Source organism: Amphiura filiformis, chromosome 15 (assembly GCF_039555335.1).
Source record: "Amphiura filiformis chromosome 15, Afil_fr2py, whole genome shotgun sequence".
Lineage (NCBI taxonomy): Eukaryota > Metazoa > Echinodermata > Ophiuroidea > Amphilepidida > Amphiuridae > Amphiura > Amphiura filiformis.
The window spans coordinates 40081637-40153725 of NC_092642.1; the positions used below are offsets into that span (position 1 = coordinate 40081637).

Below are 72089 nucleotides of genomic sequence, written 5' to 3' on the forward strand. Positions count from 1 at the left end.
TTGGTGCTATTAAGTATTATTGATGTGGGTCCTTAAAATTTTAATTGCACTCCTGTTCTGAATAATGAAGGTAATAACAATTAGCTCAAAATTATGCCACTTCTTTTGTAACACATGTCATTTATGAATGATCGATCTGTAATCTTCCATTAAGTAATTGGCAGAAATTGAGAAATTGAAAAGTAAAAACCTTGACCAATGCCAGGTGTTGGACATAATCTTGCATTTTATTTCTGTTTTCATTTTAAAAAGGAAGAAAAATACTAGGTGTTAAAAGGGCAGACTCTGAATATGGCACACAATAGTCATCAACAATAGACCCCATTTGCCTGTTAACTCTCTCCACACGGGTGCCGAGTGCAGACGACAAGTTTCAATTTTTTATTAAAAATTTAAAAATTTAAAAATTGTAAATTTTCATGACCATATGTGACTCCTCGCCACAACTGAGCCGGATGTCGCCAATCATCATTTTTGAGATATTCAACCAAAATATTCTGCTTGAAATTAGCTTTAAAATGATGTATATCATGTCTATAGTACTTGACATTTAAGTAGTGAAAAATCAATAAAACAGTCAATAAATCCTTTCTTTCCTATTGTTTATTGTTAAGTTCGATGGAGCATATCTCAATAGTGGCACTGGCGACATCCGGGCTCAGTTGTGGCGAGGAGTCACATATTTGGAATCAATGTGAAAAATGCATTAAAATGAGTACAAACAAGCATAGTATTAGTTCAGTGGTTCTTGAGATAGCTCTTGATATTTTGAGAAAATATCTCAAAACTTTCAATGGCTAGCAGTAGAGCAGAGTGTTAATTATATATAGGGTACTATTTAGTAGTACTAATAACCTTTTGTAACTGAATTAGGGTGGCACAGTTTTATAATAATGAGGCATGGCCTGGAGGTGAAAACACAAGAACTTGCTTTGGGCCAACTTTCATTGGCAGTGCATTGATGAATGGAGGGAATGAAACGTTTAAAGCCCAAAATGTTTATTTATGAACAATGGTATTTTGTTAGGATTGTAATAAATCGGTGAGTGAATGGTGATCACTGTTGGTCAGGTTCAAGTCATGTGGTCATCTCACCGGTTGAATGAACCTTGCTTGCTGAGAATAAATAAATACAAACTTTGAGATTGTACATTTATACTAGGATCATTGTGAGTGGCATCTATACTAGGATCATTGTGAGTGGCGTTATCTTCAGGAGTGGGAGCTTTTTATTTATTTTCTGAGAACCATCTGTGTCTGGAATATTCATGATATTGTAGAATTTGCTCTCTAATTAATCTCTGATACCTGATATCTTTGTCAGGCTGTTAGAGGAAAGACAGGATTGCATAATGAGTTGTTTGGGTGAGTATTTTGTTCTTATCTTATCTATCTCAGTAGTTTTACATGAAAATTCCCATCGTCTGCTTGGTGTGTCTATCATTGTTTTTCTCTTGGTCATTTAGCATTATTCCGGGTGAGAAACAAAGTGGAAAATAGCCGCTGAAGATATTTTCTACTATGATAAATACCAGGGCCCACGCTGCATTTGCTTAATTACACAAGAAAGCTAGGTTATCTTCTCATATAGCCATACATTGTGTATTCACCGGGATGTGCACTGATGTGGAATCTTGTAAGTTTCTCTTGGCGGTAACCAGAATTTTGCTCCGGCAATATCTATCCCCGGTATCTATCCTTTGAAGGATAGATTCCAGTGAAATACTGGAGGAAGATCGGCCAGTATTAGTGGGCAAATGCCAGTGAACAGCTTCTACTATGACTTGTTTAATCCGCAAACTGGAGTATTCTGGCTTTTTTGTACTTCAATAGAAAAATGTTGTCAGGGCCTTTTGTGGGCATGTTTGTGTTTGTAAACACTGGCAAATGAGGATGCTGTTACAGAAATCTGTTACACTTACAGTGTATATGCACATGAGCTCACAGGAACCATGGACATCCATGGTTCGTGGCCTGTGTTTCTGGATTGAAATAAAAGTGGTATATCGCTATCAACACTAGATGATGTGAATGTGAATATTGGATATTATGTGCCATTCTAATTGTATACTTCATTGAGTGATTTTACAAAGCTACAAATTTGCCTTAATTTTTACCAGTCCATCAGTAAAGTTAGGGCCCACATCAGCAAAGTTAGGGCCCAGGGTTAGAGTTATAAACTTGCACAAATTGCATTTGATTCAATTCCCAATGTCATAATTTGTCTAGGTTTACTCGCATTGTCATATTCTCAAGATTTCCCAATAACCTGTTGTGTGTTTATTCTTCATTGGGCTATTCAAGTTGAAATCCATATACCCCATATGGAAGACATGATTGAAATATCTTACATAGGGGGTGTAGATTTCAAATGGAGTCGCCCATTCAGGTAACCTCATTATTGAAATACACTTTGTGTGGAAGATTAAGGTTCATGGATGATGGCTTCCATATAGGGGGTGTATGGATTTCAAATGGAATTGCACATTTCATGTATAACATTGATGTAGGTTTTATCATCAATCAACCAACATTCCCTGTCCCAAATTCACAGTTGAATTGGCAGATATTCAAAGCACCCGCTACCTTCACGCTGCCAACTCATATGAACCAAAATACCGTGAAAAATTGCAACTGAAAAGTCGCTGGCGAGTCAAACCACCACCATACTGTGAACTCTATTCAAGTTATTCAATATGGATACAGCTTTAGATGGTTGATTTGTAATTAGACAAAAAACTTTGGATTTGGCACATGTAGGTCCCAGTAGAAATCTAAGCAACACCTAGTGAGCTGGGTATAGTGTTTAGGAAACAAACCGTACTGACTAACAGTAGCACAGTATCCATGGACAAAGTTCATTGTTGAATATAAGTGTACACAATGTATATTGATGCTGAGCTACTTGTGGGTCTATACTCTACTCAATGATCAAGAGTCCTATATTTGATACACGTCATGTATGTTAATTTGCAAGTCAATTTATTTCAGCTGGTGATGAGATTCCAGAAATATTTTGGTGTAATTAAACTTGCAAAAACATCGCTTAATATTGTGTGTGCAGAAACGAAAAGGCTAAAATCGAGATCTGTGTTCATTTTGCCCATGCCTGGCTGTGATCAGTACTACTACTAGTCTCGGGCACTTAGTGATTACCGCTTGTTGATGGTGATTAAAAACAGCTTGTTGTTGTGGAACTGAATAATGCAGAGTATTTTCTAATGGTGTTTTAAGTATTCCATTATTTTGGGGGAAATGGATGCATTGGGAAATAATGTTGAGGTACAGTGAGGATTGGGGCACTGTTTGAAGTGTGAACATCACATCCAATAATGGCTTTAGTCAGTGAAGATTCGTGTAAGTTGGTAGAGCCAACCTGTGTACAACTTAAAGGTAGGTTTCACATTTTGAGTAAAGACAGATCTGTTTTCAGTTTTGCGAGCAGTTGATATTGTTTCCTTCCCACTTGCGAGGTGTTTAAATTGTTGTGTACAGGCGATATTCTTGTGATGAGCCTTTCATGACAATCTACTATGATCGAGACATAATTATTGTTAATAACTGTTAATTTCTACTTCAGTCAACCACAATGTTTTTGTAAATAGTATTAATGAATAAGGCTAAATGTTATTTTGAAAAGTTGTATATAAATCTTGTTTAACTAAGAAATTTGCAAGAAACTTGAATTCTTTTCCAGAGAGAATTTTTTGTGATGATGAATTCATTTTGTAAATTTTTGTAAGATAGCCATGTGTCCTGTGTGTTGAATGCTTTCGGATTTAAGTGTAGCTAGAAAAATGCACTAGTGCCAACTCATCAGGTAATTACTCCGAGCACTAACTGCATTTAAACCTGCTGCATTAAAGCTTCCATTAGTGGAGTGGAAATTTTGCTCATTTTAAGCAAATTACAACATTCATAATAGCAAGTTGCAATCACAACAGACCAACAGGAACTAGAGGATATTGGAAACCTTGTAATATTTGTGTAATACATTTTTCATGATAAATTATATTCACTGTACACATTTTTTCTATACTTGATAACAAATAGCCTATATTTAATGCTTTAATATTTTACACCAGTTTGAAAGAACAACTTAAAATTACTGTGGCACAAAATATTAACACCATTCTGAAGAATATCAACCCATCCTGTGCTAGTTTCCCAATATCCACACACATGCAACCAGACCATTCACAATCAAATGTTGTTGGTACAAAGCCTCGTTACCCAAATAGGAAGTCAGCAATAATCACAAATAGGAAGTATCACTATGGACCACAATGGCCTCATCCCAATGGCATAGTTCAATAACCTCAATTAAACACTCATAGTGCAAAATTTGACCTCAAGTTGCAGAGTATGAGTTTTGTACCCAAATTTTCAAAGGTCATTCAATGAATGTACAAATGTATTGGGGTTAAAGAACTGTGCCCTGATAGATGAACATGTTGTGGATCCTAGTGTATACCATGAGGACAGGTTGTATGGCCGTGGGATATTAGGGGGGTTTGTTTATATATCTATCTATGCTAAGAACAGTCAGGCAGGCTAGGCTAAGCTTACAATAGGTTAGGCCTTGATTGAATGAGTCAGGCTGGGGGCAGGCAGGATCTTGTATGTTTGATGGAATAACATAGATGTGTTTATAGACTGCAGCTGCCTTACATGAGATAGGATGGTTATACGTGGTCAGTTCATGTAGGATCATACTGGATTACATGTGTGATATTAGATACAACAGCAACAACCGTGGTAAGATTTGCATTGCTCAGAGTAATATTCTTGCGATGAATTTATCTGTTGTTTTGCCTAAAACATGCTCAGAATATTTGGAATAATAGGCTACTTGTAAAGAAGCTGGATCCGGGGGGGGGGGGTCACTCCCATTGTGGCCTGTACACCATCCGCGATAATGAAAAACGCGTAAAAAGGGTATATAGTTTTACGTGGGTAAGCACGATCTGTGCACGCGCTTAGGGTGTCAAAACATGAAATATTGGAAAAAGGGTAGCAAAATTGCAATTGCTATGATACGCGGAAATGAAATTTAGGGTATGAAATTTGATGCAAGGAATAAAATCCCTGTTTAGGCTATTGTTTTAGCCAAGGGTTAAATCTTTGTTTAGGGTGCTTTTCAAAAGTTGATTATCGCGGATGGTGTACAGGCTACAATGGGAGTGACCCCCCCCGGGCTGGATCATGAGAATTTGGAGCGCAAGTGCTCAAATTGTTTTACAATAAACAAATGAAACTTAGAAGCTCAGGCATATAGGAGATAAGTTTTGTGACATGTTTTTTATTGAAAAAGGTAGGTGGTGTAAGGTGCTGTATATTAGCATGCAGGGGGAAATATATTAAAAATGATCAGTGCATTACCAGTGCCGCCGACAAGGGGGGTTAAGGGGGTGCGTTACCACTGGGCCTTAATGCATACCTTAATGGGCCCATTAAAGCAAAGAAAAGAGACCTCAGGGGCCGTGAAAAGGGGGCCTGTGTGTTCATTTTACCCCGGGCCCGTATAGATAAATGGCTCTCGGCGGCACTGTGCATTACTCTGATGGCACATTCTTGTGAAGTTATGTAGAAGTATAAACTGTATCTGTCTTTTGATATTTATGCTGTGTAAGTGCTGAATTATATCTGAACTTTGTTAAATTGCTAAATAGGGCTTACACAAATTGAAGGATCCCTACTAGCTGCAGGCAGGATTTCTACCAATGCACATTATTATATTGGTACATTTATAGCATCAGGAATGAAAGAGGTGCCATCAGCGAATATAGTAACATATGCTCATGGCTCACACCCACTGGCTACTGTGCAGCCACTCAAGCTACTAGTATTATGTTCTCACTATGAAATATATAAGCAATCTGAGGGAACTGAGCCAGTTCTATGTATCTGGGTTCAAATCAGTCCAGGTTGATGAAGTAGGCCTGGAATTTAAGTGGATGCTAACAAGTACCTCACATGGGTCAATGCACTACTAATCACTACCATTTGGCTCACCATGCATAGGCTATGAGGTGGATATAGGCAATATGGAAATGCTTAAATACCTCCATCCATCCTTGTAAAGATCGGCTCATTACATATATTGTGATTGTTAGGACATTCAATAGGAATGGTCCTTTAGAAAACAATGTGTTGCTTCCCAAAGCAATAAGCTGTATTAATCTTTAACTTTTTAAGGAGACCCATAGCAATGAGTTGCTTTTGTAATGACCCCAGCCCGGGGACCCCAGTTGATGTTGTTTTGGAAAGCAAGGTGTTTTTTTGAAAGCAATATGTCACATATGAGCCCAATGGCTTGCCATATGAGTATATCTCATTCACTGACTTTGTAATATGAATCCAAAAGGAACAGCATGTTCATTTTTTGTTGCATTGTCATATAACTTACTAGTATAGCATTATCTTATTGCTCCATGGAACTTGAGGAGAGTCCATTGAACACCAGGATTCAACACTTTCATTTCTTCATGTATAGGCCTGACACATGCAAACTATGGTGTGAACCCCTTGAAGTTTTTCAGGAAAAATCAAATCACCACTTAACCTTTTATAACTTTTTGACCCAGTATTGAGGCTCCCTACTATGGCATGTATAAATGGGCTAAATCACGGAATCGGAGGTACAACACGGAAAATGACATTTTTGTATGATGTGACAAAAATTGTTAAAAGATAAGAGAAATAAACGTTAAAAACAATCATGAGTTGTGTAGGCCCTATGTCAATTTTTGTGATAAAAATACTGTTTCATAATACCGAAATAAAGGTATATTACCAATGCATGAACCCCCTATATCCCTCCAAACATCGTAATAGTCGGCATATTATCGTGGGAATATTCCAATCAGAGCATATTGATCGCGATATTGAACACTTTATTATGACATTAATCAGGGTTTTCTTTAAGCATTTTGCTGAAAGGGTATTTTCAAATTTTTTTGACCCTTTCAATTGTGAATTTTTCCTCTGAAGGAGTCAACAATATTGCCCAAGGGGTATTTTTATAATACTGTTTTTGAAGACATTTTTAACAATATGTGTGTTTTTGGAGCCATAGATGTAGATTTTTTGCCAGGGGGATGGTCCATACAATCATCCCCCAATGTTGACGCCTGTATGTGGGTCTCTGACCAAATTAACCTCATTGGTCATTTTAGTCCCAAAAGTGCAAATTGTTGCGCGCTTATTGCGAATTTATTCCACTTTTGCACTATACTTAAACAGTTTAGCTTCAAAATGGTAAAATTTTGTGTACCATAAACTTATTCGCCAAAAGGTGCTGGATTCACTTCAAGACATTTTTTCACTCCCCCCCCCCCAAGTCAATAAGAAATATACGCCACTTTTTAGAGCAGTGGCGGATCTAGAGCATGCAGTCAGAAGGGGGTGGGGGCAATTTTAAAAGAAAATAATAACATTTAAAATAATAATAATAATAAAAGAAGTAAAAAAACTTGTGCAAAATGAAGACCTAATTGAAACAATTTGGTGGATCATTTTGGCACTATTAATAATGTAAAATTTTAGTTTAAAAAGCCTAACATTTGTGAAATGAGCAGTCCATGGAGCCTTTCGTGGACGGCAACTTTTCCCTATTATGGTAGGCCTACAAATTGTGTTAAACATAAATTGGCAAATGTCGAAAGCAGAAGTGAAAGTGGCCGTTTGTTTATCAACTACGCATGGTGATGTTCCCCCTCAGAACTTGGAAAATTTGCAAAATGAAGACCTAATTGAAGTGATTTGGTGGATCATTTTGGCACTATTACTGTGTAAAATTTAAGTTGAAAAGCCGAAAATTGTGAAATGACGGTCCATAAAGCCTTCGTTGTCACGTTTTCCCTTGTTGGGCCTATAAATTGTGTTAAACATAGGGCCTAAATTGGCAAATGTCGAAAGCCGATGCGAAAATGGTCACTTGTTTATCCACTAGGCATGGGGGTGTCTGAGGGGGATGTTCCCCCATGAGAGGGAATATTTTGCAAAATTAAAGTCCAATTGAAGGCATTTGGTGCATCATTTAAACAGAAAAAAAGGACCCGAACCCAATTTGCAAGATTTCAAACTGACCCTCTACAATTTTACTAAGCACTAAAACATGCATGGATCGATGCTGACAAAATGTGATGGGCCCTACATATCGGAGGTAGGTCCTAAATGCCAAAAGCCGAGAGTAAATGCACAATATCGGGTGTTTCTCTATTCAAATCTTGCAATATCTGAACGCGTCGTTTTCAAGATTTTGTATGCTGTTGGACTTTGGGACTTTGGATTTGAAGGAGTCAGCAGAGTGCCTGAACGCGTAAATACGCGTGTTTTGTGCGTTAAAGAAAACCCTGACATTAATATCATTGTTTATGATTTTAAGCTTTATTCATGACACGGATTTACAAATTTTACAACACGGATTACAACACGGAAAATGGATTTTAGAAAACGGTAAACTTCGGACTCTAGGCTATAATTTATACTATTCCAGTTGAAATCCATACACCCCCTATTGAAGGTATGATGTTAATCACCCAGACAGGGAGTGTAGATTTCAAATGGAGCCACCCATCCAGGTAACTCCAATTGAAATTCACACTCCCTCTGTGGAAGATTAAGGTTGTATCTTCCATAGGGGTGTATAGATTTCAACTGGAATAACCCAATGGCTTATGTTCTGGTACCAGCTTAAATACATCAAACACTTTAATAGCACATAGCTGCTGTGATGTGATTGTGGTCAGAACGGTCAAACTTTGTTCCCTTTGAATTGCATTTAAAAATAAACCTCCCAGATATTTTCAAAGCTGTCAAATGCCTTGTTAAAAGCGGGGTTAAAACCAGACTGAATTTGACATGAAAGCACAGCTTTGCATTCAACCAGCATGGCTGGGTATCAAAGCCAAGATAGCATTGTAACCCTACAGAGATCTTATCCAACTTGAAATAACAAACCACATGAACTTGACCTCAGGGTCAACTTTACAATCTGGATTTGATTTCTACAAAGCTTTTTACATGCCTGGCAGGTGTTTTGCAGGGGTGCTCGTTCTCTGAACAGGGCTGATGGCAAGATTTGTCCATACACTTGCACTGGTCCTCTTGCCTGTCCACTTATGACAGACCCTCCCTGGTAGGAGGACAGGTTATTGGTGAGTTAAAAAATAGGCAAGTTTGAAAAAGGCGAGTTAAAATGGTGAGTTACCCCCTGTAGTGTTTGCAGAAAGTCCACATGGCGAGTTGTGAATTTCCGGAAACTCCACACGGCGAGTTGTAGTAACCAATAGCTGCATGATGATGCATTGCACGCCACACCTCGTATTAGTCCCCCCCCCCCACTCAACAGCCGGTTGAGTTTTGATTTCATCCCCTATAAATTTCTGATTGTTCCTAGCAAAAACTATAGGCTTTTTAGCCTGGCTTGAGCATCTTGTTTGAGCCTGGTCCTATCAGGACACAAGTGTGTCTCCACATGGAGTGATTGATAAAACAAACAAACAGAGGTCTGTAATCTGAAAGTCATGCACCAAATATATAGGCCTACTGTGTTTCTTCAGGGAATGGTTGTTGGACTTCGCATCATCTTGTGTCTCTCAGTGAAGCTGCCAATGGAGAAATTCGCTGTAGTAGTGTGGTGTCAAAGCCAGTTGTTGCAAGCTCAAATGGTTCAAGCTATCTGTGGTAGGAACCAGGATCAAAATGATCACAACACAAAGTCAATGGGTTGTTAACAGGTGTGCAAACCAAGCATGACTGCATGAAACAGTATATGTATGGTATGACCCCAGTTATGACATTCACAACAACAACTGAATTTGCCCCTCTATCTATGATTGATTGGACAGTTTTTCGGTCAAATCTAAATCTATGGTCAAATTCAGGTCTACTGATGAAACAAATTAACCCCTCTTATTGGGTTGAGATCTCTCATCAGTATTTTACTCCCAATAAATCAATGCTGTAAACTGACAAACAACCTTCATGGACCATACCAGGTTCACTGACCTACAGGATCCCAATACTAGCAAGAACATCAGTGTCTGATTATGGGATTGATGTTACTTGCAAGGAATCTCCCCCACAGAAACAGCCTGGTCAGTCAGCTGTTGACCTCTGTGAACACACCATGGTGAATTTATTATCTATGGTGTGGCAAGTTTGGTTTATGTTCCCCATACTAATGAGGAATGACCACTTTGAACTTCAAATCCCATGACTATAAATCTATTAGAATTTTAATTAGGGCCTAGTCAGACAATACATGAAAGGGGATTAAATTTGATCACTTCCCTATTGATGAATTTAAGTTTGCATTTTCGTCATATTGTTTTGATAAAGTTGTTTCCCCCTCCCCCTTAAATCTCTTTAGAAGTTCAAGATATCATTCTGCTAGAACTGGCTCCTACTTTTCCTTTTCATGGCAAAAACTTCAATTTCTCCCCCCCCCCCCCATGGTTGACCAAAAATACATTGACAACAAATTTCATAATTGCACAGTTTGACCTGTCCATTTTCATATTGTAGGCCTCTATAAATAGTTTTTGATGGAAATATAAATTATTTCTGCCAAAATAAAACACTGTACAACTTCAGCACAGTAGCTAATGTTTTTTTCTTAGTTTTACATAGGCCTACATAAAAGCAGTAATGATAAAAATGCCAAGTGAAAATTAAAGTCAACGCAACACACTATTAAGAGACAAAGAAAACACAAAAATGGATGCTAACAATAGCCCCCTAATACGCATAGCTTCTGGTTATTACAAATATTCATCAATTTTCATGCCTCCTTCTTGCACAAGTATAGGAAGAAATAAAGTACTTTTAATTTTACAAGGGGTGTTGAATTCCTCTCCCTAGAGATAGACCTGTAGTGAATTTAATAAGAATAAATAAGAATAATTCAGGGATATAACACAAAGGTTGTGGTTAAAGTGTCTGGATGTCTCCAAAGTAGAGTAAAAGTGCTGTTTCAGGATGTCTTGAGTGGATTTTAGTAGGCCGTTGTACTATTTTTGAGTTACCAAGAGGATATATTAGATTTTTGCAGCATCTTTTAAAGGTGCATTCAGGGATCTCTGGAGATTTTCTTTTTCTTTTCAGGAAACATATTTACAAAGTAGAGCATTTGGTTCTCCCATAGAATTTTGAAATAAGTACTTGTGGGAAAGAGGCTTATAAAATTTTATTTGGTAAGGCAGAGATTCACTATATTTGCATGTAAAATCTCAGTGGTTTTTTAATGAGTGCAATCTGTAGGTTAAGCAATGTGCTAAGTGGTCATGTGTACATCTTATGAGTATGATTCATGACGGTATACATACACATATAGTGCTGTAATCGATTGTCGTAAGTATCGATAGTCGGAAAATACATAGACTTCCGACATGTCGAAACACTCAATGTCAGTATCGATACACAAACGACATGGCACACATGCTTAGATTATCTCAAATCAGGTCTCAAATTACCGTCAAATACTCAAATTACCGTCTCCCAATTTAGTTTTAGCTGTTAGGCTTCAATACACTTGTTGTTAACTTGTTTCTGGAACTTACTGATAATAAAATTGGTAAACTCAAATCCGTGTTTCAAACTGCGTGAGTATCGATAATAGTATCGACATGTCGGATGTTTGCCTCCCGACATATCGATACCCAGAAAGCTTATCGATTACAGCACTACACATTACACATTCTGTGAAACGTTTTTCCAAGTTGCTAGGGGAGGGGGATGTACTGCACTGAGCTTAGTGCTGGATGAAGTAAATAGGCTTACGGGACAAGTGATTCTTTTAATAGTACTCTATGGATGTATTTTGAGAATAAATTGTATTTTCAATATAAAATGATGGAATTTGTTCACTGTCAGTGGCTGCACCAGATATTTTTTGTTGGGGGCAAAAGAGTGCAAAGTAAAATTTAGGGGGGGAGGGGTCATAATCATGAAATTTCTGCCAAATTGCCACAATAATGGTAAATTTTTTTGGTTTCGGTTTCTTTTGGAGAAAACTGAGAGGGGGGAGATGGGAAGATTTCTGACTGGCGTAACTTGCACCCGTGGCACCGCCACTGTAGACCGTATGGAAATATGAAATTAAGTACAGGCTTGTATAAGCAAAAGTGGTTTTTGAACCAAGTCTTGTAAAATGATTTCCAATTTCCCAGCGTGCAATATGACCCTTAACATTATATATCAGACCGAAGGTTTCTGTGATGCCGAGAAGAAAAAGAAAGGAAACTAGAAACCACAGTTGTGTTTGACCAAACACGAATATCTATGCCCGTGACCCCACCCCTTAACCAAGCACCCCCCTTGTCCCATCATGAAAACCTTTTGAAGTGGTCCAAGGAACCAAAATCAAAATGCCTACACATTCCCTTTTAAGGGAGTTTTTGTCAAGTGATCAGTTTCCTTGACGTCCGATTCAGACCGTTATCATTGCTAACAAAATACTACCTATTGCGCTAAACTGTGTTAATATGTCGTACCAATTTTGCTTTTTAAAGTGTTTAGACTTTGACCTCTGGGGGATGCGGCTAATATAGAATACATCAAGGGTCATGGGTCATCATTGTACCAAATGTGAACCCTGAGGGCACTGTAGTTCTTGAGCTACAGCTGTTTGAAATTTTACACATATTGCTCACTGTAGCCCATGACCTTTGACCTCTGGGGTCGATGTTACCGCAGGAAATATCTAAGGGTCATGGGTCATCATTGTACCAAGCATGAACCCTGAGGGCGCTATAGTTCTTGAGCTAGAGCAGTTTTAAAAATTTACACATATTGCCCCCTGTAGCATGTGACCTTTGACCTCTGGGGTCGAGGCTACATTAAGTTACATCTAGGGGTCATGGGCCATCATTATACTAAGTATGAACCCTGAGGGCGCTATAGTTCTTGAGCTAGAGCTGTTTGAAATTTTACACATATTTCCCCCTGTAGCCCACGACCTTTGACCTCTGGGGTCGGGGTACCCTAGGATGATGCTAGGGGTCACGGGCAATCACTATACCAAGTTTGGGCCCCGAGGCTACCTAGGTTCTTGAGTTAGAGTGGTGCAAAAAGTGGTCTTAAGAAGGAGAAGAAGTCGAAGACTAAACACAACAAATACAACTAGAAACCACAGTTGTGTTTGACCAAACACGAATATCTATGCCCGTGGCCCACACTCTCTCTAACACCCCACCAGACCATCACTCTCTTATACTCCACCAGACACTCACTCGCTCTAAAACACCACCAGACTGGACCACACTCTCTCTAATACCCCACCAGACCCTCACTCTCTCTTATACTCCACCAGACACTCACTCGCTCTAAAACACCATCAGGCTGACCCATACTCTCTCTAATGCCCCACCAAGCCATCACTCTCTCTTATACTCCACCAGACACTCACTAGCTCTAAAACACCACCAGACTGGCACACACTCTTTCTAATACCCCACCAGACCCTCACTCTCTCTTATACGCCACCAGACACTCACTCGCTCTAAAACACCACCAGGCTGACCAAACTCTCTCTAATACCCCACCCAGCCATCACTCTCTCTTATACTCCACCAGACACTCACTCGCTCTAAAACACCAACAGGCTGACCCATACTCTCTCTAATAACCCACCAAGCCTTCACTCTCTCTTATACTCCACCAGACACTCACTCGCTCTAAAACACCAACAGGCTGACCCATACTCTCTCTCTAATACCCCACCAAGCCTTCACTCTCTCTTATACTCCACCAGACACTCACTCGCTCTAAAACACCACCAGGCTGACCCCAACTCTCTCTAATACCCCACCCAGTCATCACTCTCTCTTATACTCCACCAGACACTCACTAGCTCTAAAACACCCCGAGATTGGCGCACACTCTTTCTAATACCCCACCAGACCCTCACTCTCTCTTATACGCCACCAGACACTCACTCGCTCTAAAACACCACCAGGCTGACCCAAACTCTCTCTAATACCCCACCCAGCCATCACTCTCTCTTATACTCCACCAGACACTCACTCGCTCTAAAACACCAACAGGCTGACCCATACTCTCTCTAATACCCCACCAAGCCTTCACTCTCTCTTATACTCCACCAGACACTCACCCGCTCTAAAACACCAACAGGCTGACCCATACTCTCTCTAATACCCCACCAAGCCTTCACTCTCTCTTATACTCCACCAGACACTCACTCGCTCTAAAACACCACCAGGCTGACCCCAACTCTCTCTAATACCCCACCCAGCCATCACTCTCTCTTATACTCCATCAGACCCTCACTCTCTCTGAAACACTACCAGACTGGAGAATACCCCTTTAATCCCAAAACATTGTGTCCCTTTAAGCGGTTAACCTCTTAACCCCATTGTACGCCTTGACGTATAGTTGAAGCCTTCATCATTGCAAATACAGGTAGCTACCAAAATGCTACCTATTGTGATACACTGTGTTAACCGGTCGTACCTATTTTGCTTTTTAAAGCATATGAACTTTGACCTCTGGGGTTGCGGCTAGCATAGCATACTTCTAGGGTCATAGGCCATCATTGTACCAAGTATGAACCCTGAGGGCGCTATAGTTTTTGAGCTAGAGCTGTTTGAAATTTTACACATATTGCCCCCCTGTAGCCCATGACCTTTGACCTTTGGGGTCGGGGGTACCCTAGGATGTATCTAGGGGTCATGGGCCATCATTGTAACAAGTATGGGCCCAGGGGCTACTTTAGTTCCTGAGCTAGAGGGGTGCAAAGGACTGATCTTGAGAAGGAGAAGAAGGAGAAGAAGGACTAGAAACCACAGTTGTGTTTGACCAAACACGAATATCTATGCCCGTGGCCCACACTCTCTCTAACACCCCACCAGACCATCACTCTCTTATACTCCACCAGACACTCACTCGCTCTAAAACACCACCAGACTGGACCACACTCTCTCTAATACCCCACCAGACCCGCACTCTCTCTTATACTCCACCAGACACTCACTCGCTCTAAAACACCATCAGGCTGACCCATACTCTCTCTAATGCCCCACCAGACCACCACTCTCTCTTATACTCCACCAGACACTCACACGCTCTAAAACACCAACAGGCTGACCCATACTCTCTCTAATACCCCACTAAGCCTTCACTCTCTCTTATACTCCACTATACACTCACTCTCTCTAAAACACCACCAGGCTGACCCATACTCTCTCTAATACCCTACCAAGCCTTCACTCTCTCTTATACCTCATCAGACCATCACTCTCTCTAAAACACCACCAGACTGGACCACATTCTCTCTAATACCCCACCAGACCCTCTCTCTATACTCCACCAGACACTCACTCGCTCTAAAACACCACCAGGCTGACCCATACTCTCTCTAATACCCCACCAGACACTCACTCTCTCTTATACGCCACCAGACACTCACTCGCTCTAAAACACCACCAGGCTGACCCAAACTCTCTCTAATACCCCACCCAGCCATCACTCTCTGTTATACTCCACCAGACACTCACTCGCTCTAAAACACCAACAGGCTGACCCATACTCTCTCTAATACCCCACCAAGCCTTCACTCTCTCTTATACTCCACCAGACACCCACTCGCTCTAAAACACCAACAGGCTGACCCATACTCTCTCTAATACCCCCCCAAGCCTTCACTCTCTCTTATACTCCACCAGACACTCACTCGCTCTAAAACACCACCAGGCTGACCCCAACTCTCTCTAATACCCCACCCAGCCATCACTCTCTCTTATACTCCACCAGACACTCACTAGCTCTAAAACACCCCCAGATTGGCGCACACTCTCTCTAATACCTCACCAGACCCTCACTCTCTCTTATAATCCACCAGACACTCACTCGCTCTAAAACACCACCAGGCTGGTCCAAACTCTCTCTAATACCCCACCAAGCCATCACTCTCTCTTATACTCCATCAGACCCTCACTCTCTCTGAAACACCACCAGACTGGAGAATACCCCTTTAATCCCAAAACATTGTGTCCCTTTAAGCGGTTAACCTCTTAACCCCCATTGTACGCCTTGACGATATTTGAAGCCTTCATCATTGCAAATACAGGTAGCTACCAAAATGCTACCTATTGCGATACACTGTGTTAACCGGTCGCACTCTATTTTGCTTTTTAAAGCATATGAACTTTGACCTCTGGGGTTGCGGCTAGCATAGCATACTTCTAGGGTCATAGGCCATCATTGTACCAAGTATGAACCCTGAGGGCGCTATAGTAGTTGATCTAGAGCTGTTTGAAATTTTACACATATTGCCCCCTGTAGCCCATGACCTTTGACCTTTGGGGTTGGGGGTACCCTAGGATGTATCTAGGGGTCATGGGCCATCATTGTACCAAGTATGGGCCCAAAGGCTACTTTAGTTCCTGAGCTAGAGGGGTGCAAAGGACTGATCTTGAGAAGGAGAAGGAGAAGGCGAAGAAGGAGAAGACGGAGAAGCCGAAGACTAAACACAACAAATACAATATCTATGCCCCGTTACACGGGCATAGATAAGAACTAGATGGCACAGTTGTGTTTGACCAAACACGAATATCTATGCCCGTGATGACTTTCACCCTAACACTCCCTCAGCCTTTAACCTACCATGACACCTTTAATCCACCTGACACCCCGTAATATGTTTGATTCTAAAAGGGCTATCAGTTTACTGATTAAAATATTAAATTGAAAATCAAGGAATGCCCCTTTAATTGCATTTGCTGTGTAAACGCTTGAGGGCGCTCCTCCTTAAATAAATTAATAAACATGTTCCATGCAAAAAAATCCAAAAAAAAAATTTTTTTTTAAATCTGAACACACCTTTAATCCTAAAACGGAGTGTCCCTTTAATGGCTGTTCCATTGAATTTACATACTCCATCTGGAAAAGCTTTATAACAATACCTATATACATAAGAATCAATTGGACACATGCTAATAAGCTATTGCCACATCCTGATTTAAGTATCCTTGGCAATAGCGCCGATGAGCACAAGGCTAACATCCTATATTCCTTCAAGGTTGACATCCTATATACCTCTTATGTAGAGATAGTGACATTCCTAAATATACACATATTGCTCCCTGTAGCCTATGACCTTTGACCTCTGGGGTCACTGCTAACATATAATACTTTTAGGGCCATGGGTCATAATTATACTAAGTATGAACCCTGAGGGCGCTTATAGTTCTTGAGCTAGAGATGTTTCAAATTTTACACATATTGCCCCCTGTAGCCCATGACCTTTGACCTCTGGGGTCGGGGGTACCAAAGGATGTTTCTAGGGGTCATGGGCCATCATTATACCAAGTATGGGCCCCGAGGCTACTTTAGTTCTTGAGCTAGAGGAGTGCAAAGGACTGATCTTGAGAAGGAGAAGAAGAAGAACTAGAAACCACTTGTGTTTGACCAAACACGAATATCTATGCCCGTGACCCCACCCCTTAACCAAGCACTCCCCATGCAAAAGTTACTGACCAACATGTGAAAGCCCTTGTTATAAACTTTAATTGATATAAGTATCATCCTCATAGCACCTAAAATTGAAAAGCGCCCAATTGGGCGCCAAATCCAAAAGTTGGTGACCACCATGTGGAAGCCCTTGTTATAAACTTTAATTGATATAAAGTATTATCCCCATAGCACCTTAAATATAAAAGCGCCCAATTGGAAGCCCAGTTGGGCGCCAAATCCAAAAGTTGGTGACCATTATATGGAAGCCCTTTTTATAAGCTTTAATTGATATAAGTATCATCCTCATAGCACTTAAAATATATAAAAAAGCGCCCAATTGGGCGCCAAATCTAAAAAAACTTGGTCACCCCCTTACAAACCGTGACAACCCTTAACCCTCCTAACACCCATTAACCAACCATACTCATACTCATAGCACCTAAAATAACAAAGCGCCCAATTGGGCGCTAAATCCAAAAGTTGGTGACCACCATGTGAAAGCCCTTGTTATAAACTTTAATTGATATAAGTATCATCCTCATAGCACCTAAAATAAAAAAGCGCCCAATTGGGCGCCAAATCCAACAGTTGGTGACCACCATGTGGAAGCCCTTGTTATAAACTTTAATTGATATAAGTATCATCTTCATAGCACCTAAAATAAAAAAGCGCCCAATTGGGCGCCAAATCCAAAAGTTGGTGACCACCATGTGAAAGCCCTTGTTATAAACTCTAATTGATACAAGTATCATCCCCATAGCACCTAAAATTAAATAAGCGCCCAATTGGGCGCCAAATCCAACAGTTGGTGACCACCATGTGAAAGCCCTTGTTATAAACTTTAATTGATATAAGTATCATCCTCATAGCACCTAAAATAAAAAAGCGCCCAATTGGGCGCCAAATCCAAAAGTTGGTGACTACCATGTGAAAGCCCTTGTTATAAACTTTAATTGATATAAGTATCATCCTCATAGCACCTAAAATAACAAAAGCGCCCAATTGGGCGCCAAATCCAAAAGTTGGTGACCACCATGTGAAAGCCCTTGTTATAAACTTTAATTGATATAAGTATCATCCTCATAGCACCTAAAATAAAAAAGCGCCCAATTGGGCGCCAAATCCAACAGTTGGTGACCACCATGTGGAAGCCCTTGTTATAAACTTTAATTGATATAAGTATCATCTTCATAGCACCTAAAATTTAAAAAAGCGCCCAATTGGGCGCCAAATCCAAAACTTGGTGACCACCATGTGAAAGCCCTTGTTATAAACTCTAATTGATACAAGTATCATCCCCATAGCACCTAAAATTAAATAAGCGCCCAATTGGGCGCCAAATCCAACAGTTGGTGACCACCATGTGAAAGCCCTTGTTATAAACTTTAATTGATATAAGTATCATCCTCATAGCACCTAAAATAACAAAGCGCCCAATTGGGCGCCAAATCCAAAAGTTGGTGACCACCATGTGAAAGCCCTTGTTATAAACTTTAATTGATATAAGTATCATCCTCATAGCACCTAAAATTTAAAAAACCGCCCAATTGGGCGCCAAATCCAACAGTTGGTGACCACCATGTGGAAGCCCTTGTTATAATTTTAATTGATATAAGTATCATCATCATAGCACCTTAAATAAAAAAGCGCCTAATTGGGCGCTAAATCCAAAAGTTGGTGACCATTATGTGAAAGCCCTTGTTATAAACTTTAATCGATATAAGTATCATCCTCATAGCACTTAAAAATTTTAAAAAAGCGCCCAATTGGGCGCCAAATCTGGTGACCACCCCCTTGGTCACCCCATACAAAACCGTGACAACCCTTAACCATCCTAACGCCCATTAACCAACCACACGCCATGTCCCACAATGACAGCCTTTTGAGGTGGTCCAAAGCACAATCCCGGCACCAATATCAAAATGCCTACACATTCCCTTTTAAGGTAATTTTCGTCAAGTGATCAATTTCCTTGACGTACGATTCGGACCGTTATCATTGCAAACACAGGTAGCTAACAAAACGCTACCTATTGCGCTAACCTGTGTTAATAGGTTGTACCTAGTTTGCTTTTTAAAGCCTTTGAACGTTGACCTCTGAGGTTCCGGCTATAGCACTGAATACATCTAGGGTCATGGGCCATCATTGTACCAAGTATGAACCCTGAGGGCGCTGTAGTTCTTAAGCTAGAGCTGTTTGAAATTTTACACATATTGCTCCCTGTAGCCCATGACCTTTGACCTCTGGGGTTGATGTTAATGCAGGAAATATCTAAGGGTCATGGGCCATCATTGTACCAAGCATGAACCCTGAGGGCGCTATAGTTCTTTAGCTAAAGCGGTTTTAAAAAATTACACATATTGCTCCCTGTAGCCTGTGACCTTTGACCTCTGGGGTCGTGGCTACCATAAGTTACTTCTAGATGTCATGGGCCATCATTATACTAAGTATGAACCCTGAGGGCGCTGTAGTTCTTGAGCTAGAGCTGTTTGAAATTTTACACATATTGCCCCCTGTAGCCGATGACCTTTGACCTCTGGGGTCGGGGTACCCTAGGATGATGCTAAGGGTCATGGGCCATCAGTATACCAAGTTTGGGCCCCGAGGCTACTTTGGTTCTTGAGCTAGAGGGGTGCAAAAAGTGATCTTGAGAAGAAGAAGAAGGAGGAGGAGAACTAGATGGCACAGTTGTGTTTGACCAAACACGAATATCTATGCCCGTGATGACTTTCACCCTAACACTCCCTCAGCCCTTAACCTACCATGACACCTTTAATCCACCTGACACCCCGTAATATGTTTGATTCTAAAAGGGCTATCAGTATACTGACTAAAATATTAAATTGAAAATCAAGGAATGCCCTTTAATTGCATTTGCTGTGTAAACGCTTGAGGGCGCTCCTCCTTAAATAAATCAACAAACATGTTCCATACAAAAAAAATTAAAAAATTAAAAAATCTGAATACCCCTTTAATCCCAAAACTGAGTGTGCCTTTAATGGCTATTCCATCACCCTAACACTCCCTCGGCCCTTAACCTACCATGACACCTTTAATCCACCTTGACATCCCGTAATATGTTTGATTCTAAAAGGGCTATCAGTATACTGACTAAAATATTAAATTGAAAATCAAGGAATGCCCCTTTAATTTCATTTGCTGTGTAAACGCTTGAGGGCGCTCCTCCTTAAATAAATCAACAAACATGTTCCATACAAAAAAAATAAAAAATAAAAAATCTGAATACCCCTTTACTCCCAAAACGGAGTGTCCCCTTAACGGCTGTTCCATCACCCTAACACCCCCTCGGCCCTACCCTGTAATATGTTTGATTCCAAAAGGGCTATCAGTATACTGACTAAAATATTAATTTGAAAATCAAGGAATATCCCTTTAATTGCATTTGCTGTGTAAACGCTTGAGGGCGCTCCTCGTTAAATAATGCAATAAACATGTTCCATACAAAAAAAAAAATTTTTTAAATCAGAAAATCTGAATACCCCTTTAATCCCAGGAGTGTCCCTTTAATGGCTGTTCCATTTAATTTACATACTCACTCTGGAATAGCTTTATAACAATACCTATATATATATATAAGAATTAATTGGAAACATGCTAATGAGCTATTGTCACATCCTGATTTTATTATCCTTGGCAATAGCGCGATGAGCACAAGGCTAACATCCTATATACCTTTCACGTAGAGATGGTAACATTATACACATATCGCTCCCTGTAGCCTATGACCTTTGATCTCTGGGGCCGTGGCTACCATATAATACTTTAAGTGGTCAAGGGTCATCATTATACTAAGTATGAACCCTGAGGGGGCTATTATAGTTCTTTATCTAAAGATGCTTCAAATTTAACACATATTGCCCCCTGTAGCCCATGACCTTTGACCTCTGGGGTCGAGGCTACCCCGAGAAATTTTTAGGGGACATGGGTCATCGTTATACCAAGTTTGGACCCCGAGGCTACTTTAGTTCTTGAGCTAGAGGAGTGCAAAGGATTCGTCTTGAGAAGGAGAAGAAGAAGGAGAAGGAGAAGAAAAAGGAGAAGAATAACTAGATGGCACAGTTGTGTTTGACCAAACACGAATATCTATGCCCGTGTTTTCCACCCTAACCCCCTTTACCCACCATGACACTCTTAATCGACCTTGACACCCCGTAATATGTTTAATTCTAAAAGGGCTATCAGTATACCGACTAAAAGAATTAAAATTAATTAATTAAAAATCAAGGAATACCCCTTTAATAACATTTGCTGTGTAAACGCTTGAGGGCGCTCCTCCTTAAATAATGCAATAAACATGTTCCATGCAAAAAAAAAAATAATTAAAAAAATCTGATTACCCCTTTAATCCCAAAACAGAGTGTCCCTTTAAGAGGTTAACCTCTTAACCCCATTGTATGCCTTGACGATATTTGAAGCCTTTATCACTGCAAATACAGGTATCTACCAAAAGCTACCGATGGCACTACACTGTGTTAATTAATAGGTCGTACCTACTTTGATTTTTAAAGCTTATGAACTTTGACCTCTGGGGTTGCGGCTACCATAAGGTTCATCCGAGGGTCATGGGCCATCATTGTACCAAGTATGACCCATGAGGGCGCTCTAGTTCTTGAGCTAGAGCTATTTGAAATTTTGCACATTTGCCCCCTGCAGCCCATGACCTTTGACCTCTGGGGGCCTCGAGACTACCCCAGGAATTTTCTAGGGTCATGGGCCATCATTATACCAAGTATGGGCCCCGAGGCTACTTTAGTTCTTGAGCTAGAGGAGTGCAAAGGAAGCATCTTGAGAAGGAGAAGAAGAAGGAGAAGGAGAAGAAAAAGGAGAAGAATCAAGAGCATAAGCAGAATATCTATGCCCGTTAGCACGGGCATAGATAAAGAGCATAAGCAGAATATCTATGCCCGTTACCACGGGCATAGATAAAGAGGAGGAGAAGAATAACTAGATGGCACAGTTGTGTTTGACCAAACACGAATATCTATGCCCGTGTTTCCCACCCTAACACTCTTAATCCATCATGACACCCCGTATTCTAAAAGGGCTATCAGTATACCAACAACAAAAAATTAAAATTAATTAATTAAAAATCAAATAATACCCCTTTAATTGCATTTGCTGTGTAGACGCTTGAGGGCGCTCCTCCTTAAATAATGCAACAAACATGTTCCACAAAAAAAAATCAAAAAAAAAAAAAAAAAAAAATCTAAATACCCCTTTAATTCCAAAACGGATTGTCCCTTTAATGGCTGTTCCATCACCCCCTCGGCCCTTAACTTACCATGACACCTTTAATCCACCCTGACACTCTGTAATATTTTTGATTCTAAAAGGTCTATCAGTATACTTACTAAAATATTAAAATATTAACTTGAAAATCAAGGAATGCACCTTTAATTGCATTTGCTGTGTAAACGCTTGAGGGCGCTCCTCCTTAAATAAATCAATAAACATATTCCATGCAAAAAAAAAATCAAAAAAAAAAATCAAAAAATCTGAATACCCCTTTAATCCTAAAACGGAGTGTCCCTTTAATGGCTGTTCCATTGAATTTACATACTCCATCTGGAATAGCTTTATAACAATACCTATATACATAAGAATCAATTGGACACATGCTAATAAGCTATTGTCACGTCCTGATTTAAGTATCCTTGGCAATAGCGCGAGGAGCACAAGGCTAACATCCTATATACCTTCAAGGTTGACATCCTATATACCTCTTACGTAGAGATGGTGACATTCCTAAATATACACATATTGCTCCCTGTAGCCTATGACCTTTGACCTCTGGGGTCACTGCTAACATATAATACTTTTAGGGGTCATGGGTCATAAATATACTAAGTATGAACCCTGAGGGCGCTATAGTTCTTGAGCTAGAGATGTTTCAAATTTTACACATATTGCACCCTGTAGCCCATGACCTTTGACCTTTGGGGTCGGGGGTACCCTAGGATGTATCTAGGGGTCATGTGCCATCATTATACCAAGTATGGGCCCCGAAGCTACTTTAGTTCTTGAGCTAGAGGAGTGCAAAGGAAGCGTCTTGAGAAGGAGAAGAAGAAGAAGAAGAAGAAAGAGGAGGAGAAGAATAAAGAGCATAAGCAGAATATCTATGCCCCGTTATCACGGGCATAGATAAAGAGCATAAGCAGAATATCTATGCCCCGTTAACACGGGCATAGATAACTAGAAACCACAGTTGTGTTTTACCAAACACGAATATCTATGCCCGTGATGACCACACCTAACCCCCTTCCCCTATTCACAAACGAAAACTTGGTGAGCACCATGTGAAACCCCTTGTTTTAAACTTTCATTTGATATACATGTATGTAATGCTCATAACACCAGACTGGCCCACACTCTCTCTAATACCCTACCAAGCCTTCACTCTCATTTATACCCCACAGACCCTAACTCTCTCTAAAACACCATCAGACTGACCCATACTCTCTCTAATACCCCACCAAGCCTTCACTCTCTTTATACTCCACTATACACTCACTCTCTCTAAAACACCACCAGACTGGCCCATACTCTCTTATACCCTACCAAGCCTTCACTCTGTCTTATATCCCATCAGACATCAATCTCTCTAAAACACCACCAGACTGGACCACACTCTCTCTAATACCCCACCAGACCATCACGCTATCTTATACTCCACGAGACACTCGCTCGCTCTAAAACACCACCAGACTGGCCCACACTCTCTATACCCCACCAGACCCTCACTCTCTTATACCCCACCAGACCATCACTCTCTCTAAAACATCACCAGACTGGACCACACTCTCTCTAATACCCCACCAGACCCTCACTCTCTCTTATACTCCACCAGACACTCACTCGCTCTAAAACACCACCAGGCTGACCCATACTCTCTCTAATACCCCACCAAGCCTTAACTCTCTCTTATACTCCACTATACACGCACTCTCTCTAAAACACCACCAGACTGGCCCACACTCTCTCTTATACCCTACCAAGCCTTCACTCTCTCTTATACCCCATTAGACCATCAATCGCTCTAAAACACCACCAGGCTGACCCATACTCTCTCTAATACCACACCAAGCCTTAACTCTCTCTTATACTCCACTATACACGCACTCTCTCTAAAACACCACCAGACTGGCCCACACTCTCTCTTATACCCTACCAAGCCTTCATTCTCTTTCATCCCCCCATCAGACCATCACTCTCTCTAAAACACATACTCAGGCTAGGCCTATCCCGGATAGTAGGTCTGGGTTTTTTCATAGGCCTACAATATTACACAAAATTAAAAGATTTTAATTTTGTGCATCATTACCACGATATAAATTTTTAGGGTAGGCCTACCTAGGCCTATTGGGGTTTCAATCAAAGATTATTTGTGTAAAAACAGTAGCATCTGCATAAATATTGTAATTATTGCTGAGGACCGATCGCGCGGAGGAGGACGTCCAACTTTCAGGAGACTGTGATAGGCCTAGGCCTACTATCCGGGATAGGCCTAGTCTGAGTATCAAGATTGATGGAAGTGAACAAGACGCAGATACACAATGAGCTTAAAAATATTATCAGTAGGCCTATGACCCCAACAGAAAGGGAATTCTTTAGTCATGTTTTGTTTAAATAGGCCACGATTTTGATAAACACCTTGGGTAAAAAATAGTATAAATTGCAAATTTCTATGCGGCGCTTCACGCAAAATAAACCTGCGCCTATGAGGCAATTTTCTTTGCCTCTCACTCACCCTACCCCCTCACAAAAAGTCAAGGTAGCCTCACGCTACTATGAGAAATGGACTACAAACTGCTTCAATTGGGCCTTCATATTATGGAACATAGTTTTCAATCACAGTGTAATAAGTGTCCACTAATTGCCTTCAGTTGGCGCCGACGACTCAAGACCACCCCTGGCAAAGCGCGACGAGAGGCACGCTTCGCGGACGTAGGCCCCCACGCAAATTTGTCTTCTACGGCCTCATATTTCACCGATGGCATATCTCTACACACCACCCTTGAAGCATTTCTTACCGATCCCTTGGCCCTAGAATTAGAAATTACCAACTCACATGTGTCGTCATTCAGTACTGCAATAACTCATCAGTGATTCTAGACAATATCGCAATCTGTGCAATTTATACGCTGGCGGCGTGTATATTATATTTATATTTAAATTATGTTACAATGCTACGGCGACTTCACTTCAACATAAATTTATGTTAATGCATTTTATGTTACATAATTTCTGGACGGATCGTACACACATATTGCCCCCTGTAGCCCATGACCTTCGACCTCTGGGGTCGGGGATACCCTAGGATGTATCTAGGGGTCATGGTCCATCATTGTACCAAGTATGGGCCCAGGGGCTACTTTAGTTCCTGAGCTAGAGGGGTGCAAAGGACTGATCTTGAGAAGGAGGAGAAGAAGGAGAAGGAGAAGGAAAAGGAGAAAACTAAACAGAACAAATACAATATCTATGCCCCCGTTACACGGGCATAGATAATTACACGGGCATAGATAAGGAGAAGCCGAAGACTAAACACAACAAATACAATATCTATGCCCCGTTAACACGGGCATAGATAACATGTTTGCCAGTGCTTTAAGTGGTTTGTAAGAAAGCTAAAATTACATGAAGGAAGTTGGAAAAGGATGTCTCCTCTAAACCGATATTTTATCTTGAGGTGGATAATTGTAGCAACATTTTTGGAACAAATGTTTCAGGATATAAACAACTGCATTGTGTATGTAAGAATATCACTGATATTAGGCAAAATAAAAAAATAAACATGTTTCACGTCCCCTCCCGCTTCCTTTTTTGAGGTTTCTTCAAATATATTTTTATTTTTTGAAATTCAGTTATAACTTTTCAAAAACTATGTTTAGGAAGTTGGAATGCTTTCTGTAGCCTTGTTAAGATACAAGAAACATTTTAGGAAGTTTTTGTGATTAGAGGGGGTGTAACCCTCAGAACAACAAATAAAAACGGGCCTCCTCCTTTTTCCAGGCATTATTGTATACGCTAAAACAGCTCTAAGTATGGGTATTTACACCGATTTTGCGATAAAAATAGAAAATAAAAAGCCCCTCCTCCTCCCTTTTTTCAAAACCCGGACGTGAAACATGTTTTATTTTTTACTTGGCCTTATCAGTTAATGAACTTGCTATTTTAAAATAAACATGGAGAACATAATTTCTGTGTCCATTTATGACTTATTTTGACCAAAATATGCAACTATCTAACAACTGTCATGGTGGCGACGACAACGTTTGGTGTTTTACCGTCGCATAACCATCCGTCGTGGAAATCGAAAACTCTGTAAGAACAACATCAACAAAAACAAAGTCAGCATCAGCAGCAACAACAGCAAATATCATCAGAATCTGAGACAAATGTTGAATTTTTTCTCTGATCTTGGAAGGCTTTGATCTCAGAGATGGAGGCACATAAAAGGTCAGGATCTTGAGGGACCTTTTATGTGCCCCCACCCTTTCACAATGTTATATATATCATAAATAGCATAGTTTTGTTTTATTACCACCTACTTGTAAAACTTTCTTGAAATTAGTTTGTAATCAGTTAGTTCCAGAGCATTTGGGTTCATAACATGGGTGGATCCATGAAAAAAGGTTAAATTTGATCCTGTTTAATAGTTAATGCCTACTGTGATTAAGTCTGGATAAATCATACAGGTCTACATGAATTTTGCTGATCAATACATAAATCATAGCCCACAGATTAATTTTCCTTAGGTACAATCTGTGATTTGCTAAACTGCAACACTAAAAAAAATCATCGAAATTCAAACTGACATTTTTGGAACAAAATGCTAGAGAATCCGGTAAATGGCAAATGTGAAAGCAGTATAGTCAAGCAAATGGGGTAACCTGAATGGGTGATTCCATTTAAAATCTACATCCTTGTGCCTGGCCATTGTGTGGGTGATAAAGGTCATGTCTTCCATAGGGGGTGTATGCATTTCAACTGGAATAGCCTTATAATGTTAGCATCTGACATTTAATTTTAGTGCATACTTCAGATCTTGAGCAAGTGAGGTTGTTAAATGGACTATTCCAGTTGAAAAACATACACCCCTGATGAAGACATGATCTGAATCTCCTACACGGGATGTTGATTTCAAATGGAACCACCCATTCAGGTAAACCCATTTGAAAGTCACACTCCCTGTGTGGTAGATTAAGGTCATGTCTTCCATAGTAGGTATATGGACTTCAAATGGAATAGTACAATAAGGAAACTGGATGAGATATAAACGTGATCAGTTGATGCTGGGGATAGAAATGCATTTACACCATACCATACCATGCGCATATTTTGTGGGGGCTTTGGGGGCGCTAGCCCCCCCCCCCCGGATCAAAGCAGGGGGCGGCAAAATCGAAATGGGCGGCGGGAAGAAGAAGGGGCAGCAAAAAGAGGGGCGGCGGAATTAGTAAAGAAAAAAGGGCGGGCGGAAAATTTTTTGCTCTTCACTTTTTCAAACGAACGTAAAAAAAATTGGGGCAACCTTTTCGGGCTGTTGAGGAAGGGGCGGCAAAATTGGCTTTTCTTCAGCCCCCCGGGGAAGGGGCAGCCACGGTATGCCACTGCATACAGAACATGATATTGTCAAAAGTGTTACGTGATATGAACGTTTGTTCATTCATCCGTTCTTTCTTTCTTTTATTTATGTGTGCACGAAAATTCTGTTTATTTATTTATTTATTTTAATTGCAGAAACTATAATAAACAAATGCATATCAACAAATGAACAAACACTTCCAGCAGTACAGACAAACCAAGAACAAACAAACAAACAGTACAAATAGAAGCTCCTCAGGGTTGTAAGTTCTTTTGGGTTTTTTTTTCTGGATTTCTTTTCTGATCCGGAACCAAAAAAAAAAAAAAGGGTTTTTTTATTATTATTTTCAACATTTCCAGAAAATTGATGATATTTCATCATAAAAAAGCAAAACTAGAGCTAGTTGCGCATACACATATACGCGACCTTAGCAATAGCTAATTAACTAGGCCTATAGCTAATTAGCCCAGCTATATAGCATGAATGCATGTAAGCAGTAGTATATTATGCTGATTTTACTGAGAGGTCTTTTTGGAAATTCACTATAACTTTGGAATTTGGCTAGAGACCAAGGTTAATTTGTTAGCTCACCTATAGCATATGCAAGTTCAAAAGGTCCAGCATATATTATGTATAATTCCTTGGAATATACATGTATGAACAGATGTTTGTAGTATTATAATTATAATAATAAATTATATTACATAATTATTTTCCATAATATTACAGTATGTGAAATCATTTTGATAAAAAAGTAAAATAAAAAACATGTTTCAAAAAGGAGGAAGAGGGGGCTTTTTATTTTTTATCGTAAAATTGGTGCAAATACCCATAATTAGAACTGTTTTAGCGCACACAATAATGCCCGGAAAAAGGAGGAGGCCTCTTTTTATATCTTGTTCAACGAGATAGGCCTCTTCTAATTATCACAAAACCTTCCAAAAGTGTTTCTTGTATATTAGCAAGGCTATAGAAAGCATCTTTACTCCCTAGACATATTTTTTTTAAAGTTATAACTGAATTTCAAAAAATAAAATTATAAACTGAAGAAACCTCAAAAAGGAAGCGGAGAAGACGCTTGAAACATGATTATTTTTTTTTATTCGCCTAACCAAAAATTATTCAAGATTCATGTAAATATTTCTGTGCAACTTTGGTCATGCGCTATTATAGTGACTTCCTAAGGTATTTTGCTTCATACTGGAAGTAATACCTACATGAACTTTGACCCCAATGACCTTTGACCCAATGACCTTTGACCCCAATGGATGTATGCAAGTAATGTCATGCTATATTATAATGTGTGGAATGACTTAGAATTTTTAGTAACAGAACAGAAAATCACATCAGCCATAATGATCTTCATATGACCTTTGACCTCAAGGCTAATGCATGTTTCAAGTGACGCATCTTGCTGTGTAATTCGTATAAGGAGTAGCAGTTTTAGTAAAATAATAGGAAATAACATTTTCGCCATAATGACCTTTCCATGACCTTTGACCTTGAGTTGGTCATGTGACATTTGTGCCACCAGCTATTGTACCTGATGACCAAGTAACATTGTTGTACTATATATATTTGCGACAGCATCAGCATTTTAGTGTATTTGGTCATATACCGGAAGTATCCCTTAATGACCTTTGACCCGTTTCTGGACATTAACTTTTAGACACTGGGTATAGCTGATGCATGTACCAAAGTGCCATCATCGTGCTGTGTAATTTGTGGAAGGAGTAGCATTTTTAGTGAAATCACATTTTTGTCCATTTGCCGGAAGTGGATGACCTTTGACCTGAAGTTGATCATGTTTCATTTGTCCCCCACCCAATGGTCCTAATGACCAACTATGGTCAACATAGCTCAAAGCATATGGCTACGGTGGCTCATTATAAGATTGACAGAAAGAAAGAAAGAAAGAAAGAAAGAAAGAAAGAACTTGACAGAAACAGACCTTAGCAATTTTGCAAATTGCTAAGGAAAAATGTGGGGGTGATACCCATTATAGCCTATTTCCCGATCCTTAGCTTTTGCTATAAAGCATTCAGCTAGCTCGCAGTAGTTCAGGTGTTCCTTAGCTCCTGAATAGTACAGTTGTGGAGTACAGTCAAATCAAAGATCTGAAATATGGTACATTTATACATAACAAAGTAGATTTAACACTTGGGTTGTTCTTGCCAGCTAGTTTAATTGAGTTCTTTCTAGATTTTACTTTAAGATTTGTTTCTGTGGACTGGAATATATGTGATTCAGTGTTGACATCGGGATTAAAGTCTAGACATATAGGAATTTGTTAAAGGAATATCCAGAGATTCTGAACAAAAAGTCTGCCTAGTAATTGCTCCAAGAATTGCCCAATGTCAACTTGATCTAAATAACTCATCACTATTTAGGCCCTTCACAATTAATTCTTAGTTTCCTGTTTCAAGTTTGAAAATAAAGGATGAGGCGACTTTTAATTATTAACTATTAATTATCTATTAATTATTAATTATCTATTACTTTCTTTATTTTGAAAATGTGGTCGTGACTATTATCAACAGTCCATTTGTACATTTGTGCAATAGCTAATTATTCAAGATTCATGTAAATATTTCTGTGCAACTTTGGTCATGCGCTATTATAGTGACTTCCTAAGGTATTTTGCTTCATACTGGAAGTAATACCTACATGAACTTTGACCCCAATGACCTTTGACCCAATGACCTTTGACCCCAATGGATGTATGCAAGTAATGTCATGCTATATTATAATGTGTGGAATGACTTAGAATTTTTAGTAACAGAACAGAAAATCACATCAGCCATAATGACCTTCGTATGACCTTTGACCTCAAGGCTAATGCATGTTTCAAGTGACGCGTCATCTTGCTGTGTAATTCATTATAAGGAGTAGCAGTTTTAGTAAAAATAATAGGAAATAACATTTTCGGCCATAATGACCTTTCCATGACCTTTGACCTTGAGTTGGTCATGTGACATTTGTGCCACCAGCTATTGTACCTGATGACCAAGTAACATTGTTGTACTATATATATTTGCGACAGCATCAGCATTTTAGGGTATTTGGTCATATACCGGAAGTATCCCCTTAATGACCTTTGACCCCGTTTCTGGACATTAACTTTTAGACACTGGGTATAGCTGATGCATGTACCAAAGTGCCATCATCGTGCTGTGTAATTTGTGGAAGGAGTAGCATTTTTAGTGAAATCACGCTTTTGGCCATTGGCCGGAAGTGGATGACCTTTGACCTGAAGTTGATCATGTTTCATTTGTCCCCCCACCCAATGGTCCTAATGACCAACTATGGTCAACATAGCTCAAAGCATATGGCTACGGTGGCTCATTATAAGATTGACAGAAAGAAAGAAAGAAAGAAAGAAAGAAAGAAAGAACTTGATAGAAACAGACCTTAGCAATTTTGCAAATTGCTAAGGAAAAATGTGGGGTGATACCCATTATAGCCTATTTCCCGATCCTTAGCTTTTGCTATAAAGCATTCAGCTAGCTCACGCAGTAGTTCAGGTGTTCCTTAGCTCCTGAATAGTACAGTTGTGGAGTACAGTCAAATCAAAGATCTGAAATATGGTACATTTATACATAACAAAGTAGATTTAACACTTGGGTTGTTCTTGCCAGCTAGTTTAATTGAGTTCTTTCTAGATTTTACTTTAAGATTTGTTTCTGTGGACTGGAATATATGTGATTCAGTGTTGACATCGGGATTAAAGTCTAGACATATAGGAATTTGTTAAAGGAATATCCAGAGATTCTGAACAAAAAGTCTGCCTAGTAATTGCTCCAAGAATTGCCCAATGTCAACTTGATCTAAATAACTCATCACTATGTTTGTGAATAAAATCAGCTCAATTCCTTCTTTGAAAAAGTAAGTTTTTGTTGCCCTTTCATAGTATATCATGCTGGTAGACTACATTTTGTTCAGCACAGTTTCCAAATTAAGCTGTAAGTAATAGTATGGTTGCCAATTTATCCTTGCCAGCCTTCTTTCTTAGCCTTTTGCAACACTGATTTTCTTGTTGCAGGTGACAAATACATCAAGTTGCGAGGTTTGTTATTTAACTTGAAACATTGTTTCCTGTATCACCCTCCCATTGCAGAGGTACGATATTAAAGACAAGATAACCATTATGAATAATTATACAAAAAATATCAGGATGATGTGGAAAGTACAAGTCCATGGCAACCAATATTTGAATGTCTCTTTAAACTTCTGTATGGCATAGGCCTAAACTTAGAGCAGCAAAACTCAGAACTCCTATTTTCCAGATTGTGGTACTATGATGCTTCCACAATGTGCCTGCTTTATTTGAACATTTTGAATGATAAAACCTGCAAAACTCATAAATATATGGATGTAAATAAGCTCAAGAGTTTGAACTTTGGTGTCAAAAAATCATGGTTTTCATGTTCTAGTTTTAGTTTTAGGATGAGTGCCATGAGTATAGCCTTTGACAGAAACTTGTACAATACAATGTTCAAGGGTGGACCTGCCTGTATTATATGGGCTATCATAGTTGGTATAGACTATTTTCATATTTCATATTTGTAAAAGCAAGTTAGTTTTGCAAGGGAAGCAATTTCTTGCAAATAGAAACTAGCAAACATTCAATGGGGAATGTTAATGTTGTAGGACAGATGTTTAAAAAGGGCAAGCTCACTGCATAAATACAAGCTAGTGTACATGTAACAAGCAGGCAGCAGGTTATCATCTAACGAGCATCTGGAACATCTTCATAGCCATTACCATATTCAACCTAATTAGTACCCTGCAATCAGGGGTGCTTATTGAAGTAAGTAATTTGATGAGGAGTGCATAATTAACACATTGCTTTGTAAATGACACATTTTGACCAAACTAAAAAATACAGTTAACAAAAGGTAAGATGGCTGCCAACTCTGCCAGATGTCCAAAGTCTTTACATGTTTGGAAAGTCTGCACAGAATTACATGTAGCTACACCCTGGTACTATAATTTGGTTCACCTCAAGTTTGGTAGTGACGTCAATGGTTTTTCGCGGTCAGGCCGTAAGCGTGACAACAAACCGCCTCTGTATGCGTGCGTGTTCACTCAGCGTGTTTAACTTTCCGTGCGCGATTCGATACTGTGGCGAGCAAAATATGCACATACGTCACTACCAAACTTGAGGTGAACCAAATTATAGTGATATATTCTAGAATAGTTTGATTTACTCTGCATGCAGACAACAAAGTGATTGGATTGAAAGAACTGTCCAGATACTCTGTTGAATATTCAAAATGATATTAAATGCATATGTTTATCTCATCTGATTTAGTAGTCAATATCTCATGTTGTCTTTCTCTTCTATTATTTTTTTCAGATGATGATAGTAGTGAGCCATGGTGGTGCTGTATGACAGAAGATTCCTGCCAATGTGCAATTACCACTCCCCGTGTCACCGTGGGATGATGAGGACCCCAACCATCCGTATTACTGCCTCAAAGTAGGCATCTTTTTCTGCATAGCATTCCTCCTCTTCCTTGCTAACCTGGAAAGCTGCACTACATCCGTCAATGGCGGGACATCACCAAAGTTGCATTGCGACGACAGACACAAGAGGTCCACACACAGACAAACTCGGCCGATTTGCAGCAGCAAGAAGACTGCATGGCGTCACTCAGCGAACAAGAAGAGCGCCACAGTGCTGAGGTCACGGCACTGCGAAGTCAAATTAACAGTTTGAAATTAGAGTTGCAAAAGCATACTGAAAAAGTAGAACAATTAGAGGAACCTAATAGGTCAAAAGATGGCAAATTCCAAGAAGCAGACCAAAGTGATCTTGTCAATTTTATTCAACAACAGATGGCCAAAATTGATGTGCGTAGAACTGTCCACGATGAGTATGAAGTAGTACCATTTATGAGCCTAACATCAAAATTAGTTTATGCTGTCCAAACAGATCTTTCACGAAAACCAGCCGAACGACCAAAGGGTGACAAAAAAGAGGATTTAGTTGAAGCTGTATATTTCGCCATTGATGTTTTAAAAGCACAAAGTTCAGCAAAGGAATTATCTATTGAACATTTTGTGGATGGAATCTTTAAAAATGATAGAACAATTGGAACATACTATGATTTTATATTCAAAGATCCGAACCATAATTACTACCATAAATTGAACTGCTGCGCCATTTTCACCGCTGCAAAAACTAAGAACGCATGTAGTAGAGACCAGCCGAGTTCTGGTCAATATAATCATTCCTCTCTCGGGTCGTATCGACAAATTCCGCACATTTATAGAACGTTTTCAAAGTGTGTGTTTAGATAATCAAATACGAGTCTTCCTAACTGTGGTGTACTTTGGAGAAGAAGGACTTGATGAGATCAAGAACCTTCTGAAGTATCTCGAAGATACTTACAGTTTCCATGAATATAGAGTTGTGTCGCTTCTAGAAAGCTTTTCCAGAGGAAGAGGCTTACAAGAAGGTGTGTATAGCTGGGATGGCCCCGATGTACTCATGTTTTTCTGTGATGTTGATGTAGCCTTTAACAAGGAATTCATTGAGCATTGCAGGTACCATACAGTACCTGGTAGGACTGTGTATTATCCTATTGTGTTTAGTCTTTATAACCCCAATATTGTGTACTCTTCGATGGAAAACACACCTCCTGAAAACAATCAGTTCCATGTACATCGCGATACAGGTTTCTGGCGCGATTTTGGTTTCGAATGACGTGTCAGTACCGGTCAGATTTTCTATCAATTAAAGGATTTGATCTCGACATCCACGGATGGGGAGGAGAGGATCTACATTTGTATCGCAAGTATCTACAATCCGATCTTAACGTGGTTCGTGTGACCGATCCGGGTATTTTCCATTCGTATCACCCTAAAGAATGCAATACGGATTTAACTCCCGAACAGTATCGTATGTGTATAGGTTCTAAAGCCATGACTGAAGCATCACATTCCCAACTTGGTATGCTGGCATTTAAAGATACCATAAACATGACTTTATTTAAAATGGGCCAACCACCTAGGCCTGGCAATGAAGGGCACAGGAAAAGGTGATCAAAACTGAATTTTTGTAGATTTTTTACAAGATATGCTTTTTTTTTATAAAGATTCTATATTATGTGCTAAGACATATTTTTCTGTTATGAAAATATGTCAAATTTATATCTGTATAATATGCAAAATTATGCATAATGATTTATAACTCGGACACAACTGATTGGTGTGTGTGTGAGACTACTCTGTATTGTCTATATGCTCATAATATGAAAAGGTTTTTCAGTCATCTTGAAGCTGTTAAGAGTTTTAGAATTTTAGAATTTCCTTTTCCATTTCAACTTGGCAATGGGCTATTCCAGTTGAAATCTATATACCCTATGGAAGATACAACCTTAATCACCACATAGGGGGTGTAGATTTCAAATGGAGTCACCCATTCAGGTATGAAATTCACACTCTCTGTGTGTAAGATTATATCTTACACAGGGGGTGTATGGATTTCAACTGGAATAATCCATTTTGGAGCAGACAACACTGATTGGGTGATTCCATTTAAAATTCACACTCCCTGTGTGGAAGATTAAGATCTGTCTTCGGGGTTTATGGATTGCAACTGGAATAGTCCAATGTTTTGCTGCAGTGTATGATTTTGGGTCAACGACTAGCTGGATATTTCTCACTTGACCAAAAACAGAAGCAGCAGATGTAGAGGAAGGAAAAATAAAGTTCAGTTTGAGTACAGAGCATAATTTAGTCGATATCACATAGCGAGGCGACACATTTTCAATAAAATATTACACAATTTTGGGGCAGTGATAAAAATAGAACATTTTGTAGTGTACATGAGGCCACTTGAGCCATTAATATGCTTTGTGATATTTTGTGATTAAAATATGCCCTGTTCAAGCATGAAATTTATTCAGAATTACATAAATATTCAATAAAATCTGTCAACTCTATAGTATAATACACTGCACTTTATGACATATAAAGGGAGTGTTTTTTCCAAAACTTGTTTGCTCTGTTACTGTCAGTCACCATGTTTTTAATTGACTAATATTTGGTCACAATTAAAAAGCATTATTTTTTAAGGGGAGATGCATGAGATTATTTCTTGAAAAAGTAAATACTGTTGTTTAGGCTAAAAAAAATAGTTATGTCTCAAAGCCCACGCGCGCGTTAGTTTTTCGTAGCGCGTCCTTGTCAGCTGAAACGGCAAATTCATTTTTTATTTTTTCAAAAAATTTTTGTATAGTTTTTGGCAGTAAAATCATGAAATTCTGAGACAAATTTGGAAGAAAAGTTACTTGATTCGATACTCGCATTGTTTAGGTTGATATTTGTACTTTAATTGTGTAAATCCACCACAATTTCATATTGTGTACTTTTGAACACTCGAAAAGGACATCTAAATTCATAATTTTGTTTTTAAAAAAATCTTTAAAAAAAAAAATCTTAAAAAAACACCTCATTCCGCATTCGTTTTTGAAACTGCCATGGGCTTTGAGACATAACTTTTTTTTAGCCTTAGCTATATTTCACAATCAAAAATTTCAAATTGAAAAAACAAAACAGTTAGTTTTAGATAACATTTTAATTATCTGGTGACACTACAAAGTAATAAGAGTACCACAGGGTTGGTGGACTGTGCGAGTTTTGGAAAAGCACTTTTTATATTAATTATTGTTATTTGTTTTGAAGAAGTGTGAAGAGATCACCTTATGTATTATACACAAATATGTGTAAATTATTTGCTTAATTAACAGTTACTTGACCAAATCTCATAATTTATCAGCTTATTACTATTAGTAAATATTTTATTTCATATTGTGTTTATATCTCAAGTGGTGTATGTAATTGACCATCAGGAAAAGACTCATTAGCACTAATTGGTTAATACAACGGGCATTCAGAGATTAGAGGTAGGCAGTAACAATGCATTGAAGGTGGAAATGAGGTTAATTATGGTATTGTAATAATACACCATAAACTTTCTCAACTTTCCGGATTGGACATAACTTAATAACAATGACCTCAGTGAAAACCTTCAAGCCATGTATTGTAAGAGGTCTGAAATGCTGACTTTCAGTCGTACAACTGTGGATGTACTTATGAACTAAAAAATGTGTCATGTGAAAAACATAGCCCTAGGTTGATTTTATCCCAGGATGAAAGTAGCCAACTGTCAGATTTGTTCATTAGTTTCTCTAAAAATGAAAAAGGAACTTGTGATAATGAAAACTACAGTTTGATCAGCTTGTAATCGGCGGGCCTTATAACATTGCGGATTAATATCAATATATTTTCTTTCGAGAATTGTCTTGTGACAACTCGTCACAAGTATCACAAATTATTAATTCAAGACCTTTACCTTGCCTACTTTAGTTAACACACACAATATAGACCAGACAGGCCAACTACATCACTCTTAATGTGGGATCTATTTTTCAGCGTAGTGGTAAAAGCGTAATATTTCCCGCCGATTCCGATCTGATCAAACTATAAGGCCCCTAACAGTCAATTTTGAGTTTCCCGTCACATAATTTCTGAAAACAAGTGAGGTAACTTTTTCATTATTCATTATTCATTATTTGTCTGCCTTTCATTATATGACCAACACACATGTAAAATGTGTTATTTGCCGCACACTCACTTGAAGATGGATGTTTAGCCCAAATGAGATTCAAAAGTATATTACAAAGAGTCTGCAAGGTTGACAGCAAAATGTATGTTTTGATTTTGATTTTTCCACAAAAAATAAAGGGATGCTCATAATTTTTTTTGTGCAAATATAACCACTTTTCATTGGTAGTATTTGGAAAATCACAATAATGAATTCAAGTGAGGGTCAGAAAATGAAGTGAGGGCGGGTGACGGGAAACTCAAAATTGACTTTCCTTGGCCTAATATAATTTAATTATTTTGTGAAAAAATTCACATTTGTCAGGAACCTGTTATATTGCTAATAAGGTTTTAGAATGGGGAGATATATTTGTAAATACTAGTCCTTTTTATGGCCTTGATTCTGAACCAGGCCAGGGTAAGCAAATAGTAAATATTAATATTGCAGGAGGAGCCTTGAACAAATACATGAGCAGAATAAAGATATCAAAAAATTTTATGATGAAGTTGTTTGCAGTAGAATAACCAGGGGGAATTTCTAAGAACAAAGTTGTCTGTGGTTTTACAGTCTATGGTGGTAACACAGGAGCCAGAGTAATATCCAGGGGTCACCGTGGCAATGTACCGATGCCTTGATACAAATTATATAACGCTGCAGCTTTACAAGGAGCCAAAACAGTTGAAAGACTGCATTATTAGTAATTAATACTTAGTAATTTATATGATAATTTGCATACCAGTATCTTTTTAGTGCTTCAGTGATTTTTCCTCATAATAATTTTCTACCAATTCCATAAATGCACAGAAAGTTCAAATTGATTTATGAAAGTTGTTATTCATGTGGTAAACTGCAAATAAAATATGGAAACATTATATCAAGTCATCCACAACATTAATTTTTAAACCAATGTTATGGTAATACCACAGCAAACCCGCTGTCTTCAAAGTCAACAGTGGGTCATGAGTCACTAGTTCATAATGTTTTCAATGTAATTGAATGTTACCCCGTACAACTTTTATAAGGATCATATTACCTGTCAGAATATGGTTTTCCAGAATTTTGTCTGGCATCAGACCAAGGGATCAATACATCATTATGAACAAAACTAGTTTTGTTTGGAACGGAGGGGGCGTAACAACAGTGATTCTATTTTTTTTACAATGTACATGTATGCTTTAAAATCGTTTATGTTATTTTGACACATTTTTGTTTTGTTATGGAAAGGACTGAGGGGGTTGATCAGCATGTAACAATACCATTGAAGTGCATCACCTAGTTCCCTTAAAGCCATAATGTTTGATTTCCGTCAAATTTTTTATTTCGTTATTCCAAAATGCTGAAATAATATTAGTAATAACTGCTGGGAAAGCTTTCTGTTCATTTTCAGCTTAAATAACAAAGGAAAGTAAAAGAAACCTGCTTACTATTTTGGTCGTTTAACATGGAGTTTTTATGACTGGTTAGCAATTATGACTGGTTAGCAAATAATTATGACTTGAGTCATAATGACATAAAGTAATAATTATGACTTTATGTCAAAATTCTTCTGTTGACCTACAAACACAACAAATTTGACCGATTCCATTTAGGTGTAAGTTGAGACATGTGTAAACATTTACAAATATGCCAAAAAATTAAATAAAAACTAATTTCATTAACTAATTAACTAAGTCACATGACCAAAATCCCGCTCCAGTCAACCACTCTTGAAAAAATCTCGTCGGATGATGGACGAAAATGTGAGTAAGTCAAATTTTTTCCTAAGTTGTGTGACCAGTTTAAATTTACCTCAATATAACTAATTTCATATTATAAGATAATCAGACTTGGTTATTCCAGTTGAAATCCATACACCCCTATGGAAGACATGCCCTATAATCTCTCACACAGGGGTGTATATTCCAAATGGAGTCTCCCATTCATGCCTTCCATAGGGTGTATGGATTTTAACTGCAATAGCCCAAGGAGTGTATAGGTATGTAGACCCTATTATTAATTTCCCTTTTCAAAAGATGTTTACAGAAATGTTTTGAAACATTGCCAAGTTTTGAATCAAATTCAAAGTGTCTGGTAACAAATGTTGAAGAGGGAAGGAAAAGAAACATAGTTTCTATTGAGTAGGAGTATGATAATGGATATGTTTGTAAAATGAACACAAATTTGTCAAATCCCCGGTCCCCGCACTCCGTGCATCTGCGGGTATTCATGCTCGTCGAAAATTTCGCGAAATAAGGGGTGATTTCAGATGAAGAAACGCGATTCGCGAAACACACAAAAAAAGGGGTGTTTTTTCAAACCATGTGTTCGCGAAATTGAAAAAAAAAGGTATTTTCATCGAGCAGCCTACGCGTTTCTGCAGAAAAGGGTATATTAGTAGGCATGTCCACTAAAAATTGAAGTACTTTTAAATTGATTCAGACCTAACTTATTGGATGGGAATTGATGAAAGAAACATTTTGGCGTTTAAATAATCTTAATCGGACGTTTCATTCCAGAGATATGGCCTTTTCGAGTGTCACGGTTTTTATATAGGGCTGCTAGAACATGTTAAAAAGTTAAAGTCCAAAAAGGAATACTAACAGAAAGTGCAACTTTAAGGTACTTTTTCTTAATGTATTTATTAACTATCTTATCTGGAACATTATATTTGCTTATAACAACATGAAAATAAGATCATCCTGAAAATTTAATCGATTTTGTTGACATACAACAAAAACTATAAGACCTCAAAACCCATGGTTTGTTTGTTGAAACCTCAAGCATGATCATAGATGGCCGCCATGGAAAATATCTCCATAGAGGAGATGAACAATAAGTGCATTATTTCAAATGAAAAGCGGTAGTCTTAAACATTGTTCAATCTTTTAAGGTCAGCACATTTTATCTTCAAAAATTATTATATTTCATCATGGCATAAGTTTGGTAACATTAATCACTACCAATTTTGAGAATTTGCTGCAACTCAAAGGTTATCTTTACTACATTGAGCAATACACTGTGTGCATGGAAGCCATGATGGTCCCCGGTTTTTATACTCCCTATGAAATGGACATGGTAGTGAGAAGTGCACGGGAAGTGCATGATTTGAGATGGGCCATGTAGGCTTAAACATTCTTAAATTTCTTAACATCCTACACATTTTGTCTTCATAAATAGTTAAATTTTATGAGTATGTAAGTTTGCTTGTCTGATTCACTCCAAATTCGGAGATAATTGCGTTTGAACACCTGATGCACGGAATGGTGTCACTTCAACCTGTTGTAGTTCTCATCTCATTAAATTTTTCATTAAAAAAGTTGATCTCTTCATGCAGGAAGGTCCTCTCTCTTTACTGACCAAACAGGAAAAAGTTTGGTGAATGTTTTCTGGTGGAATCAGGAATTTCTTGAAACACCCTGATATAGGCCTACATTTGGATCAAAACAAGTATGTACGCCCATTTAACATGCCTGGGATTTCTTGTATCGATCAGTTTCTCCATAGACAATACGTGTGTGAGTGCACGCACACAGTACATGAAAAATCGCTCTAGTGGAAACTGTATTGAGAGGGCATCCCTAATATTAGAAATATTGTTTGTGTTTTAGCGAAAATAGGGGTATTGTTGAAGGGCAAATAATTCGCGAAAATCGTTAAAAAAAGGGATGTTTTTCTCCCTAAAAACTTCGCGAAATGAGATGCAAAAGGGGGTGTTTTTAAAGTTCACCGACAAGCATGAATACCCGCGGATGCTCGGAGTGCGGGGACCGGGGTCAAATCACAAGGGACTGTGCAATAATTATAAGTCCAGGGGAGTAAAATTTCCAAATGGCATGCCAAAAAATGCTTTCCCCCTCTCGGCCTGCCAAAAGTCGCTTGCCCCCTCTCGGCTTGCCAAAAATAGCTTGCCCTGTCTCCTCTCGGCTGGACAAAAATTTCTTGCCACCCAATTTTACCCTTCCACCAAGGCTCATAATTACTGCACAGCCCCTAATGTAATTATAATATTCATAAGGTGCTGTTGTATATGACTGTATATAAAATAACCAACAGATATTTATGTTGAATATAATGTGTAAACACTTGTTGCAAACTTGTGTGATACTGACCAGGTCAAAGTTTCTTGTTATTAGTTTATGTTGTATTAAAAGAAAATGATTGAAAGCATGATTGAAACAAACATGTGTCTATTATAGGGATGAGATTCCAGTTGTAATCCATACACTCTCTATATATGCCATTACTACGATCTCCCACTCACAGTGTAGATTTCAAATGGAGCCACCCATTCAGGTAACTCAATTTGAAATTCACACTAAATTGTAATAAAATGTAGATATTTATATAGCGCTTTATGTCGTAAACACAGCACTTTACATTTATTACGCCGTCATGAGAATATGCAGGAACCATGTTTGCAGCTTACAAATGGCGCAGGGTTCATCAGTGTAACGACTGTGACTACCCCTAACAGCTTCCCATTGCACCTGGGTCTCGCTTGCCTCACCCCACCCAGGTGGGATGGGGAGTAGAACCCGTGAACGTCGAGCAAGCTCTCAGATTATGAGAGGCCGAACCACTGATGAGCCACTGTGTCCTCATGCTGTGTGGAAGATTAATTAAAGTAACAACTTCCGATGTATGTATTTTAACTGGAATAGCTCATTTTACTAGGCCTTGTCATTTTTGATTAAGTTTATCTACTCCTCAATTAAAAAAAAAAAGCAACATTATTTTCTTTTTAATTAAAAAAGTACTATTCTGCAAAATTGCTTGATGAAGCATGGCTCAACCATTTCAGTTATTTAGCCCAACCTATCTACGAATCAAAGTTCATTGTATGTATTTCAACTGGAATAGCCAAGTACATGTACTATGGAAATGTAATTAATGCAAGGTATTTGCAATATCTACAATCTTAAGTAAGAAAGTGCATGTGTGAGGCAGTGAGTGAAATTATGTCATTATGGTGTATTAATGTAAGATTTCAGCAGTGAATTAGCAGTCCAATTATGGGTTGTTGATGAGTGAGTCAATGGGCATGAAATGGATGTCCTGGCTCTCTCACTATGAACCACAATAGCCTCATCCCAATGGCATAGTTCAATAACTTCAATTAAATAATCATAGTGCAAAATTTGACCTCAAGCTGCAGAGTATAAGTTTTTGTACCTAAATTATCGCAGGTCATTCAATGAATGAACAAATTGTATTGGAGTTAAAGAACTGCGCCCTGATAGATGAGCATGTTGTGGATCCTAGTGTCTCCAAAAAGAAGTTCACAAGTTGACTTAGATATGAAAGCAATGTTTTGGGGACTTAACATTTTAATTAAGGGGGTGTTCTAACTAATACGTATTTGTTCATATTACATAAAAAAATGTCTTAAAACTTGTCACAAATTGCTTACAAGTTACTATCTGTAAATCAGTTCATCAGGATTGTCAATAAATACAATTCACAAAAGGTCTTGTATCAAAGCTAAAAGGGCGCCACCAGTGTCAAGTTCTAACTAGAACAAAAGATGAGGAGGACCCAATTTGAGAGAGCACTACAATGAAACTCATTTAACAGCTACCCAAATTTCTTTGGATTTGTTTACAAGAACTTTTGTGAATTATAAAGCTCTTAAAGCCATAATGTATATACGTTCTTATAATATGAAATTGGTTAATTTTGTTTTTTCAAAATGGAATCGGCCAAATTTATTGTGTTTGTAGGTCAACAGAGCAAAGTTCGATATAAAGTCATAATTTTTTAGTATGACTTTATGTCCTCCCATAGAACTAAATGTTAAATGGCCAAAATAACCATTTGAATTTCTTTCACTTTACATTTCTATTTAAGTTTAAAATGGACAGAACCCCTTCCCGGCAGTTATTACTAATATTATTTCAGTATTTTGAATAAAGAATAACAAAATTAAAATTTGATGGAATTTGTACATTATGGCTTTAATCAAACATGTGTGTCAAATATGTATGCCAAATTTGTTCAATTTGGCAACAGGAGCTCTTGATGACTTGGACTGTACTAGCTTTTTTAAATCTATAAAACAAAACTGCACTTCACAAATAATATTAGGGTATAATTTCATTTGAAAAGATATTAAGAATGTGCCCCAATCAAACCATGCACCCCCCCATCATGCCCCCCAATATGATGACCCACGCTATGCCACTGAATTAATGATACATTTATCTGTGTAATGTTTTTCCAAGAATTGAAACAGGCAGTAATTTTAGGGCACTTAATCATTTTTCTGTAGTATAGGATGTTTTTTTTTTTCATTAGCAATGTGAAAAGTAACACATGGTACCATCATCATCATCAGTCGGCTGTGGAGTAAGCAACTACATCAAGCTTTCTCCAACTATTGCAATCTTGGGCAAGCGAAACAATTTTAAGATATTAAAAAATCCAAATAATGCATTTCAACTCAACAGATCTCTCCATTCTTGCGAAATCTTAGTTTAAAAAAAACTAATTTCACCACTTTTTTTTTCCTTGAAAAAGTAACCACAACCCGTAGAAAAAATTGCAATAAATGACTTCCTTGATAGAATCTCTTTACTCAGTATGACATGTCAAGAAGCTGTATGTACTGTAAAAGTCAATATTTTCGCGATTTTGAAAATTGCGCGAGTATTAAATTTCGCGGTTTTGATATTGATACAATAGAAACCTAATGGAAAAGGTTATTTTCATGAAGTTTTTATTTTCGCGATTTTATGTCCACTTGCGAAATTCGCGAAAATAAAAACCTCGCGAAAATTTCTACTTTTACAGTATTTATAAAGTACAGGATTGGTAAAGGTTATGCCAATATTACTCCCTATTCCAGAAAAATATAGAACTAATTTTTTGGGATTAAAAAAATATTATCCTGTTTTGCCAAATGAAACATAGCTAGATCCTAATCCTTTAGTTAGTCCTAACTGGCAATAAAAGACAAAATTCACAATTTTACTAATTTCTTGACAAAAGAGCCAAAAACATGCATTTTCGGCATATTTTCTGACAATCGATTCACAAAAATCAAAGACTTGGAACAAGTCTTAAGCATTCAAAATCTTGAGGATATGCCGAAATTATAATTTTAACTTTTTTGTGTTTCTTTAATTAAATTATCGGGTATCAGAATGAAACAGGTCTTTTCCAAAAATTATAATGCATAAACTGAAATTTGTCTTGGTACAAGTCTTTGGGCTTGATTGTCACAGCATACGAAAAACACCCTAAAAACGCATGTTTTGGGCCCTTATTTCCAAAAATAGACCAAATATTAAAATTTGACTTTTATTGCCAGTTAGGACTAACTAAAGGATTAGGATTTAGCTATGTTTCATTTCGCAAAACAGGATAATATTTGTTTAATCCAAAAAAATTAGTGCTGTATTATTCTGGAATAGGGAGTAGATAACCACATTTTTTTCCTGTATAAATGTCATCAACCAGAGTGAGTAGTTTCAAAACATGATTTATGTAAAAATCAAGGTGAAAACTTATTTTATTATGATTGTACAAGAGTCATTAGTGATGTGATCAAGCAAAATCAGTCGGAAGTTTCAGATACAGCCAAACAAAGAGAATAAATTTCTTTTGTTGCATATTGTTTTGAAAACTTTTCAACTGTCTTTGTCTTTTTAAATCTTTGGAACTAAATGTTCAATTTCAATGGGGTTTTCTGCAAAATGTAGCTTTGCAAATGCTTTATACAATCATGTAAAAACCTGGATAAAATGACTCTTTCACAAAACTTATATGAGTGGTAATAACTGTCAAGAAGGTTTTCTATCCATTTGGCTCTTCCAGTTGAAATCCATACATCACTATAGAAGAAATCCATACATCACCTTAATATCTGTGTAGATTTCAAATAGAGTCACCCATTCAGGTAACCCCATTACCTCCAATATCCAAGTGGCTCTTGGCTGGCGAGCAAGTTGAAAAATCCGACATTCAAAATGATCAAACAAGTCTAATCAAATCCTTCAATATAACTTGACAATTGTTAGTATTTTAATACAATTGTAATATTATGTATTGGTGCTGTATGTTTAACTTTCGTTCATGTTGAACGTTATTTTTTTGAAAAGACCAAATATTATTTTGTTGTGTGATATGGTATCTATCTGCAAAAATGGGATTCATTAAATATGATCTAATATGATTTAATAATATTGACAAGAAATGCTATGTATATATTAAAACATTGTGTACTTAACATTTTCATATTAATTTCCCTAAAAAGGGCGATTCTCCAAATAGAAGATATTTTCCCGTTCGTGTGATAACAAAACCCAAAACCCGTCAAATTTTTGTATCAAATAGGTCTAATTCAATCAATGGATTGCTGGGTGAATTGATTTAAATATATAAATGTGTCTACCATTTATACAACTGTAAATTCTCACGCTTCATTTAGTTTTGCGCTTTTCGCAGTAAAAGCAGCTACCGCAAAAATAACAATGAAAATATATTCCTTTTGTGCATGGTAAATGTAAGAAAACAAATAAAACCTGTTGTTCCAAATTGACAATGGGTGTTCAAAATGTTCACTTTGACAGTATTGAGGTATTCCAGTTGGAATCCATACACCCCCTATGGAAGACAACTTTAATCTTCCCTAATTTTACCAATTGTTCAAGTTCACCACGTATTGTAGAGTTTTAGTGCACAGTTATAAAGATGCAAATTTAATATTCAAAAAACAGGGTTTGATTAATTTTCTACATTGTGTTCTAGGGAGAGTTGGGACTAGTATTTTGGTTGACTCATTCAAATAAAATTATGTCTAAAATGATCATTGTGTCTCTTGAGTGTAGATTATTATTGAGTGAACTATGTAATAGTACTCCGATTTTGTTGAAAATGGTCTCAAGCTATTTGTCTTTCCATGATAAATCAGAAAAAGAATAGTTTGTACTATGTAGGATGTTTCATTACCTTGGTACTGGTTGGTAACCCATCAAAATAGGACAATTACTTACTGAGGTATTGACTTTGACAATTGCTGTTACCTGGATAAGAAAGCACCATAGATATAGTGTCTTGTTTTAAGTTAAGTAATGCCATGTTGCATTTTGCAGTGGCTGATTCAAATTGGTGTTTGCATGGTTGTATCGCATTTCAATATGTATTTATACGCACCTACCGGGATTAGGTCAGCATGTGTAATTCTAATCTGCCACTGAAATTCATCATGGCGTTACTCTCAACTTGAGATGAGACACTAGTTAGAACTATTCTGTGATTTCTTGCAACGAGACAACTAATTTGAGATTATTTTTATCAAAATGGGAGCAAATTTAATTTCCCGGCTTTAATTAACGGCTGCATTAGTTTTGTGAAGACTTGTATGAAATTTGTCCGTTTTTATCATCAAATCTACCTGAACTTACCTGGCACTCATCTTTTCATCTGCATCATGTCTGGACAGTTCATCACTACCACCATTGTTGTCATTATGCATCATCACCATTTGTGTGGTCTTGGTAAAAATCCTTTTATTTTTGGCCTATCAGGGTCAGTTGTCCGAGTGGGCAAAGCTAAAACATTTGCTGGTGGGCATCATTTTGGCCCCGTGTTTTAGCCCAAAAATAGGTGACATTATTATTTTTGTGTTTGAAATTTTCTTTTGGGGGGTTGAGTTAGCAAACTAAATCATTTAGGGGTTTACCTCGCTCATATGACTCCTCACTCCTGCCATCCCTAAAAACACTATATCCCTAGAACTGCTAAAGCCAGTGACCACTCCCCCCTCCGAAGTTTGTGTGGAGTGTTCACTGGATTTATAGCAGTTCTTAAGGTATAGCATTTTAAAAGGCCTTAACAATAACTGTAGTCTTTTGAGCTTGCGCATTACATTGATTTGCACATAGTGTTTAGCGCTTGTTCTCGTTACAATGCATCATTATACACACAATGCAATTAAGCAGGCACTTTGAATCACAGTTTGCGCATGATGAAATAATCAGTACCCGGTCGGGTACCCAGTAGGCAGGGTCTTAGCTAGAAATTGAAGGTTGCCCGTCATATGAATAAAATTGCCCGTCCTAATTTGACCTTTAAAATATTTACCGGACGTCTATAGCCCATTGGGGGTTCAATGAGTTCAAATATGTGCTGATATGGCCTTGTTCTACAAATTGGGTCTACTAAAAAGGTCAATTAGCTTCTCAAGACATACAATTTATAATATAGGATCTGTCAAAGGCATTAATTTTGCCCGTCCCAGGAGCAAATGCCCCGTCTAAAATGACGGCCAGACGGGTGGCTAGCTAAGACCCTGCCCAGTAGGTACTCTTTTTGCACTCCACAAGTGACTTGTAAACATGATAAGGTCCAGAAGACCCTCTAATAATATCCAATATCTTGGGTTGGTATGTCTAGTCCAGCGCGAAACAAAAATCCAAAACAGGCAATGCAATGGACCCAGAGCCAGATATCTCTTTGTTATCAAAATGATCTTGAATTGTCCGATTTCCTACCGTTATAATTTTGGTTTATCAGAGATTAGACCCAAAGAGATCCGACTCTGCCATGTTTATGTGTCGAGAACCACATGCTCAGTAGATTTGAAGCATGTGCATGTTTATATTGAGTTGTGTATTGTGCAAACCTTGTAACGCTTAAGCTAAAGGATGCAAACTCCAGTTCATCTTGCCGATAAATGCCAATAGGCAGGCCACAGGTTTACTATTTTTGTCTCCATGTGCGATTCGCGAGTCATACATGCGTAGCATTGCAAGTCAGAATCCTCTTGAGTTGATTTACATATTTTGAACTATATGAAATGCAAACTGGGTTGGTTTCTAATAAATTAAAATTAGAAATTGTTATGCTTTGGGGAATGGTAATCTAATCAAAAACATTTTGCAGTAACTTAACTTGTGTTGGTGAATTAAGCACCCCACCTATTATTGAAAGGGTTCAGAATTAAAAGTTTTGGTGGGTAGTAGAGGTCCGTTTCATTAAATCCACAGGCACACTGCCTTTCTTGCTTACAGTGGCTCAGATTGTACACGATATATCATCTGAGTAACCAACAAGCATTATTTTAGATCGCTTGGCAATATAACATTAATCCCCCCTTCCCATTAATCTATTCTTACAACACTTCCAATTGGCTCAATACAAAAAATAAAAAGGTGTTGCTAGTCCGACAAGTTCCCTAGTACCCAACCCTAAACCAACCCCCATGACCCCAGACTCTAACCATGACCCTCACCCTTACCTTTTCGGACAAGTGAACCTTTTTTGGCAGGGTTGTTAAGTTGGGCGGTCAAAACCTGTTTTGTCCACAAAGCGGTTAAAACCAGGTTAAAACCGGACAAAACCTGGTTTAAACCGGTCAAAACTGGTCAATACTAAGAAGTACGATTCCACATGGCATAAATACTGTGATTGTGATAGAAAAGAAACTTCTTGCAATTACATAGTTTTGCTAATGACTTCCAATGCTAATTGGGTTTTGATCAGTCAAATTAACAACTTAAAGGAACAGTTTGCTTGAGATCTCATAATTTTGTAAACATGGTAAAGTAGCAGTCTGCACACTCTCTAACAATCCGTGTTAACAATTTACAATACCAAATTCCATTTCGTTTATATTTTCTTATACTGCTGACTTAATTAATATTAATTAGATTAATTATTTATGTTACCAAATCATACACTGATCCCTGAGAAATGATCCTAATTATTGATTTAGTCTTATTTTTGTATAAAAACGAAGAAAAATGCAAAGTCTGTTTATTTTGTATGTTATATAGGCTATCTAGGAAGTTGATATCTTAAAAACAATGGTTAACAAGAATAACAATTAATACGCAAAATTTTCTACCTTCTTGCTAGTAATTCGTGAGTAATGTTAAAATGTAAAGTTTTACATTACAGGCCTACTGTATGTACATCATCATGATGTACCGGTACGCCTAGATGTCACTTCAGCATATTCAGAATGCTATTAACTCAAATTATGTATTATCACTAAATGTTCCTTTCTGTTCATGTAAATGGGCTTGGGTTGTATTGGGAAGTTATTTGTCTTGAATTACTGCATTAAATGGTGACTTTTAAGTATCACAATGGGTTTTGACCAGTTTTGACCACTTTTTAGTGGTCAAAACTGCCCGGTTTAAACCAGGTTTAAACCGGTTTTAACCGGGGCGGTTTTAACCTAACAACCCTGTTTTTTGGGGGGCCCAAGAATGATCCTCTTACACAAATTCTATAACAGTAACTACACAGCCTGAACTCAAACAGTAAACACAAGGAAAATTACTCAAAAAGAAAACATCCCAAAACTGAAATCAAAACAAAAAGAAAGTCTGTGACACATGTCTTTTCAAAACATATATTTTGTTTAAAAAACTGGTTCATACAAAATAGCGCCATCAAAAAACACATTGTTCAGCTTGTCCGGCGTGATAGAATGCACGGCTAAAACGCAGTGAAAAATGTTTTTCTGTGGCAGTTTGCACCATTGTTTTTGTCTTATTCTAGAGGTTTAACAAATTGCACAACCAGTCATGCATGATATAGCTGTAATACACTTACACCAGATATTTAAAGCAGGAGATATCGGCACCTCTTGTTTCATTTAAGTGACATAAAAAATGTCTTGCTATTCATTCCATATGCAATACATCTGTTTATGTTTGGTGATTGTCTTGCAGTATATACTAACTTGCATTTTCACTCACATTCTCCTGTCGTGAAAAATTGTTAGTTAGGCCCTTTTGCTATGGAAGGGCAGCATACACCCCATATGGAAAACATGACCTTGATCTTCCACACACAAGCTGTAGATGGAGTCACATATTCAGGTAAGCCCATTTTGAATCTACACCCCCTGTGTGGAAGATAAGATGCCTTCCATAAGGGTGTATGGATTTCAACTGGAATAGCCTGCCAGCTTCCTTACTAAACAAAACAAGGACAGTATTACATTTTCCACATTTAAACCAAGAACCAAATAAAACATACATTTGTTGTACATATAAACAAGAGTACGGTATCTCCTCCTTTAAATCTCCGATTTACACACAAAAAAACAAAAACTTTACTGTGGACTACAAAACAGAGACACGGTTTTATGCTTAATCCTAGTCAAATGAGTTTTTTTAAAACGCAACAGGAATGATTTATTTCATTTAAGCCATCTGTAACTTAACCAAAGTTTGAAAGAAAAAAAAATATATATTTTAATGACAGATTAATCTCTACTTAGCATTTATAGAAGCATCTTACATTGAGCAAATGCCCCACCTATGCCACAATAAAAGCGGTTATTATTTACAATATGAGTTTACATACAACTTCACCACCACGGTGACCTCCGTCCGACCTCTTCGCCGCACACATCAACATGTTTTCATCCATCATAAATTGTTTCATCTATCGTTGTAACTAAAGGAGTACAAAAAATCAAAGTCAGTTCCTTCCTTTCATTCAAATTGTAATTCCAGCTCAGCTGGTCGACCGGCTAGGCCATGGCATAAAACAAACCGTGCGTGTTTGATCACAAAGCGTGTCCGTGATAAAACTTATTGGAGAAATATATAAAAGGCATCTTTTGAAGACGCAAACCCAGTTCGAGATATTTGATTTTCTGCACTCCTTTCCTTACAAGTTCATGTACTTCAATATACAATTTGTATAATATACATTGTGATGATTTCAAATATGACATTATATTATCACATCTTCCGAAAGTTTTCTTGGCAACGTACAATCCCAGTCAATACCAAGCAACATCTAATAATAATTTCTCTGTAATGATGATAACCAATCTACAAGTACGCAACTTTGCTTTAACCCCATGAGAACTACCTGCCGATTGGCCAAAAAAGAAGTTTTCATTATTGATTGGGCCAATCAGCAACATTGTTAAAATAATTTCACCACGCAAAAAAATAGGGGTGAATTATTTGCAAAGCTCGATTCTGATTGGTGATTAAAGGGAAGATATCACATAATTGACCAATCAGAGGGAATGTTGGATTGGCAGGCAGTGCTCAGGGGGTATAGTATATGTTTGTGTGTGGAACATTCCGCTAAGGCACTGAAAGTCCTATTCCAATAGCCACCATTTGTCATTTCAACTTCATACAATAAATCTTAACCAAATTTCTAACCAATTTACTTCCAGGAGGAATTCAAGTCACCAGACTACACTTTGCACCAAAATCGACTGCTCAGCGCCAAAAGTGGGTAAGTGCAATAGCTGCCATGTGTAGATAAGTACAATATACTGTGTGTAAATTGCCAAATGTTCACAGGGTAGCTATTGCACTTTCCTTCTTCTGGCACCGAGCATTCGACATGTTCTTTTGCACTTGCCAACGCTACATGGCTTGTTCTGTGAATGCGGAGCTGATATCTCATGACATAATATGATTCAAGTCGCCAATCAAGGCTTCCATTTATTTACCTACATGTATTTACTCGGTACATACCACTACATCAGCAACAAAGTGCAAAAGAATTTCTGCTAAAAGGTGTAGTAAGCTTGAGAGCCACCAACTCACAATGTCTGACAAGTTCATGGATAATCATATTATATCCAATTTAAAAATCCAACAAATGGCAGCAGTTGCACAGGACTTCCTTGACATCAAGATCTAAATCAGGCCAATCTCCAAGGACACAGTTCCTTAATCTGTACACTCATAAAATGACCTTTTAATTTGTTGGCTACAAAAACTCATCCTTAACAAGTTGAGGTCAAATTTTGAGCTATAAAGGTTACTGAACTATGACATTGGAAGTGAGAACATTCATGACCCGTTACCAAGAAATTAGCTGAAAGTCGCAAGTTGGGAGGTTTGAGTTGTTGTTGAGTTGATCTTTGTTTGAAGACACCTGTATAGTAAGTGAGATGTCCTTTGTGAATAGGGACATAATATATTGTACTATGTATTCAATTCTGTCCCCATTCATAGAGGACATACCACTACCAATACAGGTGTCTTCAAGCAAAGAACAGTTGAACATTTAGAAGCTCCTAACTTGCGACTTTATGCTCATTTCATTAAAGCAGGTCACATTTTGAAACACATGTATGAAGGCACTTACTTTTCTTGCCTTCTTTCGACTCAATTTATCTCTTCTTGGATATGTTCCACTGATCACAAATAACTTCTGTATCCGGTTGATAATTCATTCTATGCACCAAAACTATTTCTTGAGCACACACAACTGTTTGTGTGTCAAAGGTGGTTGTAGTATTATACTATTATGAGCCTTGTGATTTTCAAAACTTCTTTACATATATGCTTGGCATCAAATCATGGAAGCTTTAAAAATCACAACGCTGGTTGATATTGATCATGTTTCTGTAAAACCCATTAAACAAGCGTACCTTAAGATAATTATACAGCGATTTACATACATTATTTGGCAACTTATAATAATCAACTAAAATAATGTCTTTTTAAAGCGTTTTTATAAAACTTCAAACAGGGCACTTCGCGAAAGCAAGTTTTATACAGGAGGGAGATTCTTTTAAAGAATGCAAGCGTCTGTAGAATAGGCATGGAGTAAAACTGTTACAAATAAAAATATAAACTTTCCTTGGTTAAGTTAAGTTGTATCTTACACATTGATAACAATATATAGGTTTGTTTATCAAGACGACATGTTTTTATCACACAGCCTATTTTGTAACACAAAATTTCCCTTGTTTTTTTGTTTGTATATGTCGAGAACATGTTGTTACCATGGTAACAAGCACAACAAACAAGTAAACATCTACTGGTACCACCAATATGATACATAAGGCAAGGAATTTATCATATATCTTTGGTATCAGAGAAGAACACAAAAAGACATCACATTACTTTGCCGACAATTCAGTCAAAATCAAGGGACTTTTTTTCCATCCAATCCCATCAACAAGACTGGGAATTATTCACAAACTGTTGCGGCATGCACAACACAACTGACCAAAAATAGAGCCGGTAGAGCAAAATCGGCCTCGGAAGGCGTCTTTAAATGGAGTTATGGAGCCAGTGTTTGCTAACCAACCCCAAATCATCATACACTGTAGGCTTTTGGTTAACTGATCTTATATCCTGTTTCGTTTTTATATTATATCAATAAAACTACGATTATAGATGTTTCAAAAATTGTTTTCATTTAAACAGCGATTGAATACAATGATACTTGTTTTTTTTATTCTCTAAATGACATGCACACTAAGATATTTATTATCTATTTTAATATGTTTTTTACCCAAACAATATTATCTTTTACCACTTAATATAAACAACATGCTTAAAATTGTTAGTTACATACTTGTGTTTAAATCGTTATCAATACGTGTTGAAAATAAGCTGGCATTAGCGTGGCATTTGCTCAAGAATGCGATATTTGTGTCTGTGTGTGTTAAACACGTAAACAAAAAATTGTAACAAAAATCGCAAACATCAAATGTATGGTATAACAAAAGTCTTGATAATCATAGGCAATGATTCTATTTCTAAACCATGCATGGGGTTCATCAGTAGTGCGAGGGGTCAGTAGAAGGCCCTATCTTCAATAGCTGCCAGATGTCAATATATTGAGATGTATACAATTTAGAATGCAGCAATTGTTAAATATCTAAGGCAGCTATTGATGATAAGGCCATCTTGCACAGACCCCTTAAAATATATTTCATGATCAGTTCAGTATGCAGCAAATAGCTACTCAGTTGCAAATTGTCAACCCCATGCACGGTCTCGATAATGTAAAAGTTGATGTATGTACTTGGTGGTTATGTCGTTGCCAATAATTTTCTTTTTCTTGAGAAAATAATTCATTCCAGTACAAGGTGGAATATAGAGTTCTTATGGTGCCTTTCCTCGGCGGCCTCGACGCCCTCGTGATGAGTAGTCGGTAACACCCCAGTAATCTGAATAGAAGTCTGAAAGATACAAAAGGAAAGTTAAAAACCATGGTGAATTTGGAATACTCCCAAATTACGAAAGTTATGTAACATGCTGTGGTTAAAACCAATTATTGGTAAAATAGCCGTAGCAAAATAAATTTTCAGTCAAGGAATATGGAACAAGAAGTCAGTTCCAAAGACATTATTTGTCAAACCACAACAATATCATGCATTCAAACACTACTACAGAAAATATCCATATAATTACAGCTTTAAAGCCTTGGATACCTTAAACCTAGTTCCAATGGCAAATGGCCACACATTCACACAGGCATTGAATTCATTTCAGGTGAAACATAATTTGAAAAAGCCTATTATAATTGCCTATTATAACTGACAATATGTGGTTGGTTAAGGTGGTTTGCATTAGCCAGTTAAGTCGGGCTTGTAATTTTGCAATTTAATAACAAACCTGGCGGTTATATGTTACCAGCTAAATTGCTTCTCAGGTTTGTGTTAAAGTATTGCATCCCTTCAAGCAATTATCTATATACATGTTCTAATTCAAACAATGCAAATTCTTTATACAACTTCTGTACAGACAACACATATAATGGGATTATTCTAAAAATTTGCATCTCCACAAAAGACTTGCAAATGTTATTGACCTTTTTGATAAATCCCACAATTCTTTTGTGGTTAGAGCTGAGATGTCATCATTTGAAGTCACACCGATGTGCATCATAAGAAGTCACACCGATCGTTACTGCAGCATATGAAAGCTGTGAAGTGTGCAGTAACGATCGGTGTGATGACATATTAGGTTTAACCGCAAAGAATTATGGGACTTACTGAAAAGGTCAATTAAACACATATAATTTTATGATGTAATCATGGCATTTCATTGGTCATTGTTCTAACATCAAAAAGACATTCAGACATTAGACTCTATTGAGGAATTAAGCAGCTTATGGAATAAAGCTGTACAATCAAGAAGATTTCTGTGCTAGGCTAATGCTGTGGAGTTCTACACAAATGATTTTCTGTCTACCACCCAGATACTGGCAAAAATATTATCCATCATTTCTGTTGCAGACAAAGTGCACAAGATGGATGTGTGACCCTCTTATATGAATCACTTTGCATTTTTCAGTGCAATTTCCGAAGAAAAATTGTGTTGCTCAGTTGCTCTAGTGAATTATGCTAGCAGCACAGCTACATAAAAATATACATATCAAATGATACCTATTGATTATCTATAGTAATAGTATCAGGAATTGACAGAAGTTCTACAAGATCATAACTTCAGGTGCATCAACCACCGATCTAGTATACATCTAGTTAGATCAGATGAGATGCCTACACAGGTGAGTCCCTATATCATGCTACATCAGCAACTTCTTAGCGAAATATGCATGCATTGGTAATAGCATTAAGATTTGTTACGGTAAAGAATATCTTACAAGTTAAACGACCATTGTTAATTGCTAATATAACATTTCAGACAACATGTTATGCATGGTAACATTTTCAAGTGAAAGAATCAAACAGACTACAGTCTAACACTACAACAACAATGTAATACAATGGTTATGGGATGGAGTCAAAGGACAGTATCATGGAGGGGTGACAACAAAGGAAATGTTTCAATGCTGATGAAACTATTTAAAGGGCACTTCGTGATCCACAGCCTCATCCCCCCACTTTTCTCAAAAAAAGTCGAGATTTTTATATCACTGGAAACATGTGGCTCCATAATGATTATGTACAAAATATTTCTTGCATATTAATTCGTTTTGCAAAGATATCGTGAAATTTGAATTTCGTTCTGGTGCACCAGAACGAAATTACAACGATTGTCTATGGAGCAGTGTAATACACATAATCATGCATAACTCATAAACGCAAAAATCGGAATCAACTGAAATTTTGGGAATATGCTTTTTCGTGGATATGTACTGAAAAATGTCATAAAAAGAGGATGCTAGGATCACGAAATACTCCTTTAAGTGTATTACCGGTATGCAACTTTGCCAACTTACAAAACATTATTATTCATTGAAAGCAAATCCTTCAGTTTCCTCTCCCGTAACAAGTTTTAGCTTAAGTCGTCAAATTAGACGATGAATTGACTCCAGCGTAAGAACACCCCTACATAATATGATCTACACACACCCCAGCATGCACCCACACACATGCACAATCACTAAAAAGTATTTTGCTATACACCATCACCCACCAGCACTTTTAACACATTTTTTGGGCTCCCAACTCACTAAACAAGTAAAGGAGTTTCACATTTTGTTCAGTTTCTTCACTAAATGGTTGTTTGATTTCAAACTGGAACCAGACAACTGAGACTGCAACACACAACCACACTGATGTCAAAAGAGGCTCCTTTTGCCATCTTATGAGAATCGACACCACATGCATCACACAATTGTTATCTTGCGTTGGCACAGTGTTATGAATTTATGCGTGAAGGATCAAACTGAAGTCACCCAAGAAAGCCCTGCATGTACAGCTGAATTTATACTACATCACTAAGTGATAACGATTGATTTTTAGCCAATGAGGTAGAGCGATTTTTGTTGCGTTGGGAAAAGCGCGGTACCTCATTGCTCAAATACCAATCGCTCATCGCTCAGCGATGGAGTATAAATTGAGCTTACCTACACGATGGCTAACATGTGATGTCATATTGATTATTGTTAGGGCTCAGTCCCAATTTCTGGGGTCTGAGTTTGCTCTGTTGACAACAAAATGGTACCAACACAACCATAAAATATTCACACGGCTTACACAAATGCAGCATGGCAATGGATACATGAAAGTTTTATCTCTGCCCAGTTTGTCATTGTGTAATGTGCACATATCTAATAAAATGGTGCAATAGCAGTGATGAGACAATTTGACAGTAGTAATGAGGTCATTAATGCACTGAATGTTTGATCAATTCTTTGCATTTTCCTAAAACAATCAAAACATTTTTGTGACAATGAGAAATGATCCAAGCAACATGGCATTTTTGTTTGATTTGGAAATTGTCTGGCACATGAGGGGTCCCTGGTTCAAAACCACACCAGAGAAATTAAGCTTTCTCCTCATCTTCTTTCTTTCCTGACCCCTCGCAAAAATATGCCTGGTGTAAGGATTAACATATGTGACCATCCAGCACAACTGAGCCCTGAAGTCGCCAATCATCATTTTTGAGATATTCAACCAAAATATTCTGCTTGAAATTAGCTTTAAAATGATGTATATCATGTCTATAATACTTGACATTTAAGTAGTGAAAATCAATAAAACAGTCAATAAATCCTTTGTTTCCTATTGTTTATTGTTAAGTTCAATATCTCAATAGTGGCACTGGAGACATCCGGGCTCAGTTGTGGTTAAGGCTCTCATTTTCGGAAATTCGCCCCGGCACCGAACTTTTTTCGAAAGCGGTACCGGCACCAAATTGCCAAAAAAAAAATTGTTAAAAAAGTTGAATTTTGCACATTGTTTTGTGTTTTAATCTGAAAATTGATACATAGTTTTTCATGTCATACTCTATTAATGATATCAAAATGCATTCAAATTCAATGTATTTTGATATCATTAATCGAGTATGACATGAAAACTATGTGTATCAATTTTCAGATTAAAAACACAAAACAATGTGCAAAATTCAATTTTTTTTTTTTTTTTTTTTTTTTAGGTCAGCCATGATCCTAGCATTTAGGTTGAGCCCTAGTTGTGGTGGATGGTCACATATTATCTAAGCTTCAGCAGGCTACTGGGAATTAAACAACTTTAAATATGACTTGCTATACTATGGCCATCATTTATGATCTTGGTCTGGTCCACTTTAGAGTTCAAAAATATTATTTCAATAACTATAATCCAAGACATAAATGTAGCCTGTCCTACACACATAGGATTAATTGATCTATTCAAAATTATTGGCAGATAGGTGGCTAGCTAAAACAGTACACAATGCAACAAGAAAATATATTCCACCTAGTAGTAGATTAGATCAAGCAGTACTCTAACAAAAACCCTGCACATGGTGCAAATGCAATGTTGGCTGTTTGGCTTTTGACTGTGCTGGATCTGAACCAAAGTTTGGACTCTACTTCATCAATGAAAGTAGTTCTTCAAGCATGTCCAAATATAAATGATTTGGAATATTCAGTATCTTAAGTACAGTTTGATTGGTCAGCGGTAAACAGACGTATGTCCAATTAGCTGCTGTGTATGACTGCCTGAGACATGCGTAAGTTCACTCATGTATGCATGCAAGTCATGCAATCGTACACGGTATGTAGGGCCTACTGGGCATTGAGTAAACTCATGAACATCACAATCAATCATAGACATGGCAACTTGTGGACATACGTCTCTGTGCCGCAGAGCCACTGATTTGCACATGAACTGTTTACTTTACATAACTAGCAACACCAAAACATTAGCACATTGATAATCGATGCTATGTCTGGAAACCTGGATGTATAATTTCAAAGCTTGTGAAAGCCAATTTACAATGCATTTTGTTGTGCTGAGGCCAAATTTGCAAATGTGTGCAATCATGCAATCTTTGCAGTATATAAACTTCTTTGCTTTATCCACAGCGCAAGGTTGTGTGACAAGTTTTCATGATTTGATTTTGTGCAAGTACAAATATAGCTAATGAGGCTTGCATAAAATGATATGCTAAAATAAAGTTTTACTTTTCACAAGAAAGTACTAGCATTAGACCTATCACTTTCAACAACCATACAGTAGCCAGTGAGATTAAGCAATGCCCGTATAATATCAAGCAGTCACAACGAGCATAGCATGTTTTGATATTTTCTGAGTCTTCATCAGGCACTTTATTGGTCAAGTGATTGCCAATATTTAGATCAGAAGTTGTTGGTATGACATTTTTGGTACAACAAATCACAACCAGTTCTCTTCACATCAAACTTTCTTGCATCATTTCTAGTCACAACTTAACTATGGTAGCATTGTGCAATCACCACTGCGCTTGATCACTAGCGATTTTAGGTTACTTTCTGTGACTGCTATTATATTATACTGAGCATTGCAGAAAAACTCAAAATTACACTGTCTCATAGACCTGGCACTTGTGGATCATTGTAAAGTGCAAGGTCAAATGGAAGAGTTGAAGGTCAACCAGCAAGGTGAGGCTGGCACTCACAATATCAACAAACAAAGTGTGCAAAATTTGGATATAATTACTTAATTGGCAGGCAAAAAAGAGGAACGCCCTTGGAGCCAAACACTGATCTCATATATGTCAATGTATTTAGTTTCAAGCTGCATAGAGCTTGGGTTATATTAGCTACTAAATATGCCCATGGCAAACCAAACACAACATGTCACTTACGTGACCTTTCATAACAGCTAAAAGCTGAAATTAAAACAAAAGATATTAGCAATCTTTTTTTTAAAGTACAAATTATCAGAAGCTTTTATACTTATGTCTTAATTGAACGGAAGAATAATTAAAGACATAAAAAAGCCCATTTTGGCTCCAAGATTTTGTTTTTAAAAATTTTGGATCATTCACCTCTTGTGTGTAGTGTGTCTTGTTTCCCTGGCTCAGTAGCCCCCATCTGAAAAGTGAGTGAAGTAACACATAATATCATTTACAGGAATTATCAAAAAATCAGAGACATCAAGGAGAAAAAGTTCATAACAGATCAGAGGTCATCCATCTCAGGTTACTGCATGACCTCTGATCTCAGGTCAGAGGTCAGAGAGTAGCCAGCCTTTCCTTGTCTTGGTCATTTTTCTGGGGAAAAGGATCAGAACAAGAGATAAAAAAAGAAACACATGGATAAAACGGCAACCGCCCTGTTTTCTATATAATCACTGGATGAACGGAGAAACTGACACACAGACAAAAAAACTTGACTGACAAACGGATGGTTAATAGATGAATGGAATGGATGGATGGATGGATGGAGAAACACAAACTGCGCATGCAAGAAACTGTCAACACTGTCATACACACACCTAACCATGCTAAACTTAATAATAAACAGGAATAAAAAAATATTAATAATAATAAGGGGCTCTGGCTATAAATATAAATAAATCAATAATAATAGTACAATAAATAAACTTTAATAAATAAAAAATGTGTTTATTTATGGTTTGGTATGCATGCAAACCTATTCGGTGGCCCTGTGCTTCCCCTGTTTGGTAGGCAAGTCGGGTCGTTAACAGTTGTAAGGGTGGTAGCCTCCTCGGTTCTGTCGGGGTGCCTTGCCATAGCCAGATTGCTCTGAAGGAAAGATTGTGAAATATACAGTGGAACCTTGTTAATTAACTCAAATAATTATGCAATTTGCCTAACAGTATGTGTGTTTATCTACTCTTTTTTGATGTGGGATTTATTTATTTAGGTCATTCTACTTTATTTAAGGTAATTTTTCAGCATGCAAATTATTTACACATACTAAGTTACGGATTTAATTTGCATCTATTAGGCAGCAATAATAACTTTGCTTTTCAACATTAGATAAACTCATGCCCAAGATGAACACTAGTTTACTGGTTCATATATGTATCTGGTACATGCACTATACTGTCAAATACACATACCCAATGATGTGAAAAGATTTAAGGAATGAATATCATCGTTGCGCAAGCTCGTAACAATTTTTGATTTTGAACCAGTTTCTTTCTTTCACAAAACTCAAGGTGATAAATGTTCACAAAAATGACTGTTTTATGTTTGTAAAAAGATGTGATGAATGCAAGAATGGTCAAAACGTTTCGAAAGTCAAAGAATCATGGCCGATGAAATGTTTTATAGAAATGGTTATCCGATTAAACAAGAAATGGGTGTTAGGGTTTTGTATCCCACAACTCACTGCTCTAATGCTCTGCACACAAACACACCCCTTGCACAAACATACATCTGCACCCCAGCACATACATCCCACTTGCAGTCACACCCCTCTATGCACACAAACACACCACAGCATAATTTTTCTCTCTATCAAGTTAAAAACACCTAAATGAAAGACAAGGTTCCAATGTAAATTCCACAAACTTCTACGGCTACGTACCCACCAAACACTCCCATTCCACTAACTAGTGGGTCGACTATAGCATTCAACACTGAATCCTTTACAACCAGCTAGCATCTCTTTTACAATTGACATTTGTAAGTATATTAAGTATCTAACAGCAGCAACACACCTTCGCTAAAATTCTTTCTTCTCTTTGCTGTTAAAGATCTATGCCTGGTTTCAAAAGATATGGTTGAGTCCTATAATATCAATGGCAGGAGGAATCCACGCTTCTGATAGAATCATAGCTTATGGAAAATGAGGGACTTGGCACTGACATTTTGGGAGAAAAATTTGGGCGCATCTGGTTTTGTCAGAATGCACAGTCAACAGCTCACTCCTCCATGTTTTGTCTGTACTCCAGCGTCTTACTGATGAGATTTCCTAAACCTATGACCATAATTGCCAAGCAGTCATTTCTTGGCATTCCATCGTGATTCAAAATCTTCTTCGCACTTTCTGACGGGACCAGATGAATCCAATTTTCCCACAGGCTAAGTGAAGATGAAAAAAAATAAAGATTTGTAACTCTAGGTTATAAATCTATGTTAGAATAGGACAGAGACAAGAAAATATACAGACTATTCACCAACAGGCAAAGTCCTTGCGCTTTGTATGCTGTGAATTCTCGCATATTCATGAGGCCGAGGGTCGATCGTGTGTGTGCAACAAATCATGACCATGCACACACCATTTGTGGCTATCATGGAGCTATATTAGGGTTTACTATCAGCTCTGTGGTGTCGAAGTACCATCCTGCGAAAGATTTCAAGCCTGTTCTTTAAAAAAATGTGCGGTTACATTTGCAGAATGGGCGAAGCGTTATCATGCACATACTTCACATGGCCCTCATTATCAGATGATCATGGACTTTGTTTGTTGATGAATGGTCTGTTTATTTTCTTGTCCATGAGGACAAGCTGGAAATACAGACACTACATTATGCTGATAATCAGCAAAAACATTTTGTATCTAGAGTTCAAATTCAAGCAACAGACAAACACAAGCAGATATGATAGTTACTGTCAAAGAGAGGTGTAGTTATGCAAAACTCTTCTGGTAGCTATGTTAGCTTTTCACAAGCTTCTTACGCACTTGCGATACCTGTGCTGCGCTGTTACGCCATAAAAAGTATCAGGTCACATTATACTAAGTGGCTTATTCACTGAATAAGGCGCTGGTATTTCATGACACGATTCAATCAACCAGTCAGGATCCCAATTTCATATTCTTGAACTACGCACTGCACAAAAAAAAAAAAAAGCGCTCCAGAACTCCAATATCAAATTTTATTAGTCCAAACTACTAGTCCCATTTCTATCTACTTGTTGTTTGTCATAACATTATTATTGAAGTCAGAGAAGTTTCTGTTAATATGAGTAGAAATCATTCGCATTAAATGCCAAAGGTAAATAACACTCATACATTGCTATACTCTGAACTTACTGTACACAAACATTTTCTCCTCCCACCACATTCGTTACATGGGAATGGACCACTAGTGATTAACATTTGTACAGTGTTTAGATGTTAAAAGTAAAAGTTTTGATTTAATTCAGGGTGTCTTTTCAACTACCTACTCACACAAATTATATATATGCACAGTTGCACACACCCAACACATGCTACTTACTCCAGTAGAATGAGCAGAAAACAGTTTTCTACACAAACATGTTATCTTTGATACACAACTAATCATATACCAAGAAATGCTGAAGAGCAAGGAAGCAAAACACCCTCTGTTTACATGCACATGGCAATAACCAACAAAGCAAATCAAACCAACACTACTCTTTGCTTGCTGAGAAGAACGGCACTTGTTTGCTTTTTTAGCACATACACATGGAAGTGGGGTTCCGATTGGCTAATTCAATCGTCACACAATCATCAGACTGGTAATCTGATTCAATCAGATTACAGCTTCATTCAGCGCTCATGACGGGGACACAAAGCCTGCCAATGTCGCTCATTATCAGGGTGCGTACGTTGATCATAGCATGAGAGGGACGTTCTTCCCTGAAAGCAATTGTAGCACAATAGTACAAATGAAAGAAAAGAGCAATATCACATGTGCCGATGGATTTCTCATCATGCAAACCATTATGACATGGATGTTCGTTACTGAATGAGGACCCTAATACTAGCTAATATGGCACACACAGACTATCACACAAATGTACAGTGTAGCACCCAGGATCATGTTAGATCTAACTTAGTTCAATAGAATGTTACTCTACTATCCCTATGCTACATCATAACCAACCGCACACACCATGGACATAATTATAGGATATGCCTGCCAATATTGAGACGTCAGGGTCTATCTTCCATGTAAGCCTACACTTAATTAGCCCCTTGTCAATACTATTCAGAGATTATACAGCTTTATTCCTAAACCTGTATAATGATCCTTGTCTTAGGGGCTGACTCTGTGGAGGCTTACAGATTACATGAAGGTAATACCTATGATATAAAATACAACAATCTTATCAAGCGACTTCATTATTACAGTGGTGGTATGCTGAGAGTAGTCTCATAAAAGAGGTCATTTTCGAGGCCAATATGAGAAGTTAGGTGCATGGGTCCTCAACTAATTTAAGTGCCACTTTAAAATGAAGAGGATTTTAAAGTGCCACTATATCTGTGAGAGCGGAGGGGATAAACTAACAGGTGGGGCTTGTGGGTTCGCTTTCGGGCCTCTATTGGGTTCCATGGGCAACTCCCTGGTAGGGGTCTAGAAGCTCTTGGATTTGAGCATTTTATATGGCTTTGGATGGCTTTCCTTGGACATCATTTCTTGATTAATCAAAGGTACAATAACCCTTTTTTCCCTCACTAGTCGCCATCCGCCATTTAGAACACAGGACTGAAACACAAATGGCGCTATGAGCTTATTAAAGACAAATAGTAGCAAATCAAACTTATTTCACATGTAAAGCATCCATGCTGCCAAATGGTGTATACATAAGGGTGGATAATAAAGATCTTAGTCTGTAACAGGTAGAAACAAACATCACATATAACAAGACCTTTGCATTCAGTATGTGACTACTACTACGAACACAAGTTGTTCAAACACAGGATCATAGTTGCAATATGTTACTGTACATCACAAAGTGGTGGAAAGTGTCTTTGGATGGAATATTTATGGTTATTTATGGAGTATGTTCTGCGTCAGGGTTAGAATTCCAACAAAATTACCATGAGATTCTCACAACAAGACTGCAATTTTTACAGAGGTTTGCACAATCATTAATTTTGCAGAATTGTGCTTCTTGTCGATTACTTTACAATAAAAAGGAAAATGGATTCCAACACTTGTAATGTGAAACTCTATCCATTTAGCTTTTTTTTTAAACATGAAACAAAATGTTGCATATGGCATGCCAAGGAGTGTCTGTTCTGGGCAATGCAGTCATTATACCAATGCAGATTACATGTGTAAAGGGAACAAACCGAAACTTTGATGATGTCTTGTAAACAAAGTCCTTTCTTTACAGGGAAGGGGAATCAGAAAGTTAAAGACATTGGTTGAAGTTGATCTTTTGGGTTGGAATTTTGAATCAATTTTCAACATTTCACACTTCCATTCGAGGGAGGGATGCGGTCAGCCTCCCGACAAAAGGACTTACGTTTATAGGACATCATCAAACGTTTGGTTTGTTCCCTAAGTAAGGCTTGGGTTTATAATATCTGGTTAAGTTGAAATACTGGTTAAGCTTGACCAAGATTGAACCATACTGATGACCATTGTGTTTCATGAATCCTTGCTACCAAATCTGACGCAGGCTTTAGAAACATGCCTACGAGCCGTCACAGACATCATTGAATTTCCTCAGGACACTTGATCAAACTATACAGCATTTCAGCATGGGTGAAAAATGACATCCCTTGAGTTGCTCCTTAAAGTTACTATCTTACCATATCCTGCACCATATCCACCGCCGCCATACGATCCATAATAATCTGAAGCATAGTCATAGCTACCGCTGTATCCATTGCCACCATTCCCTCCGGGTCCTCCATATCCACCGTATCCTCCTTGTCCATATCCATAGTCTCCGTAGCCACCTTGACCGTAACCACCATAATAGCCACCCTGTCCACCATAATTATAACCTGGACCGTAATTGCCACCCCATCCTACATGGGGAGAAGTGCAGCGGGAGTTAGAGATTGTGCCAAGAAAATTACACATTTAATTGCAGGTCTACTCTTGCAAACACGCATTTTTCAATTTGAAGAATAATGCAGAAGTACAGTGCTTGAAACAAAGCGGGCACCAGGATAAATAGTAAATACTTACATCATATCAATCCCCTTTCTAATAAGCCTGCAGGCTCAGGGCATATTGAATTTTGATTATACTCAAGTCAACACGGGCATCTTAATTATAGACTTGTCTGTCACTTAAAGGCCCTTTCAGTGATTTCACAGGAACATTAAAAAAAAAATGGAAATTTGTCAGAGTTGCTTAGAAATAAAGAATAAGTCTACAGAATTTCATTAAACCACTTTTCCCTGAATACATCGACAAATTAGTCAAAAAACAGAAGTTTTAGAAAGGTTTTCTACTTCAACTCAGATCGACTCGAGAAAATCGAGATTGTCGTACAGTGCGCCACCAATCGACTGGAAAAACTTCCTAGTCCAGTGTTTGTAACACGGGGGAAGTAGAGTCTAAATTGATTAAAACAGACGCTTAATTTTTGTAGTAGAAAACAAAATAAGCAATTAAAGGTCACCGAGGCAAACTAACGGTCAATTCAAATATGAAAAACAGTTAAAATTGTGTATTTTGTTTAAAATAGTAGCTACTGATGTAATAAGTAGTAGAAACAATACGCAACGCGTGTTGGTACAGTGGAGAGTGAGCTTCTCGATCTCGAGTCGGACTTTTGTACTGTCAGTATCAAAAGTCCAGAATCATGCAAATGCTTTATTTTGTCTAAAATACACGGCTTTCGACCGAACCACTAGCAGGCTATGTTAGCACATCTATGCCAATTACAAAGGTACCAAAATCTGAATTTTGATGATTTTTACGATCGTCCGGATGAGCAAATCACTGAATGGGCCTTTAAATCATGTCCCAAGTTTTAAAAAAAATACTCCTGCCCTTCCCATCATTGATCTAAACCAGGGTTCCCCAATCGGTGGGCCCTTCCCATCATTGATCTAAACCAGGGTTCCCCAATCGGTGGGTCACCGGTGAGTTGTTCAAATTTTAAGGAATGGTGTTGGATTCCAAATAAGAATGGGAACCCCTGATCAAATCTTATGTGTCACAATTGTGTTTGGATTCATCTAAAATTTGACATGGTCCCACAATGGGTTTCATACCTCACTGAAAGGCCCTTGAACATCAGCACTTGTTCAAATCTTTGTAAATTAGATTGCTAAATAGAAAAGTTACCTTGGTATAAATCATCTTTGATCAAAGCATGACATCTAGGGGTTCATATTACTCACCTCCTCTTCCTCCTCCTCTCGGTACCCTGCCCCTTCCTCCTCCCCCTCCTCCAAAGAATCCACCTTTAGGATATCCCATTGTTCTTGCTTGATGCTCTTGTTGGGGCAGTGCTTTTTTCACTTCAACACGGTGCTGTAAATTGATTGAGAGGGGGAAAATACATTTTGAAAAGTTTGAAGTTCAACAATATATCGTAACCACTCGGGTATAAGCCCACCCCCCTAGATGGCAGATTTCACTTCAAAATGGGGGTGGGCTTATACCCGGGGAGGGGCTAGTACTTGAATTTAGAAATAAGAAAAATCATCCCCATTTGTATATGCCCAATGTACCAGTAATTTCTATCATCTATGTCAATTTCTTAATATTCTAAGTGTGGAATGTTAATTATCAGCTGAAATTTTTTTTATTTGTTCTTAAATGTGAGAGAAAAGCATTGATTTGATATAAGAACTTGGCCCAAATTTAGTACTGGGCTTATAGCCGAGTGCACCCTTGTTCCCAGAATGTTTTGAAAAATAGGGGGTGGGCTTATACCTGAAGGTGGGCTTATACCCGGGTGGTTACGGTAATTGGTCTTTAATTAAATAGACATTAATTTTGACTTTTTGCCACAATTTTGTTTAGTCACCTTACACATTCTCAAACGCCAAGTTTGAGGATATATCGTTTTGGCAGGTTGCTTGGATCACATTATCATTAACTGCCTTTAGATGACTGCTGCTGGAATTACATTTATGTCATTAAAACTTTAGGAGGTTGTAGCTGAAATATTTTGTTTGCTATTTTTTATCTAGTATCGGTACTTGATTTTCCAACAACACAGTATTCAATAGTATAAACCTTAAGGTGGTGTTAAAGGCAAGGTTTAGGGAAATCATGAATTCCAACATTTTTGCAAATATCTCCAAAACCTTTCATGATACAATCTCAAGTGAGTTTGTACTTATGTAGGGATATGTTGGGCATGTTATGAAGGTAATAAAACCGTTGCCATGGTAACCAAGCAGTCGCTATTGGCTTCTGACCAATCACATTGAAAGTTGTTGTTTTCGCAAATCACTTCATTTGTCCCAATAAAAGTATACTCACATGTTGAGCCATGTTCCTACGCACCTCCACTGATTTTCCAGTAAAAAAATCCCAGTGGAATTCCCCCTGGGGGGGTCAAAGTGAAATTTTCGTTTTTTGGCCACAGATTCCATATTACTTACAAACTTTTTACCGGAAAATCAGCAGAGGTCATTTGTGATGTTCTTGAACGATTTGACACCATTTTTTAAAATTTATTTGGACATGTGCAATTTCAACCGTATGAGCAATAATCAGAGGAGGTAGGGTGCTGAAAACACTGCCAAAAATTTTGAAAAATTATTATCTTCTTCTGTGCCAAAGATGAAAACGATCCATAGATCTTTAATTTGCATTTAAAACCATTAATGTATAATGCTAGTGAAAAATGATTGGATCTGACTTTTTATTAAATATTTGTCAGTTACACTTACAAATTGAAATTCATCTTGATTCCAGAGTTTTACTTAGGCCTAAAAAAATTGTTTGATTGGCGTAACCCGACCAACCCTAAAAATAGGTCCGACCCTAGACTTTTTTCAATTTTTTTTAGCCCACCCCCCAAAAAGTTCCAAGGCCTTTATCATACGTAATTTGCCGCTTAAAATGTGTGTAAAAAATTGCCGACCTACCTACCCTAATTGTTTTTATATTTACGCCAATCAAACAATATTTAAGGCCTTAAACAAGTCTACCTACCTCTCCAATATCATGGAACTGTTTCTGTGCTACTATTTTTTCTACCGATTCTTCATCATCAAAAAGTATGAAAGCAAAACCTCGCCTTTTCTGGTTACTCTGATCTTTTGGAAGCGTGATACCTTTTACTGGTCCTTTATCTTCTGATATCTGTAAAGAAATAATGAATGGAACATAAACCATCAATTAACCCACAGCAGCTAAAGGGAGTATCCCATCATGCATTGCAGTCAATCTGCTTGCCCCATAGCAAATGTATACAAAATATAAGAAGGACCGCTTAGATATTGAGAGCTATGGATAGTTTCACAATACTTTAGAGATCATATTTTTTCAAACAAAAGTCTAAGCTCCCCTGATATAAGCAAGTTATTGAAAGTTGAAGTGAGGGATTTTGTGTACACTTTCTATGGCACAAACTATCAGCTGCCGTGTGTAGGTGTGTTAAACCTATGAATAAGGCTCAACAGGAATGACTTTTGTCAACCAATCAGATACGGTATCTGATATTGATTTTACAATATTGACCAAAATCTAATCACTGCCAAACTTACTACTAGGGCTCAACTAAAATGATGTTGTCCACCGATCAGATTACCCATATTGATTTTACAAGTATCAGCCATTATTATTTATATGAAGCCTTTTTGGTGATACAATAAATCCGCATATTGCATAGTGTCTTCAAAGTACCCGGAATCCCGGATGGCTACAATATTTAAAAAAAATATTGTATGCACAGATGATGTGCAAGTCTACTTTCACTGATCAGCATCGCACTCACACTGGGTTAGGTCAAATCAGTTACAGATACTATATCTGTATAGTGAATAGAACATAACCGCCAATTACTGCCAAACTTATGAAGAAGGCTGAACCGAAAAGATTTTTCTCCACCAATTAGATATCCGATATAATACACTAATTCCATGATTAATTTCAGTTTTCCATAAAACGGCAAACATGCCGCATCAGAGACTATGCACATTACTTACAGTTCCAAATTGGCCAAAATATTCTCTAAGTTGTTCTTCTGTGACTTCATTTGGTAGGCCACCGACAAATAATTTCTTCTCACCCTAGGCTCCTGGCTAACCTCTGTGGTAGTGCTATCTTGCAGTCCACTACTTTACCGCTCATTGAATGACCGTCTTTCTTATCTAAAATCTAACAATACAAACAAACAGAGGAAAAAGTTTTTAAGAACTTTACAACATCAACTTCAACCAAAGGTTATTCATTAATTATGATCATTTTGAAGTTCTTATACATGTAACTTGCAATGACAACTTTTGGAAAAGGAAACAAACGTATCAAACAACACAAAGAATATTGAATACTGATCAGATCACACAATCACTGGGATCCACAATATGCTCATCTATCAGGCCACAGTTCTTTGACCCTAAAACATTTGTACATTCATTGAATGACCTTTGAAAATTTGGGTACAAAAGCTCATACTCTGCAACTTGAGGTCAAATTTTACACTATGCTTGATTAATTGAGGTTATTGCATTAAGGGGGTACTACACCCCTGGCCAATTTTGTGCCTATTTTTGTATTTTTCTCAAAAAGTATAGCGCATTGGTGACAAGTAAGATATGTATATTATAGGGGCAAGGACTACAACTACTGCACTGAGAATTCAGCATCTCAAGGCAATTAGTTATTGATTTATTGATCAAATATTGGTTTTCCCTCATTTTTGACTGTAACTCCACAACTGTTGTCTGTGTTGAAATGAAATTTCCAGTGCAGTAGTTGTAGTCCTTGCCCCTATAATATACATATCTTACTTGTCACCAATGCGCAATAATATTTGAGAAAAATGCAAAAATAGGCACAAAATTGGGCAGGGGGTGTAGTACCCCCTTAAGTCATTGGGATGAGACCATTGTAATCCATAGTGACTGTTTTTACACTTACTTTTTTTACTGCAGAAGCTTCTGCAAATTTGACAAAACCAAAGCCTCTTGATTTGCCTGGAACTGAGCCAGATCCATAACTGTCGGGTAATTGTTCCATCTTAACTATAGCATCTTCAACCGTGCCAAACTGTGAGAAATATGTCGTTAAGCCCTCTGTAAAGAGTGAAAATAAATGCATCAGAATCAGTATCACCGTTGGTTGAGACTTACTAAATAGTTTAATGAACGCGTATCACTTGTTGGGAGAGAAATTAGACAAAATAATGCACGCTGCATGATGTGTCTAATGCACGAGCCCCAAGCCGGGAGTGCATTAGACGCATCAACATCAGCGCAAGTGCATTCTTTTGTCTAATTCCTCGAGCAACAAGTGATACGCGTTCATTAACCTATTTCATACACAAGAAGAAAAAAAAACATGTGATTTTTGCTGTTTTAATAACAAAATTATCACTAAAAATATTGGAAAATAGAACCAAATATAATGCATCAACCCGCCCAAAAGTAGTACGCGGACTCGCGGAGTGCACATTATACACAATCAATGCATGGTTTGGATTTTTCTAACGCTTGATCTGATTGGTTCTCGCTATCTAAAAGTGTATGAAAAATGATTAATTGGGTTCAATCGTCATAATCTTGGAATTGGTTTAAGGTCAAGTTAAAAAAAAAAAACCTTCTTTTTTGCTACATTTTTCAGGAGGGTTTTTACTTTTACACAGCAACAGATACTTACAACAAAAATCTCTTTTAGTTGCAATTTCATCAATTTCAACCAATAAAATATTGACTGGAGTATATATCATATAATTAATATTTGGTACTTACGTGGATTTGTTTCCCAGCTTAAACCACCAATAAATAATTTCCTGAAAATAATAACAAAGGACACCAAGTTATATAAATATTGTAACATTTTCTGAGGATGCCCTCAACGGTTCTCAAAATTCTAATTTTTACATGATTATAATGTACATCATAGTATACCCTGCAAAATCGAGGCTTTAGGTGAGCGTGGTTGTAACAAAATCTTATGATTTGGAATAAAACAACGAAGTACATGGTAGTTGGTACATTTAATTTTTACACTCGAAATATTATTAGTCGAATGCATTGCATATAGCCTACACCAGATGTTTATAACACTGTACTGCATACAGGAGGTCATAAACTAACACATCAAAAGGACTGACCTTAGTCATGATTGACAGAGTAACACACTTTGGCAACATATGCACTGGAATTAAATAGCTTGATTTTCTTTATTTGCATTGCATAGTTTTTCGG

General features: G+C 37.7%; 2 protein-coding genes across 6 annotated transcripts in view; one reads left to right on the forward strand and one right to left on the reverse strand.

Moving 5' to 3' along the window:
* The first annotated feature begins 2995 nt into the window (after positions 1–2995).
* Positions 2996–37573, forward strand: LOC140171632 (chondroitin sulfate N-acetylgalactosaminyltransferase 2-like). The gene is given in 6 exon segments (XM_072194917.1): positions 2996–3393; positions 33441–33549; positions 33552–33641; positions 33644–34239; positions 34241–34785; positions 34788–37573. Coding segments are annotated over 5 exon segments (1665 nt in total). The 5' UTR covers positions 2996–3393; positions 33441–33459; the 3' UTR covers positions 35132–37573.
* Positions 37574–50023: 12450 nt separating this feature from the next.
* The window catches only part of LOC140171633 (uncharacterized), a 28432-nt gene continuing 6366 nt past the window's right edge, over positions 50024–72089 (reverse strand). Inside the window, exons 2-9 of one of the 5 annotated variants that reach the window (XM_072194919.1) lie at positions 71631–71671; positions 70801–70955; positions 69867–70038; positions 68872–69021; positions 67101–67233; positions 65550–65771; positions 60723–60835; positions 50024–54591 (exon numbers count right to left, since the gene is read on the reverse strand). In XM_072194919.1, coding sequence (XP_072051020.1) covers positions 60771–60835; positions 65550–65771; positions 67101–67179 — 366 coding nt within the window. In that variant the 5' untranslated portion in view covers positions 67180–67233; positions 68872–69021; positions 69867–70038; positions 70801–70955; positions 71631–71671 and the 3' untranslated portion in view covers positions 50024–54591; positions 60723–60770. Of the gene's footprint in view, positions 54592–60115; positions 60162–60722; positions 60836–65549; positions 65772–67100; positions 67234–68871; positions 69022–69866; positions 70039–70800; positions 70956–71630; positions 71672–72089 lie in introns of those variants that run through there. The other 4 variants (XM_072194921.1, XM_072194918.1, XM_072194920.1 and 1 more) reach the window with 4 other exon arrangements.